This window comes from Populus alba, chromosome 15 (assembly GCF_005239225.2).
Source record: "Populus alba chromosome 15, ASM523922v2, whole genome shotgun sequence".
Lineage (NCBI taxonomy): Eukaryota > Viridiplantae > Streptophyta > Magnoliopsida > Malpighiales > Salicaceae > Populus > Populus alba.
Window position 1 is genome coordinate 1,678,047 of NC_133298.1, and position 70,096 is coordinate 1,748,142.

The 70,096-nt window shown below is 33.8% G+C and overlaps 8 protein-coding genes and 1 non-coding gene across 15 annotated transcripts; 2 read left to right on the top strand and 7 right to left on the bottom strand.

The window, feature by feature from the left end:
• Positions 1-272: 272 nt before the first annotated feature.
• On the top strand, positions 273-6,363 carry LOC118028248 (CBBY-like protein). The gene is made up of 11 exons (XM_035031787.2): positions 273-650; positions 789-838; positions 977-1,040; positions 1,201-1,249; positions 1,340-1,408; positions 1,700-1,761; positions 2,476-2,556; positions 3,628-3,782; positions 3,885-3,969; positions 4,902-5,045; positions 6,099-6,363. Exons 1-11 carry the CDS (start codon positions 370-372, stop codon positions 6,199-6,201), a joined length of 1,143 nt encoding a protein of 380 aa, XP_034887678.1. The 5' UTR covers positions 273-369; the 3' UTR covers positions 6,202-6,363.
• A 2,202-nt stretch (positions 6,364-8,565) lies between these two features.
• Positions 8,566-17,227, bottom strand: LOC118028247 (protein ROOT HAIR DEFECTIVE 3 homolog 2). Its single transcript, XM_035031786.2, has 20 exons — positions 16,946-17,227; positions 16,725-16,791; positions 16,505-16,607; positions 16,308-16,378; positions 15,543-15,606; positions 14,951-15,016; positions 14,776-14,823; positions 14,614-14,676; positions 14,440-14,496; positions 13,425-13,583; positions 13,277-13,345; positions 13,089-13,180; positions 12,886-12,964; positions 12,368-12,533; positions 10,329-10,420; positions 9,961-10,229; positions 9,768-9,864; positions 9,501-9,665; positions 9,271-9,375; positions 8,566-9,099 (listed from the first exon to the last, which is right to left on the bottom strand). The coding sequence occupies exons 1-20, from the start codon at positions 17,082-17,084 to the stop codon at positions 8,782-8,784; spliced, it is 2,289 nt and encodes a 762-aa protein (XP_034887677.1). The 5' UTR covers positions 17,085-17,227; the 3' UTR covers positions 8,566-8,781.
• Positions 17,228-18,987: 1,760 nt separating this feature from the next.
• On the bottom strand, positions 18,988-30,298 carry LOC118028246 (protein ROOT HAIR DEFECTIVE 3 homolog 2). Its single transcript, XM_035031785.2, has 22 exons — positions 29,862-30,298; positions 29,024-29,090; positions 28,803-28,905; positions 28,292-28,362; positions 27,065-27,128; positions 26,918-26,983; positions 26,759-26,806; positions 26,598-26,660; positions 26,421-26,477; positions 25,912-26,070; positions 25,758-25,826; positions 25,589-25,680; positions 25,297-25,375; positions 24,915-25,080; positions 21,811-21,935; positions 21,455-21,717; positions 21,278-21,374; positions 21,021-21,191; positions 20,803-20,907; positions 20,325-20,419; positions 20,108-20,204; positions 18,988-19,569 (listed from the first exon to the last, which is right to left on the bottom strand). The coding sequence occupies exons 1-22, from the start codon at positions 30,013-30,015 to the stop codon at positions 19,285-19,287; spliced, it is 2,496 nt and encodes an 831-aa protein (XP_034887676.1). The 5' UTR covers positions 30,016-30,298; the 3' UTR covers positions 18,988-19,284.
• A 7,527-nt stretch (positions 30,299-37,825) lies between these two features.
• LOC118028245 (small ribosomal subunit protein uS2) lies at positions 37,826-40,207 on the bottom strand. The gene is made up of 5 exons (XM_035031784.2): positions 39,941-40,207; positions 39,126-39,388; positions 38,827-39,024; positions 38,288-38,498; positions 37,826-38,106 (listed from the first exon to the last, which is right to left on the bottom strand). Exons 1-5 carry the CDS (start codon positions 40,095-40,097, stop codon positions 38,003-38,005), a joined length of 933 nt encoding a protein of 310 aa, XP_034887675.1. The 5' UTR covers positions 40,098-40,207; the 3' UTR covers positions 37,826-38,002.
• Positions 40,208-45,322: 5,115 nt separating this feature from the next.
• Positions 45,323-49,334, top strand: LOC118028362 (ras-related protein RABF2a). The gene is made up of 8 exons (XM_073404734.1): positions 45,323-45,403; positions 45,532-45,589; positions 46,443-46,520; positions 46,622-46,789; positions 47,703-47,751; positions 47,941-48,018; positions 48,639-48,728; positions 49,009-49,334. The coding sequence occupies exons 2-8, from the start codon at positions 45,551-45,553 to the stop codon at positions 49,107-49,109; spliced, it is 603 nt and encodes a 200-aa protein (XP_073260835.1). The 5' UTR covers positions 45,323-45,403; positions 45,532-45,550; the 3' UTR covers positions 49,110-49,334.
• Positions 49,335-50,608: 1,274 nt separating this feature from the next.
• Positions 50,609-52,066, bottom strand: LOC118028333 (probable aspartyl protease At4g16563). Its single transcript, XM_035031887.1, has one exon. The coding sequence runs from the start codon at positions 52,064-52,066 to the stop codon at positions 50,609-50,611; it is 1,458 nt and encodes a 485-aa protein (XP_034887778.1).
• Positions 52,067-54,974: 2,908 nt separating this feature from the next.
• LOC118028365 (uncharacterized) lies at positions 54,975-59,855 on the bottom strand. Of its 7 annotated transcripts, none has more exons than XM_035031936.2 (11): positions 59,498-59,855; positions 59,146-59,237; positions 58,567-58,764; positions 58,258-58,346; positions 58,043-58,181; positions 57,375-57,449; positions 56,719-56,840; positions 56,563-56,638; positions 56,176-56,235; positions 55,220-55,344; positions 54,975-55,100 (listed from the first exon to the last, which is right to left on the bottom strand). In XM_035031936.2, exons 3-11 carry the CDS (start codon positions 58,702-58,704, stop codon positions 55,088-55,090), a joined length of 837 nt encoding a protein of 278 aa, XP_034887827.1. In that variant the 5' UTR covers positions 58,705-58,764; positions 59,146-59,237; positions 59,498-59,855; the 3' UTR covers positions 54,975-55,087. The 7 variants fall into 7 exon arrangements, with proteins under 7 accessions (XP_034887827.1, XP_073260875.1, XP_073260876.1 ...); XM_073404774.1 differs by lacking the exon at positions 59,146-59,237 and having other exon boundaries at positions 58,567-58,792; positions 59,498-59,561; positions 59,705-59,833; XM_073404775.1 differs by lacking the exon at positions 59,146-59,237 and having other exon boundaries at positions 58,567-58,759.
• Positions 59,856-62,197: 2,342 nt separating this feature from the next.
• On the bottom strand, positions 62,198-62,411 carry LOC118028398 (small nucleolar RNA U3). Its single transcript, XR_004684020.1, has one exon. It is a non-coding gene; the product is annotated as a small nucleolar RNA U3 (small nucleolar RNA).
• A 379-nt stretch (positions 62,412-62,790) lies between these two features.
• On the bottom strand, positions 62,791-63,153 carry LOC118028332 (early nodulin-like protein 21). The gene has a single exon (XM_035031886.1). The coding sequence runs from the start codon at positions 63,151-63,153 to the stop codon at positions 62,791-62,793; it is 363 nt and encodes a 120-aa protein (XP_034887777.1).
• Positions 63,154-70,096: the final 6,943 nt, after the last annotated feature.

The following is a 70,096-nucleotide window of genomic DNA, read 5'->3' on the forward strand; positions in this document are numbered from 1 at the left end:
TTTTTAACTACTTTCTTAATTCTTAATATGTTTATGTGAGCTCACATGTATAACTGTTTCGTTGTCTTAATCAATTTAATCTCCATCCAATTCATGTTTAAAATACTTTTCATTACAACTTATGAACTGTAATAATGTGTCTACGATCAAGGGACTATATTATTGTTTCCAAACTAGAGGGACTGATTAAGTATTTTATTAAAAATATAGTGACTAAAATAAATAAGTTTTCCTTTTTAGAATGCCTAGAGTATACAAGTTTCAATAAACCCGACGGTAAACAAAATCTTGGAGCAGCTTGCTAGCATAAGAAAAATAAAATAGAGAAATAAAAAGCAAAAATAGAGAAAAAAACTTCAAGTACTGGCCATGGAAGCAGCAGCTTCATCATGTTCAATTCTTCATCCCCTTCGTTCATCAAGCAACTATCATAGCAAACACTACACTGAAACCCCACCTAGAAACAACAGTAGCAGCAGCTGCTGCAATAATCTCTATCTGGGTCTTCCATTTTCTTCCACTTTCCTAAGAAACTACACTTTCCCAGGAAAATTTGTGCAACAAAATCTGTTCACTACATTTTGCTTAACACCTAGCTCTAGTAAACAAAACCCATCTACAGAATTTGCTGTTCTTCTTGAAGTTGACGGGTATGTATTCTCTCCATCTCTGTTTCTTTTTCTTCTTTTTCTTTTTTTCAATTGCTCCATTAGTTATCTTCTCTTCCTTTATTTTATTATTATTATTTATTTAATTATTCAGAAATGAATTATCTTTTCTTTTATCAGGGTACTTATAGATGCATACAGGTTAGGAAATCGCCGGGCTTTTAATGTAGGTGCGGCTATTGATTAAATTATCCAAGTAATTGTATGTGTATGACATAAAATGATCATGTTTTGAAGGAAATATTTGTGATTGTATATGTTTTAGAGTTTAAATTGTTGTTTTTGTTAATTTTTTCATGTGCCACCAGCATTTCAAAAGCTTGGACTTGACTGTGCTAATTGGACTCAGCCTATCTATCAAGACCTTGTAAGGTGTGTGTGTTTTTTTGTTCTTTCTTTCCAAGCGTTATACTGCTGCTCATATTTCTTATAAAATTTCTTTTTAAGTTTTTTGATTGAGTTGGTTTTAATCAAATGCATAGTTTGTTATCATTTAGGATTTTTTTAAGCTATCATTTTCACTGCTTCTCAGAAAAAGCGATGGTGATGAGGAGAGGATGCTGGTTTTGTTTTTTAACCGGGTCAGTCCCTCTCTAATTTCGGAAAGTAATCAATAAATTATGCCTTCTATGTGTTTTTTTTACATATTATACTTTTTGGCCTCCTTGCAGATTGGCTGGCCTACTTCATTGCCCACAAGTGAGAAAGGCGCGTTCATAAAAAGTGTACTGCGAGAAAAGGTATCTTTTTGGAATAAACGGTAACATTATACCGAGGTTCATTTTTCTTGGTTGGATGAGGAACTCAGTTCATGTTGTAGTACAAATCTGGTGATCAAATAATGATTCAAGGGTACACGTTACCAAATTAATTTTATAGTTATACGTGACAGTGAGGAAAGGAGAAGTGGAAGAACTGTGAATGAAATTTAATTATTCAATGCTCAAAGTTATTCAACTTTTCATTCCTTTTTTCAAACAAAGATGCCTGGAAACCATTGCAAGTTTCTAACATTTTACAAATTGTTGCAGAAAAATGCATTGGATGAATTTGTGGCATCTAAAAGTTCACTTTTACGTCCTGGAGTTGAAGAGTAAGTTTTCTCATCATAATTCACTGCAAGTAGTGTATTTTCTGTGCCAGTGGAATTGTCATTATGTCAGTTTCCTTTCTCCAACTCCCATGTCTTATCTTTTATCTAGGGAGAGATAAATATCTCCTTTGACACTATTTTATGTATGTATGAGATATGTTCACTCAAGTTTGTTTATAAAATATTTGGGTGATTCTCTTCCAACGTTTGAATTTCATTATGTTTGTGACATTTGATGAATCTCTTTTTTCAGCCTTCCAGTTTTTATGAAGAAAGTCTCAATTTTATAATAGATGTTGATGTTCCCTGCATTGTCTTTGGCTATTTGCTGCTGACTGGCCTTGATTGTTCCTTTTCCTTTCTACCGTTTTGCTACACTTTATTTCTAATGTTAAGAACTATTCCTAAATTTTGAGGGAGGTATCTCTACCCTTCCAAGTCAGGTCTGGGAGCGAATTATGAATGTCCGCTTTGATGCTTTCGTTCAAACTTTGATTTTCAACATCTACAACATTTTTTAATCTTGGAATTGTGTGCCAAGGATCTATACTTGTCAATTCTTATAAAAAAAATATTATTGTTTCTTTTTTTCAATTCACTTTTATAAGCTGAGCTGTGTAAGTTTTTGACACCTTCTATTTGCTCTGGATATGCCTTTGAATATTTGTAAATCAACTTAATTTTAAACCCACAATTGCCAATTTTGGCTTGCAGTTTTATTGATGATGCATCTAATAAAGGAATACCTGTTGTCATCCTAACAGCTTATGGTAAAAGTGTGGAAAAGATTGCCAGGTATGGTATATTTATTAAGAAAAGCATTCCAGAATGCAAGTAGGTTCTATAATTATTAATAAATATGCTGCCCGGTTGCTATACAAAGGCATGATACTGACCTTGTTTCCTCTGTTTAAATACTTAAGTGTATCGTACTTTTATCAATAAACCTTTGAATTATCCATGTGAAGAAAGTCTACTGACATCATCGTAGAGCTGTCTGATATATCCACTAAATGAAGAAATTGACTCTAATTGTTAATGGTTTCAAGCATTGATGCCTATAAAATAATAGTAAAGCCATAGTTGAAAAAAAATGGAACAAATGGTTTAGTTACCTATTTGAGTATTTCACTGCCCTTCTGATCTTTTTGTCAATGGAATAGCACCTCTCTTATAAGCAGAACTGGAGGCCTCACAGCTTAGAATGTTAAAGGTTTAGATCATGGTGTTCTATTCTATTAAGCATATGCTTGTAGTCTTTATCCTGTTTGGGTGATGGGCAAAATGTTAGAATGAGTCACAGCAAACTATCTTGTCAGGGTAGTGCCCCTTCCAAACTGTATTTTCTTTCTGTGGATGGAAAACATTCTGTCATGTGTTTCTCTGTAGCTAATTTGTTGTTGTTGTTATTTGCAAGTTACGGTATAAGTTTTATGTAAAATTATAAATACAACATGCATGGAATGAGCTTGGGTAGTCCTCGTCCTTGTTCACCTGTCTGGGCTCATTTATTGTAAAAGCTTGAATCTAGCCTCAGGATCATCTCACACGGGACTCACACTCACCTAATCACAGGCTTCACTAAATATGTAGTTTTCTGGTTTCATCAACTTAATGGAACAAGTGGAATCCTTCATACTGAAGCCAGTGAATATCAGCTGTTTTTTTTATCAACCCACTATGATAGCTTGTTATCTGATGAATTCCTGCATGCAATATATAAATTTATGTATATCCTAAAGCCTTCTGCCCTATTAGTTTCAGTTCTGCACATTTAGCTCACCCTAGCCCAGTCTTCTTGCTCTTCTGACATAAGCTCCAAGGCTTCACACCAGGTATTTTGTTTGCTTCTCTGAATATTGTTAGATCCATCATAGACAAGCTTGGGCATGAAAGAATCTCAAAGTTAAAGATTGTCGGGAATGAGGAAGTTGAAAAGAGCTTATACGGTCAGCTTGTGCGTCATAAAGGAATCTTATCTGGCACAAATGAGGAACTAGCTAATGAAGCAATGAAAGCAGGTAAGCCCTTAACCTGGGCTGATTGTCACCTGTTCTGTAATATTTATTTTTTCACAGCAGATGATTGGATACTAAAGGGGTCTATTACTGCTTTCTGCTCAGTTTCCGCCCAGAAACAAAAGATAGCAGAGGAGGTCGCATCAATGCTAAAGTTGAGTGTTTCCCTTGATTCTACCTCGTCTGAAAGGTTAATCCAGTAACTTTCTTTTGTATTTGTTTTCCTTTTGCACTAAATTCTAGCACTACTTGGCGCGCTTTTTCTTTTTCATGGTATAAGGTTCAGAAACAATGAACACTATTTCTGATTTGATAATGTGCCGTAGAGTTTCTCTCTGATATTTGTTTTTTTAAAAAAAGATTTTGAACAAGCTATCAAAATCATAGACTGGATTCTGAATAACAAACACATTACGTTGAGCATTACAACTATAATGCAGTAAGAATCAATGGTTCTGGCTCTAAAATTTCTGCCTTTCGGTGAAGCATGAAGATGATGTTGTGTTAGGACAACAAAAATCTAGGGTATCATAGAGAAGAATGTGCTAGTAAATATATATATTTTTTCCTTATGTAACTACTTTTACTAAATCAATTAGATATCCAATATGTCACTTTAAAAAGAAGTTGATGCAGCCAAAGAAAAAAATAAAAGCGATGTTGAAGTTTTATGTAGAATTATTAGTTTTGGACTTCCATTATCATTCTGGGAATTTATTATTTAGTTCATTTTAATTCTTTATAAACTTATTATGATTAGAACTACTTGTATTTTATTCAAGTAGGGATTTCATATCCTATTTTGAGTAGGATTCTTTAGGGTTTTTGTATGCCTATATAAGCATACATATTCTGTGTATTTGGGAGGCTATTTGGATGACAGACAATTTGGTCTTGGAAGTTCCTACCTAATATTTTTTTTTGAGTGAATCCTGAATTATTCTATTCGTGGTTTCTATAGAGGCTACAATGTTAAAGCTGCATAAATTCAGGCATATGTATATGTGCAATGACACGCATTATTTGCAACAGCTGGCTTGTGCTTTCCGAGTCATTTGTTAAATTGTTTCTTGTTTTCCTATAGCAATCCTAAATTGAACTAACGTATAATGAGTTATCCAGCCTACAAAAGACTGTAGCTGCATTGCGTGCAGGGGCAGAGTATGCTGGGGTGTCTGTCAACAATTGTGTCCTTATTGCTGGAAGCCAATCTGGAGTGGCTGGAGCTGAGCAAATTGGCATGCCTTGTGTTGTTCTTCGGAGCAGGTGAAGGCTTGTTTCTCAAGTTTTTCACTGTTACTTAGTGAAATTTACTAGCATATTTTCTTTATGTTATTATTATGAGTAGCATTTTTGGCAAACTTTCAAGTTTCATAGCATGGGTATGCAATGTCATCATGAATTGTTATAATGATCTGTTATAATTACATGGAGTTGGAACTCGGATACCATCTATCCTAGCCGCATGTGTATGTGCCCAATTATAGATAGAAATAAACCTGAAATCCGAGTCTGCTGAAAATAATAGGAAACCATGCCTTGGGACAAAAGAAGTAGACTGTGTGAGCACCTTCATTCCTGCTATTCACAGCATTTTATTTATGTCAAGCTCTTTCGGTTTATGTATGTACCAGAGGAAATATGATGTTACAACAAGAACAATTGATAATGAACTATAAGAACAAACGATTTTGGTTAATAAGAGAATAAAGTAGGGGATCAGTTACAACCTTGTGGTGATAATGAGTAAATTTAAAGGTGGGTAACCTGAGAAAATTGAGCATTTGACTGATTTAATATTTATGACTTGAATAGTATTTCTACTCCTGGTGTTTCCCTTGAAGTTTAGTGAAAATAGAAGTGATAAAAAAATAAAAATCAAGTTTTTGTTTGATGTTGTGTTTGTTCAACCAAGCTGAGTGTAAAATTTCAAGTGAATCAGTTCTCAACATCTCTAAACTGAAATAGTCTAAGAACAGAAATGCAGGTCCTAATTTCATGTATTGTGCATCCATATCCGTTCTTCACGTTTCCGAGTTCTAACGGTGATATATACAATTTTTTTCTTTTATCAATGCAATTGAATACTCTTGCATGTGCTGATGAAAACATGCTGCCTTGAACAGTCATGTGTGCAAAGAGGCTTTGACTAAGCAGTTGCTTTTATATCTCCATCCTGTGCTGCTGCTTGTGTCCCCAACCTATGTTGAATCATTCACTCCTTTTGTGATCATAACAATCATAACATGATTTCTCATTTTGTTTCTAAATATAATTTTATGGCAGTTCCTTTGCTAATGCTTTCAATTATGTTTGTAGCTCAACATCTAGAACTCAGTTCCCATCTGCAAAAGCTACAGTGGATGGGTTTGGAGGTCCGGACCTGACGATATCTAAGCTACTAGACAAGCGGTGGTCCTGAGATTGATTCAAGGGCCTTTTGTTGAAAACTATATGAGGCCATGAGCTGGTCCTTTTTGTTTCCTGGTATATTGCAACAGTTACACCCATCAAATTAAGACCTACCGGAGCTGTAATTTTCCAAGATTTTTGCATAATACAAGTATATTTTGTGGTGTGTGTAGTAGATAAACTGCACTACAGACTACTGTTCGTGTTCATGACATTGCTGAATCATGTCTTGGATGCACATCCTCATTATACGATTGAAAGAGGAAAAAACAGGAGAGTTCGTTTCCCTGTGTGAGAAATGTCTCTTGGCTTTGTGACAGGTCTCGAGTATTGAGAGAGGGACTTTGAACTAAAAAAAGTAATAAATAGCAAGAAACGTTCTCTTCCCAAATAAAAAAGAAGGAAAAAGAAAGGAGCTTATGATAATGGCCTGTAAAAAATGAGTTTAATCCAAAAACTATATGATTGAAACTTCTCTCTGATCAGAAAAAAAAAAAAAAAAAACTAAACTAAAAAAAAGAGAGAAAATTGAAAATTTTACCCATCTCAAAATTGAGTTTAATCCACGAAAGATCTACTGGAGCTGTAGTCTTCCAAGTTTTTGCCATAATATCTGTATTTTGTGCTGTACATAGAAATTAACGGTTCTGGTTTTCTTGTTCATGACACTGTTGATCCTTGTAAAGGATGCATATTTCACGTTGTAAGATTGAAAGAGATTTAGGAGAGCTTGCTTCTATGTATGGTGTGGCTGTGCTAGAAAAATCTCTTGGTTTTGTTAGAGTTATCGAGCATGATAATGAGAGAAACTTCAACTTGCTGGAAAAATTTGTTTAATAATATGGTTTAGGATACATGTGAGGTCAAATGTATTTCGCTCACTTTTTGAAATAAAATTTTGTTTTAATTCAATTTTTAATATAAGCTTTTTAACAATTAATATTATCATGATTTAAATAAATTATGAATAATTAAAAAATTAATCTCAAATAATATTTTTTTGACATGTTTTGATGAAACTCAAAATCTATAAAAAATCACACACAAAAGATTCTCTTGATATTTATAAAATGAAAAGTTAAAAAAGGCTGTTTGGCATTGAGGTTCAACCTGTTTTTTGAAAAATTTCAATTTTTTTTTTTTTGCTAAAATTGAGTGCGGTTTGTACTTTTTAGATCGTTTTGATGTGCTGATATCAAAAATGATTTTTAAAAAATAAAAAAAAATATTATTGACATACTTTTCGACACGAAAAGCTATTTAAAAAGCAACCGTTACCACACTCTCAAACACCCTAGAGCCAAATAACACCTAAACTTTTAAATAGAGACTCTTAGACAGAATGAGTTTTGTGCTCTTATATATATAATGGGGCGATAGCCTATTTCGTGTTAAGATTTAAGTTTGAATTTATTGTAAAATAATATTAAATTATAAAATATTATTTTTTACTAACTAAAATATAAATTGTTTTGTCCAATACCGCCAATGAGTATTAGCACATGAACAATATCTTTCAGTAGCATTCTATGCAAATCTAAACATTTGTTTTTCAACAAAAAGAATTCAAATTTATAACCAAAACGTTCAGGTTTGATTTTTGATTTATGGTGTCTAATCAAAGATTAATAATATTAAAAATTAATTATGATTTACTAGAATAAATAGCATTTTAACTTCCAAGATCCACTATAAAAAATGGAATGAATGAAGAGTTTCCTACAATTTTTTTTCTCCAAATTTTCACACTTCTTCTTACCTTATTTTTAAGTGTTTTCTTTTTCTTTTTATGTTTTGATTTTCCTTCCAAAACTAGACTTTAGATTCATTTTGTTGAGAAATAATTGGGTTGTTTTATTTTAATACACAAATTTTATTTAAAAATACATCTAAACTAAGGTATTAGTATTAGAATCTTAAAAGATTTATTGCATATATTATCTGTGCTAAGAGAAGAGTAATAATGTTTTAAAAACAAAGAATTCATCTTTAATAACAATAAAAAAGCTTTTTTTTTTATTTTTAAGTATTTGAATAAGTAAGTGATTTTTTTTATTTTAAACTTAGATATTTGTAAATACTTTTCTTAAAAATACCTATCAATTGCAAGTTTGATATATGATTAGTATGTATATATATATATATATATATATATATATATATATATATATATATTGATAGCATGTTTGTCGCGGGTTATGTTTTTAGTATATATTTATAATTTTAAACAGGTATAAATTCTAATATTTTGTTGAAAAACTTTTGTTTAACATGCATGATTAAGTAAACAATCTATTATAATTATTTTAACTAATTATGAAGAGAAAGTAGGGTACACTCCAAAAAAATAATCCCAGATGCAGCAAAAACAAAGGAAAAAAAACCTCTTGAAAATGGCCTTTAAAATTGAGTTTTTTATCACAAAAAGAAATCAAATCATAAAAATAAAACTTAAAAATCTAAAGAAAAAGAGAGGAGGAGAGATTATTCTCATAGATTTTGGCTGTGCAATATTATGTTTGTAACTTGGGACTGCCATAGAGAGGAGGAGGAGAGATTATTCTCATAGATTTAGGGCCTTTAGCCTAAGCTAATACTGCTGCCGCCAGTCCGACTGCTGGGTCACCAGTGCAATTATAATTGCCACTATGTGCGGGTGTAAAGATCTCACTGCATCTTTCAGCATCTCCAACACATCCATCCCTAAATATTTCAGCGTCTCCAACACATCCATCCCTATATATTTCAGCACCGCCAACGACCATGTTGTTACAGCTTTCAACACTGCTGCCACCTCCGGCCTTGCAGCTATCTTCATGGCTGTAGGTACTCCCACTGCCGTGATCGCTGCTGCCCCCGCTACCCCGACCACTATCTTAATTACCCTTTTAGCATTCCTAAGAGCCTCCTGCGGAAAACAACAAGTATGCCATGAAAGATTGCTAGTTAGATTCCAAGACATGAGAAACTTAAATGGTCGCACAGAACATATTCCAAGCATAGGAACTTGGTGGCAAAAACTGAAAATGTTCTAACAAACAAGGTGCTATAAAGCATAAAGCGATATAGAACAAGGTACCTGATCGGATCTAGCCTGGTTCATTTTATACTTGATGACTTCTTTGAACTCCATCCACAATGACTTGCACTCCACTGGTGTTAGCAGCGTATCGTTTGGAGAAACCTGTTTCATATTCGATTCCTATCAGAGACCACTTTGATAAACACATGAATGCGCGCGCGCGTATTTTGAGTAGATACATTTACACACATATAGTGATATGGGTACACATCCATATACTCCATTACCTCTCCCCATGTGTTGGATGCAAGGGGGTCTGGAGGAGGCCCTGTACGCTGGGAAGATGGAATATCACCAGATTCATCCATGAGAGAGGAAAAGAGTAAATGCTCAATCTGATCTGTCAGATTATCTAAGCGCATGGCCGCCATTGTTGATAGAATTTTCAAAGACTGCAACAAAATAACCGGGAAACCTTCGGATATATATTGCTCAAAAAGTATGAACAATTTAACATGCTAGCTGCAAGTCAGTACAAAATGTAGGCATATTACCGCTGAGAGCGCATTCCTTTCAATTTCATCAATGTTTTTTTCCCTAGTCCAAAACCTTGACTTTGAGGTTTCATCACGATTGAAAACCTGTTTGAACCTAGATACGATCCAAAGCTTTAATGAACCAAAAGAACAAGAAAAAGAAAAACAATTGAAAGAAGAAACAAAAGCAACAGTTAAGATAGCACTCCACCTATCCTTCATGCGCGTCAAAACTCTCTCTGCAGCTGCCGCTTCTTTCGCCTTTCTCTTCACTACATTTCTTGCACTCTCCCTCAATTGTTCCAATTTAGTGTCAATTGCTGATCTGTGCACCTTGAAACCAACAACAGCATCTGAGAATTCTGATACAGCATTCTCAGTCTTGCTCTCAAGAACATTTCTCACTGATAACCATGTGTCTGTTTTACCGGCCTCAAATAAGGATTGTACTTCATCAGCGAGCACATCAGTGAGGTGCTCCTGCATAGGGACATAACAAGTTTTGGTTATTTGATTGAGTAAAGTGATATACTTGGTTTAATGAGCACCGAGGATTGCAATATCAACCAAGTAATTCACCTCACATATTGCCATCATTTCTGACAACATATCACATGTATGTTTTTCCCGGACATTAGAAGCATTCCACTCACTTTGTCTTATGGCAGCATCTGAGAGAGCATGATAAAGGTAATACACCAAATCCAAGAAACAGAATTAGTGGATCAGACAGTGTGCCAAGCATATGCAAACGATTTCAACACCATCGAGGGATGAGTTTTAGCAGCAACAGCTTGAATAATTTGTAGTACATGCCATTTACTACGCCTGTCAAATTACTTCTTTCTTCTGTTTACCTCAGCCAATGAATTTCTTAGATAAAGTATTCAGTTAACTAGCATTTATCTATTGCCGTGAGAACATTAACAACTTGAGATTTCTTCAAGTGCAGAGTGCAAGCTGGTCAACTTGAGGAGGTGGAGGAACACACCCTGAGATTGTTGAGTATCTAGATCCCACCATGGTTTTTAATGATAATGGGACAAGGGCGGAGCCAGGAATTTTTTTTGTCCTGGGCTATTAAATAAATATATAAATATCTTTTAAGATTAATTATTAAATAATGTACATAAATTTTTAAAATTAATAATAAAGTTTTAATTCAAATACATTATCCAAAATATTAAAAAATAAATTTGAAAGTACATAAAATTAAAGCAAAAGTAAAAATAAACTCACTATTAAAATTACATCCTTCGATGTTTTGTAGAATATAATTCATCTATAATCGAATCTGAATCAATATTGTAATAACCCCTCAACCAGGATAAAATAACAATCTTATGTCAACTGGAAAACAAAGTAATTAAATTTTTTTTTCTCTCTTTTAATTTATTCTTCCTTCACTTGATTCTTTCTTAGATTAGTGTTTTATAAGTTGGACTTTGTAAGTTTACAAGGTTATTCTCTCACTTCTTATATTTTTTTCTTGGAATTTTTTTTATGTTTTTCTTTTACTTTTTTCTATTTCTCTCTCATCTTTTCTTTTCTTTTTTCTTATATTCTGCTTCTGCTCAGTCGGCAACATATAAAAGGAAGGATGAGCTTATTTTTTTTAATTTTTTAATGGCAAATAACCATTTTACTCTTAATGAGTCATTTTGCTTTTATTTGACGGTTCTTTTTTTTGTTAGCACTACCAAGCTCCGTTCATCCTAAACTCTTAACTAGATTTTATTCAATATATTTTAAGATCCCTCGTAAAATTTTAACTTGATCTGATGGTCGGATTAAAAATTACATCAAATAACGTAAAACTGATCAAATTGTGATTTTTCATCAAATTTCTAAATTTCTCCAAAAATTCTGAAATTTTAACCCAAGCTAAAGCATTATATTAGAAGGCTCCACGCAAATTTTTAGAATTTTTTGATAACTTAATTGAGAATTATAATTTTTTTTACATGAAACTAGTTAAAAAATATTGATAAAATCTTGACCTAGGCTAAAGCCCATCCCAGCCTTTGCCATGCCTCCGCCTATGAATGGGGATACAGGAGTTTTTAAAGTCCATAGGAGAAGAAAACCAACTCTCACGTAGACTGAAACTAATTTAGGGTCCTTTGGAGTACTTGACATTATCATTCATATCAGTCAGATATGAGGGTTTCTCTAGGTTTATAATATTTCTGTGGTCATTATAAGGTGCATGTAGAAAATCTGACAATTCATCAAATAGAAGGTTTAACAGTAGCATCAAAGCATTTAAGCCAGACCCTCAAGACAAATGAAAAGATAAGAGCATAGCACCTACCCTAACTGCCAAGCTAAACAACTTAGCCTCTTCAAGAGAAATATGTATTAAATTTATAAATATGTAACAACAACATATTATATCCAGAAAAGCTAAGAGTTCTTATCATACTACTACTACAATAATTGTGAAGAAAAAATATTGAGATCATATTGAAGATTAAAAATATTAAGAAGATCAAAAGAATCTCACAAAAAGAAAAAGAAAAAGTAAATAAAAGAGCCACTTTATCAATTGGAGATGAAACTGGGTTAGATACCGGTGGAGTTAAGAGAAATTCTTTTTACTAGTTGAAGTTGAATACCTTCGCATCCTTGATCAAATTCATCCAAGCAAGATCGAGCACAGCTACGGGCAGAAGCAACAAACCCTTCTCCTTCGTTCAGCAACTGCTCCAGCTTTGTTTTAAAAGTTTTTCGTGTGTTGAGAGACAAGTGTTCCAACATGGTTACATAAGCATCGCGTACCACCTGCACCACATTTTTTTAGATAAGAGAAAGTTGCATCAAATCACTAAAAGAAAGTACGGAAGAATATGGAGAATAAGACATCCACCAAAAAAAAATGAAGGAAAAAGAAAATCATAAAAGAACAGCATATCCTGTTGAATATCAGCTAAGACAAATCCTGTAAAAGCACCCGATGTATGACACCAAAAAGAGACGAGGAAAACTATCCTATCCCACAACAACTAAAACTAAGTCCACCTCACTAGAACCATATATCCAGAGCATCAAATGAGAAAGTTTACTTCAGTTACCTAATGGGGAAAAGAGAGGTTGAATAGTAAAAAAAGAGGAAATATGCTCATTAAGGCCCTACCTCCAATGCATTTAACTCCAGTTGCTTCCGTTTTGCGTTTCGTACATCTTGGTCAAAATAAATCACCTCCTTGTCATATCTATTAAAAAAGAAATATACAAATTAAGAGATTCCGAATCAAGTTGAACAAGAAGCAGAGTCCAAGACTGCAGGCACACAATGCTAACGATTGGTTTGGATTATTAAGCATGATGTACACTAACTGTGAAAGATAGGTTGCTAAAATAGAACTGAGGGTTGCTCCAAAGCAAGGTACTGGACCGGCTTGAACATCTTCCTTCAACTCCAGCCATTTCTGTAAGATATCAACTTAGTATTGTATGATATTCAGAAGTTGAAGTAGCTTTCAAATAAGGAAAGAAGGAAAGAAGGTTATATTCAATTTAAGTGCCTCATCAGAAGTAAGTTGTTTGAGCTTCTCCTTGGCAATTTCATCGCACCGAACAGAAGCAGCCATCACCTGAAAAACAAAATAGAGAGATGTAATCGCATTAAATCCTGATGATTTATTCTCACACAAGTAAATGGCTTTTATAAACCTTTCGATCAGGAACATGTAGATCCTTGTTATCCTTTATGGTTTTCCATATCTTCTCTGCACAAACAGAAAATCCTGAAGCAGGTTCCACTTCCAACCTATCAGCAGCAAGATCCCTTGGAGAATTGGAATTGAAAAAACGCTGCTTCAGATGAGCAACCTGTAAAATACATCATGTTAGGCTACAATCCTGCAATACCAATTTGTAAGTGTCGAAGCTGTCAATAAAATGCAGTCAAGGATTGTAGACTCTTGAGTCCTCATCTGAGACATATATTTATTTTAATTATCATATGACCTAATGGTCATTCATCACCATGTGATAGACTCCTAATGTCTATAAATTACTCTCTAAATTACTTGATTTTACAAGAACTGGGAAACCACACCAGTCAAAGCACAAATATGTGTGGTAAGCAGACATCAAGTAGTTTGATATCAAGTATAATATGCATAAAAGTGTAATTATTGATCAGTTATAGAATTTGCAATTAACTTCTAAATTAACAAGATGGATTAAAGAGGTGGATTAGTGGACTTGAAGCAGGCCAGTCATTCCGAATTGAACCTGTTCTACAGGGCTTGAATGTTAACTCATTCATCTTTTTGGACACACTGTCAAATCACTTGCCACACTTGCCCAAGTGTCTCCCCTATCAGTATAAATACGACTCACTAATGGATTTTTCTACCATTTCTTCTACACACAACCTTTCTCAAACTTCATAGTTTCTCTTTCTAAATCTCTTACATATCCCTTCCATCATTCCTTTTAGGGAAGGTTCACCTATCTCACAGAAGGATATCACATCCCGCTCTCCTCACTTGCCATACATAGCAACCCCCAACCACACAACTAAGATGGCTAACAGTGATTTTGATTTCCAATACAAAGCTACAAATCATCCAGGACCTTTAATTTTAGAAAAAAAATGCCACAACATACTGCAGAAGAACACAAGTGATGAACTTAAGTTTTGAGGTGATTAACTGCTATTCTTAGAGAAAAAGGCTACCTGATCTTTAAACTTATCCTCTTCAAATTCATAGCTAGACAGGGCAGTGATCTCCACCTTCATTTCAATAATTAGAAGAAAATTAAGTTATATGCCAGTTGAACAAAAAAGAAACGTATAAAGCATATATGTCAATGGCGTTAGTAAGAGAGATGGTGATGATATTTTTCATACATTAAAATAATCACTGAGAGCAGCACTGCTATGAGTCTCAGGTTCAGCAACTGTAGCCCATATCTGCAGAAATTATGACCTCTGAAAGTGCTGGGAGAAACAAATATTTGACCCGAAAAGAGAAAGACATAGATGTAGCATAAGAAATATGCAAAAAAGTACCTTCTCTATATCTTTCCTAAGAGCAGTCTCCAAAAACTCAAGTGGAGTCTACATAGAAACTCAGAAAGGGCGTGGATTCAGTACTGGACAAAAAAATGCACTCAAAGAATGGAGCACAAGCTAAAAGGTGCTTGGATTCTTCTTTTAAAGAAACTCATGGGCATAAATTCCATACCCTTGTGTGATCACGTATAACAAACAGCAATGTTCTTTTCCGGGGCTGGAATAAACGCTTCATGACCTGAACAGAAGACGGGTAATAAGTTATCAACATCGTAGCCAAATAGCTGGATTGTTGGCTGTGCTACCAAATTATTTTGGGTGCAATACTTAGCATAACACACACAGGCCTAAGTGAATGTAGCGAAACACTTTTCATAAAATGGAGCACGTTAGTGGCAAATATGGAAGAGGCGGCACTTTCTTCAAGCATGAGAAAATGACATATACTGGAGATGGAATAGGCTGTCATTTTTTGTTTTTAGAAGAGAAGAGGCTGTCATTATCCATGCATGTGTGTAATTCATATTCCTATATGTATAGCTCTTGTCAAGTGATAGTTATTAGCTTCTTCTAGCTGTAATTTTGAACAGCTCAATAATTACTTCACAAGTACTTTAAGGTTAAGAAAAACAGCTATCCAGTCAAATACAACTAAACTGATACAACCAAATTTGACTTTCAAAGGAATTGATTCATGGTGAATTAACTTGACAACAGCCAATCACTTGGGATAATTCTGCTTATTGCTTTTCAACATGAAGTACCTGGAAAACAAGTTTCAAAAGGGGTCTGCAGGCTGCATGTTCCAGACCAATGTCTTTGCACCACCTGTACAATGATATTCAACACAGGATAGAAACAGTGTGTGAGCATGAGAGGGAATGTCTTTTCTTACAAAACATTACCTTCGTGTCTCCATTTGAAATCTCTAAATTCTAGAATGAAAATTTATGAAGAGCCTGATTTGTGTGAAGGCATAATATATCCAACACACAGAAAAAAAAGTTATCAACAATTTCACAATATGGATACTAACAAAAGCTCGTTCACAATTTTGTTCTTTTGGTCTTTTTCCTTGGCTGGATGCACATGCAGTTGTCTTGTAGGTAAATGTATTCCTCAAGTTCATCTGAATATCTTGTAACAAATTCAGATGCATTTTCTCAGTTATTTGGCAATCAAACAAGAGACAGAAAAATGTTTAACAGACTACAACCCCATAGGATATTTGGATTGCAAATAGGCAATGAGCCCTGAATGCCTAAGGAAATCATTTCAAGGCAAAAGGCTACAACAAGAGTTTTTTTTTTCTTTTCTTTTTCGAGATTTAAACATAGGATAATTCCCAGTAAACCAGTGACTAGTAGTGTATCAAATAAGCCAGTCACAACAATGATATATAAGGGCCAGCTACTGCCTAGACCAAGCTATTCATGGCCATCCTTAACTATACCCAGGTGTGGACATTCATCAATTTTTCCAGGAAGAAATAGCATCTAGATACTGTAATGCTGAACTTCAAAACTCACATGTTCACCAATACAGTGTCAGCAATTGCTAAAGCAAACAGGGTACTCTGTTTCTCGAACGCAGTGTTGTCCTGAAAGCATGATATTCACACAACGTGAAGCCATACAATGATGTAAACAGAAAAACGAAACCATATAGTAATGCTTGTCCTCGACAAAGCACAAAATCATAGTACTAATTCAAAGCTCTCAAATACCTCGCCTCTTGCACTGCTGTCGGTTCCCTCCAAATCCATGGCAATTGTGAAAGGCTCAATTTCACTACTCTTGGCAATCCAAATGCCCTTAGTTGTTTGACCTCTAAAACATATACAATCAGATTGTCTTCCTCCATGTATACAAAGCAACAAAGAACTTCAAATATACAAACTCTCCTTTCTAAAACTATAAAATTTAAAAAACCATAAAATATCAAACCTTCCTTTGTTTGCATTCAGCATCTTGAAATCAGTACCGAAGACATGATTCATTAGGGTGCTCTTCCCTGCTCACAAAGAACGTGAATGAAACCATAAACGTGTATGTAATCAACTTCATATGAACATAAGAAAATAGTAGAATTTAATTAACTTTACTTAGACATAAACAACGGGTCACTGCTCACTAAGAAGTAAGAACTGAAAAGAACACGAACATACCGCTACTTTGTGGGCCAATGATGGCAACGACAGAATAAGAGAGACCGCACTGCGCGAACTCGGTGGTTGTCATGAGGTCTTGGAGTCCTTCCACGTTGAACTTGCCATTTCCATCAATCAACTGCATGCCTTTCTCCATTTTCACTACCGTTCTAACTCAAGAACAACAGCTTTTGATGTGCCTTCCTTACCAGGTTAGTGTTTTTTTGGGTTGCAGAGGATCTTACAAACAGTGAAGTGGCAGTCTGGCAGAGACTATTGAAGTAAAGTCTCTATAAAAGCAGCACTAAATATTCTTTTTGAGTCAACCACATGACCACTTCGCCAAGAAGTTTTTGGCTTTTTGAGTTTTAACGCCACTTAAAGAATATTAAACTACTCCATGCATGGCTGCAGATGACTCCTTCGCCAAGAAGTTTTTTTTTTTTTTCCCTGTTGGCTGCTTTTATTATTCGCTAACTTTTGCGTAAGTGGTGAAACAAAAGCAACATCTTTAATAACAAAGAAAATTATGTTTTATATAGTTTGTGTGTAATAGTTTTTATATTTTTTTTAACTGAGTTTTGTAAAAAAAATTAAACTCAAAGTGCTTTTAAAAAAAATTTAAATTTTTTTTTCTTCAAATTTATAGGTTTTTGGTGTTTTCATGTCATTTTAATGTATTGGTATAAAAAATATTTTTTAAAAAATAAAAAAATATATTATTTTGATGTATTTTCAAATAAATAGCACTTTGAAAATCAAACGCAACCACATTTTTAAACACAACTACTAAACATTTTATATATTTGTTTTGCTACACATAAACTTCAATCATAATTTTTACCAAACATATATTTATATCCAATTAATCATAGTTAACCATATTTTTTAAAAACTTACTTTTTTCCACACCACAACCACAAAAGCTATCTAAAAACAAACACACTAGTATGCGATGCTTTTTAAAATTGATTTCTAAAAACTGTTTAGGAGTGTAATTGGATGGTAATTTTTTGAAATTTAAATTTTTTTCAAAATTAATATTTTTTTTATCATTTTGATATATTGATATTAAAAATAATATACATACATACATATATATATATATATATATATTATTTTAATTTTTAAATAAAAAAAATTTTGAAAAACAATTTGTACTACACTCTCGAACAATCTCTTAAAGACTAGAGTATTTATTATCATGGTGTAAGTTTTTTTGTTTAAATACTTAAATTTTAATGTTTTTTCAGATAAAATAATTTTAAAAAATACTTTGAAAAACAAGTTATAAACTTGTATATAAAAAAATTACTTGTTGATCAAGTTGTTATTGAATTATCAAATCAATCCATGAATTATTAAAATATTATTTTAATATTTTTAAATAAAAACATAGATTGAAAAGCAATTTTTACCATGTTCTTGAGCAATCTCTTAATGATTATTTGTTATCATGGTAAAAGTTTTTTTGTTAAAATACTTTTTAAATTTAATACTTTTCATATATGAAAAAAAAAAATTACTATGAAAAACAAGTTATAACACAAAAATAAATGCTTAGTAATGAGGTTGTTATTAAATTATCAAATCAATACATAAATTATCAAATCAATTTAAAAATGATGTCATTTACTTGTAACTTTTGAAAAAAACCACTACAATACTTTTTAAATTTAATAGTTGTTTATATAAAAAAACAATTTTATAAAAATAAGCTATAACACAAAAATAAATACCCGCTGATCTGGCTGTTATTGAATTATCAAATCAATCCATGAATTATCTAATCAATTTAAAAATGATGCCGTTTAATTGTAACTTCTTAAAAAACCGACGTTAATTTTTTTCTTTTTTTTGGAAATTAACGTGACCCGCTCTCACCTGGGACAAGAAGAATACCGGAAAAACAAATGCTGAAAAAAGAAAAGAAAGCAAGTGGTAGAGAGCCACATTAAATAAAAAAAACGCAGGAGAAGCATTAGCAGAAGAGAGAAAGAACAGTAGTGTTATCATTTGATCCAGCTAGTAGACATCAGGGCAAAGAACGGGCATGGCCATTCTGAGCAAGGTGACTTGACAGCCAAATCAATAAAAATATATATCCGATTCAGTTGAATCTAGCAAGATACAGATTGGCCGCCTAATTGTAGTCTTACAGAGTCTTTCCACAACACAGGATTATTTTCTTGTTACATAAATAAATATAACTCAACTTCCCGTATGACAAAATAACTCCATGCCTTCATCCCCCAGCCTCTTTCTTTCTTTCTTTTTTCCTGTTGGAAAGGGCAGAAGAAGGCTATAGCCTATTTATCTCCTCTACTTTGGTACAAATTTTACACGTTCAGTTTTCATCAAGAAGATTCTTCCTCTGAGATTTTTGTACTTCGCCTGTGCATCAAGTTTGGACTTGTGTATTCACTATCAGTTGATGAAACGCAGGATGATGATACCGATGACTCGGGTATTGTACTTGATGTTGTATTCAGCTGAGTTTGATTTCTGGTATTCTGAAAACTAAATGATTGTTGCATTGGGGCTTCAGGAGTCGGACGTCCTTGAGCCTCTTCTGCAAGCCGCCTCAAAAGATTCATAACAGTGGGAAGTAACCTTGAAGAAATGGATAATATACCAGGCAACTGCACATACAAAACAAAGAAATAAGGCACAGGATCTCTGCATATGACAAGAGAAGAAAATAGTTTTTTGAACAAGGAAAAAAAAAAATAGTACCAAATAAAGCCAATGAGAACACTGTTTTATCATAAATTACAGCTACTTCTCTCATTGCCTCCTACTAAGGTTTAACCATAATGAAGAACGGAAGCCAAGCTTCATATAACAGGTTGTGAATGGAAAGGTAAATATCCCGGCACAAGAGCTTAAGACCAATTTTACTGTGTCAGAATTTTGTTCAAGCACTGGTGGGGGCTTTACTGTGTGCTTAAGTTCCTAGACAGTTTTAAGAACAATATATTTTTTAGCACACAACTTTGATTTCCATTTCCATGTCCATGCATAGTTCTAGAGTTAAATCTTCTAATCACAATAAATCATACCAATCAATAGACAAACACATGATAAAGGTTTGTCCCATTTTAACCATGTACTTAACATATGCACGATATTCAACATGGCTAACAAGAGAATGATAATTTTATTTTTTTCTAAACTTACAGCGCCATTTCGAAATTCTCCTGTGATGTCCATCTGTACCCATAATGCTTTTGAAAGTAAATATACAACAAACAGAACCAAGAGGTAAAGTGGATTCCTGTTTCATTAGCAAAAAACATGTCAAAGAAAGGCACCAGTCAACTGGAGAATAAAGCAAAAAAGTTGTGCAAGAACAGAAACTGTAGGAAAGCAAAGACTCTAGGTTTGAAGTGAGCACCTTAACAGAACCATGAATTCATTAAAACCAAGAACAACCATCGCCACTATTGCCCATGGAGGAGGTAACCAGTTATTACTTCGCTTGTGAGCCTCCTGAAGAAACACGATTTATTGCATATAAGAGTGCTAGATAGCTTGCAGGACATGATACTTGATAAATGAATAAAATATACCCTTGGTTTCTGAAAAGAGAGTGATCTGTGTGTCTGTGCATGCGTGTGACTGAGTGAACGTGAGCATGAGTTATATATTTTGGTTTGGTGCCCTACTACATGCATAGAAACTTTAATTGGCATGTAAAGCAGAAGATAGCAAATGACAAACTGAAAATATTCCCCAAATTAACTTGAACATTATTTGATTAAGAAATAAAACATCCAGTTAAATATTGTGAATCCAACCAAATTACTATATGAACACACATCTTGATAAAAGGATACCATAAATGAAAAATAGAAATATATAGTATAAGGTACCTGAGCAGAAATAGCTTGGGTCACACTATACTCGGTCTCTGCTTTGAACTGCCTCCACAGTGACTTGCACTGGACTGGTGTGAGCAGTGTAGCTTTTGGAGAGACCTGCCTCATTTGATTTCATGAGAAACAGTTTGAAAATAGATAAGGGATATATACAAATACAGTTGCCATCATGCACATGTACACAAATGAACTATTATCAACCATCTGTTTACCTCTTTCCATGTACTTGAGGCAAGGGAGTCACTACTGGCTCCTACGCCTCTATCTTTGGAAGATGGAACAGAAACAGTTCCATCACTGAGCGAGGAGAACAGTACATTCTCAATATCATCTGATTTCTCATCTAAGCGTATGGCTGCCAGGGTTGATAGAATTTTCAAAGACTGCAACAAAACAAATGCAAGATATTTAGATGTTCCTCAAAGATAAAAGGCAGCCAGCAATTCATTAACAAATCTTGGTTGATTACCGCAGAGCGTGCATCCTTTGTAATTGCTCTAATGTCTTCTTTCCCAGTCCAAACCCTTGGCATTGAGTCATTGTCATGATTGAAAATTGTTGTAAACCTGAAATGTTATCTAAATTAACCAACAAAAAAAGAAAAAAAAAAGAAAAAAGAAAAATAAGCAACAATCATGTACTGCACCTATCCTTCATGCGGATCAGAACTTTCCCTGCCTCTTCTCTTGCCTTCTTCTCCACTACATTTCTTCCATACTCCCTCAAATTTTGCACCATTTTGTCAATTGTAGGCTTATCCAACTCAAAACTAGCAACAGCAGTTGAAAACTCTGATACAGCAACCTCAGTCTCACGTTTAAGAAGCTTTCTTATTGAAGTCCATGCATCATTTTCACCAGCTTCGAATAGGGCTTCAACAGGTCCAGAAAGCATATCAGTAAGTTGTTTCTGCATGATTAGTGTAAGAAGATTTTGTTATTTGTTTCAATACAGAGTTCAACAGTTTGGAATATTCAATTGTAACATCAAACAAGAAAATACCTCATATTTGGCTATCATTTCTGTCAACATGGTGCTGCGTACTGATGCTGCATGTGCCTCAATATCACGATGAAGTTTTTCCCTGACTTTTGAAGCATCCCAATTGGCCTGTCTAATGGAAGCATCTGAGGGATAGGATATTACATGTCATCACCAAATCCAGAAAAAAAAAGAACGAGTAGATAACAGATCTTTGCTGAGAATAAATATGAAGTTTAAAGAATTATAGAAGGATGAGTTCTCTAACTTCTAGTATCAGCAGCTTAAATAATTTGGTACAGCTGCCCTTCACCTTGCCACTTTTCTTTTGTCTAACCCAATGAAATTCTTTGATAAAGTATTTGACTGCCTTTTGTTTTGCAGTCACAGTTTTAATAATTGATGCTTGTTCAAGTACAGACAAGCTAATTAGCTAGGAGGATGGGTTAGAGGAACATGTCCTGAGAAGTGCTGACTAGCCATACCACTTTACAGTTTATTGTCAGGGGCAGGTCAAGATCTTTAGAAGTCCAAAAGAGAAGATGCAATTCTTGTGCAAGATAAGACTATTTCTGCAATTACATTGTGGCAAGCAAACAGCAGTTATAAGATTCCACAGTTCAAAAATAGAAGTTTAACTGTATCCTTTAAGCATTGTAAGGAGACCCTTAGCATGAATAGACTGGTTGAGAGGACTAGCTATGTAAGACCCAAACTTTTGGCCCAAACCATGCCCAAGTCAGCCCAAACCCAACCTAAGTTATACAAGGAAAAAGTTGCAAGAAAATTCTCTCTCTCTCTTCTAATTCTTGTGGCTGCCGTGACCCTCCTCTCATCAAACCAAGGATTTCAGTTTTTTATCTTGAGTTTTGAGTTCAAGAAAGGTGGAAATAACAAGTAAATGGTTACTTTTCATATTACTTTCGATTATAGCTTGTTTATAGAAGGATTAAAGAAGAGATTATGATTTATAAAGATTTGAAGTTTATGTTATTAAGATTGATTCATGATTATTATGGGTTAAAGTTAAGTGATTGATTTTGAGTGTGTTGTTAAAAATAAGAATTTGTGAATTGATTTGTTATGGATTAAGAAATTCGTTTCAACTTTGCTGGAAAATCTGGACAAAATGGTCTTGAGTTTGAAGATGATGAAATTTTATTTTAGTTCTTGATTTATAAAAATTAAAGTTTGGTCCCTAAACTTTGAAAAATTATAATTTGACCCCTAAAAGTATTTTGGGATTCCATACAGTATTATTACGAGGTTAAGGATGATGAATCTCAGTTTGATAATTGATTTGGAATATTTTCAGTTTGGTCCCCCAATTTTGGGAATTTACATTCTAGTCCTTGAACTTTTTAAAAAATTACAGTTTCTGGACAGAACTGATGATGATTTATGTGGGAAATTTCAGTATGGTTATGTATTTACAGTTTGGTCCTCCAATTTTGGTAAAATTACGTTTTGATCCCTGTTTCTTGGAAAATTGTTGTTTTAGTCCCTAAACTTAAGAGACTAAACCTGGTTTTCTTTTATGCATTGGAATCTTTTATTTGTGTTGTTTTGGGTTGTCTTTTAGCATATTCCATATATTTGTTATAGGTTCTTGTAACAATCTTCAATAGGATTTTCAAGTCTTTCATCTGATATTCCTTTTAGTTTTATATTTTCCGAGTGAATGGAATAATCTTTAATATACATGTAATATAAATAAATATGTATGTTGATTATATGATGAGTACGATTAGTTAATTTCTTGAATATTTATATATGTTGCTTTATTTTCCAAGTACTTATCTATTCTTGAATTTGCGCTCGCATTCTATTGAACTAAATTCTATTTGATGATATACATTGCTTTGATAATTATGTGAATATCTATTATGCCTTAATATAGAACTTGTCAGTAACTCCACGCTAACGAGTAGTTAGCCTATGTGCACATAGTATTCTGTATACCTAACTGGTGAGAAAGATATCAGCATGTGAAGACCGATCCTCCCACAATGGTCACCTTCACGTGTCATCTAATCTCTAACATGTATTCCACTACTTTATGATAATATGCTTAGTATGTATATCTATATCAAGATAAATCGAATTGCAAATTATTAATATCTAAAATGTATATTAAATGTTATTCCTTCACAGAGTTGGTTGAACCCACCCTTATTTTTTATATTATTTCAGGTTCTTAGTTTCTGTTATTAGATAAATTTGTTGAGCGTTCCTACTTCTTCAGTTTTGGTCACTATGCCTTGATTGTTTCGCGAGACTTTCCTTTTAGTTTTGATTCGATATCTTAAACGCTCCACTCTTACCCTGTTTTAATTAAGTTTGGATTTTGACAATATAATGAGTATTATGAATGATTGTGAACCCACCCTTATTTTTTATATTATTTCAGGTTCTTAGTTTCTGTTATTAGATAAATTTGTTGAGCGTTCCTACTTCTTCAGTTTTGGTCACTATGCCTTGATTGTTTCGCGAGACTTTCCTTTTAGTTTTGATTCGATATCTTAAACGCTCCACTCTTACCCTGTTTTAATTAAATTTGGATTTTGACAATATAATGAGTATTATGAATGATTGTTTTTGTTTTAATTACTGATGAGAAGTTTTAAACTATCATTTGATTTTATGAATTTTGAATAATATAATATTTTGGAAATTTATGAAATGCTGTGTGAATTTTATACAATTTTGTTTATGATATGTAAGTTCTGAGGCTTAGCGTAGGTGGGGTGTCCTTGCGGCACCCTTCCTGCGCTGCCAATCATGGACCCGGGATTTGGATCGTGACAAGCTCAGTCCAACAGCTAAGAAACTTGGATTCAAAAGGTAAGGGTTTAAATCTGGGAAACTATGCACGCAACAATCCTGCTTATATGAATAATAGTTGCTGAATTTAGCCTCCTAACAATGATCTATTGAAGTAAGTGTTTCTCATAACAATCCTAAAGCACACCCTGTAACTAGCACAGCTGCAAATAATACTAGGAAAAGAAAAGGCAAAAATTCTGTTTTAGTGGAGAAAAAATAGTAGGCACGGACTTCCAACACTTAACATAGTTAATGAGCACCTACCAATATTTGTGCACAAATCAATAAACCACACATACCTTCACACCCTTTATCAAACTCAACCATGCAAGATTGAGCACAGGCACGAACAGAAGCAGCAAATCCTTCTCCTTTGTGCAATGATTGTTCCAGCCTTGTTTTAAAACTTTCAAGAGCTTTAGAGCGTAAATGCCCCAACATGGTAACATAAGCATGGTGGACCAACTACAGGAAAAGAAAACCCACAATATAAGAAGCAATTTTTTTTAGATAAAAGCACCCACCAACTACCAAGACATAAGAATTCAAAAGGTAAGACATATGATTAGACCCTAAATAATCCTAAAAACTTCCATCATGGAAGATATTTTAGATCATCCTACTGGAGGCAACAAAAATTATAGAACTAAGCAAAAAAAAAAACACTCATTAAGGACTTACATCTAATGCTCTTGATTCCAACTGTTGCTGTTTTGCATTTCTTACACCTTCATCAAAATAGATCGCCTCATTTTCATATCTAGTGTAAAGGAAGCGTCATAACATCAGATGATGCAAATCAACAAGCACAAAAAAATATTCTTCTGTGAGATAAAACTAATGAAATTGAGGAAATTTGAAATAAAACACTAATACTGATAAGATGGATTACAGATTTTTGAACCTCCAAACATTGAATAAACAGAAAGAAATGTAGCACACCACTATTTAGAATAGCAAGATATAAACTTACTCTGAAAGATAGAATTCCAAAATAGAGCTGAGTTGTTTCCCAAACCCTGACACTGGACCAGCTTGAACAGCTTCTTCCAAGGCCAACCAACCCTGCAAGAAATCATATTAGCACTTCTTGATGATAAATTTCACAATTCTCACATTTATCAGAGTAACTTTTAAGTAACCTGATCAGAGGACAAGTAGCGAAGCTTCTCGTTGGCAATCTCCTCGCACCGAACAGTTGCAACCATCACCTGATAAGCAAGATTTGCAACATATTTCACATATGAAGAAAAATCTAACAAATTAAGTTCACATAAGAAAAGGTAAATAACAAACCTTGTGAGCAGGAAGATCCAGATCCTTGTTCTCTTTTATAATTTTCCATATCTGCTGTGCACTGAAAGAAAAGCCTGAAGCAGGGACAACTCCCTGCCTATCACCAGCAAGACCTCCTGGAGAAATGGAATGGAAAAACCGCTGTCTAAGTTCAGCAACCTGTATAAAACATCAAATTAGTCTACCAAATGTACACTCAAATGCTATGTAATCAAGAAGTGGTTTCCTCTGGTTATTTTAAATTATTTGTTCAGAATCAATCAGTCAAATGATGATCTGTAAATTGCAATCATGGCTACAAGATTTGAAAATAATGTCACGTTGCCTTTAACTTTGGACTCCAATCATTTTGGTAAACATATACAAGCTACATATCATTGACCAAGACTTAAATAAGAGAAAAGAAAAATACTACAGCAGAATCCAAAGTTGAAAAAGCAACATATATGACAAGCATAAGTTCTGTGGCTAATAAACTGTTATTTTTTATATAATGGTAAGCAGGTTACCTCCCTTTCAAACTGCTCCTCCTTTTCTTCATAGCTAGACAAAGCAGTGACCTCCACCTTTGTGCAAATGAACAGAAGCAAAAAATTAGAGTTTATGCCAATTGAAATTGGTTCAAGAAATGAAGCACAATTGTCAAAACACGAGAAAGATGAAAAATGAGAGAATTATCTTCATACATTAAAAAATTCGCTGAGAGGAGTACTTTTATGAGCCTCAGGTTTCGTGACTGCAGCCCATATCTGCATAAATTATGACCATTGAAGATGCTAAAATAAACGAAATAATCAAACAGAAGATGAAAAGGCATAGCCAGAAAATAAGAGATGCACAGAAGTACCTTTTGAATATCTTCTCTTAAAATAGGCTCCAAATATTCAAGAGGAGTCTACATGGACAGTCACAAAGAGGTTACAGATTCAGCATTGGACAAAAACAGCTATATTAAAGGAGAAAAGGTAAATCATCTTAAACGAATCATATGGGCATCAATCCATACCCTTGTTTTATCACGTATAACAAAGAGCAGTGTTGTTTTGCGGGGGCTGAATAAACGCATCATGGCCTAGGTACAGGACAGAAAATAGATTATTGCATGTAAGGAACGCACAATAGCATGTTAATCACAGGAAATGGCAAAGAGTACCTGAAAAACTGTTTTTAAAAGGGGTTTATTGGCAGCCTGCTCCCGGCCAATGTCATGGCACCACCTACAAGTAAAATATCAGCATCTACTTAATTAGGAGCAGATCCCAATAAACAGAAAACTGTAGTCATGCATGTTCGTGCCTTGTCAATCTTTAGCTGCATCTCTAATTTGCAGTGTCTAATTCATCCACTGTTAAAATATGAATATATTTTAATCCAACAGAGAATATTTCTGAATCAACATCTATTTTTCCTTTTTTTGCAGGAGATAATCACTTATCCCTGATGATAAATTGAACTCATTACAATTGTCCAAGGTTATCTTGTATTTAAATTGGACAAATTTTCCTCATCACTCAAGCATCAAATGAGAATCAGAAAGATGTTTAATAGACCAGAATCCCACCAGATTATTGAATTGTAATATACAAATCACCAACAAGCCAGGTAACAGCTGAGCAGATTATCTCAAAACACCTATAGACTGCAGAGCCAAGCAAAGTAGTTTTCCCAGATTTTGGACCTAACCGATGCCCGGCACAAACTGGACTATTTTTGTGTGTAATCTAATCAGCAAAATGCGTTAATCTTCAACACTAGCTAAAGGTGGTTAAATGCAGTATGCACTTTTCACTTTTGTTAAGGCCATATCCCTTTCACCTGCAGCTTCATCTGTTTGGTCTGTGACATTCAACCCCTCCCACCCAGCACTTATAGCAAAGAATAGGAACATCAAAACAATAGTATGTTCAGCTTGCAAAGAGATGCCCAAATCACTAAAACACATGTTAAAGTAGTAAACTACCAATATCAAACAGTTCACTGCACTGTTAGCCATGGTGTTTCACACACTTTTTTAACCACTACAGGGTAATGGCACATAAAAAAGAACATGATGGAAAATTGAAACGAAGTCAAAACAAAGTAAAGTTAAATTTAATCCTGGCTGTGCACTATACACATGCTTCATATAAAAAAAAACTTCACAACAATTCTGAATTTTTTTAAAAAAAGAATGTGATGACCATAACCAGGCAGAGCCGTTTCAACCATGTCACTCCTGACCAAGCACTGGGCAATATATTGATAACAATATAGCAGTCTAACTAGCCTGACAGTCTAAAGCCACCACCAAATACAGCCAGGGGTCCAGGCATCCACTAAATTTATCAGGCAGAAAAAGCATCCAACACTATAATGCTTAGCATAAAAAAAAATAACTCACATGTTTATCAGTACAATGTCCGCAACTGCCAAAGCAAAGAGGGCACTTTGTTTCTCAAATGCAGTGTCATCCTGAAAACAGCAAATATTCAGAGGATCAGGAGTGTCAAAAATTCCCTACAGCATGTGTTCAATAGATTCACAAGCTGAAATTTGTAGCTGGTTCGTTCAGCTTTCTACAAGCATTAGACACCACAGCTTATAGAAGCATACAGTATTCTTCATCCTCAATATTTCTCAAAATTTCTAAAATTTACAAACTAATGCTACTCGGCTTCCTATCTCACAAATGTTGAAAATAATAAGCTGCCACCATAATACTCTATTTACTTGACATGCTATTGTAAATTAAGACTTACATTGACTACACGAAGCCACTAATCAATTGTCAAATTCAACGAACATAGGAGATAATCAGATTAAACACAAAAGGCAACAACCAAAGACTATACAAGCCACCGAATTAGCAGAGCGAAGCTAAAACAATATATATCAACAAAAAAGCTCACTACCTCTCCCCTTTCTCTGCCATCAGTTCCCTCCAAATCCATGGCAATTGTGAAAGGCTCAATACCAACACACTTTGCCATCCAAATTCCCTTGGTTGTTTGACTCCTGAAACATAATTATATAGTGTTTCTTCACGTGAAGATCACAAAGGCAAAATAGAGATACAAAAAGGCATAATTCTCCCTTCGAAAATGATAAACTCACAAAACTAAAACTATCTAACCTTCCTCTGATTGCATCCATCTCCCTGAAGTTTGTATGAAATAGATGATTCAAAAGCGTGCTCTTCCCTGTTCACAGAGAACACAAATTAAACCATTATTTGATCTACACATGCAAAATGCATATGCATAACATAGACTCTCATAGAGTTCTAATTCTAACTGTAACTAGTGTCATTGATGTACATCACTAAACAAAAGTCAAGAGAGATCTTTCTGCATAATAGATTTCATATAGAAAAACAAACTCCAGTTTACAACAGCCCTTTATTACATTAATATACAGAAAGTTTCAAACTTCAGGTTTGCAAAAATAAAAAGGATGCAACAAAAATGAGCAAAACAATTTGGATCTACTCAAAAAAACCCAATTGAACAAATAATTAATCAATTAAACAACAGATTTAAGTTCCAGAGATTTCATTTTCACTAAACTTTACATAACCAAACATTAAAAATATTCGATCAAACTCAAAAACTCTCAACTTTCAACTTCCAAAAAACTAAAAAAACAAGAAGAAGAGCAAAATATTTTGGATCTGCTCATATAAAACCCCATTAAAACTAATCATTGTTTAAACATAAAGAACAAATCAAGTTCCAAGAAAATACAATCAAACACCAAAATCTAACCAAACAAATTAAACACAAAAAAAGCCCATTTCACATTTAAGCTAAAATAACCACTACAACAAACTAACAAATCAAAAGAGCTTATTCACAGTTATAACTAATAAACCAACAAAAAAAAAAAACCCATTTCACAATTAATCTAAACAACCACAAAAATCAACTAACCAATCAAATGGAATTCAGATCCCACTAAAAAAAAAAAAATACCGCTGCTTTGAGGGCCCATGATTGCGACAATAGCATAAGAAAGACCACACTGTGACAGTTTCGTGATCTTCGAGAAGTTATCAAGTCCTTCCACATTAAACACTCCGTTTCCATCAATCAGCTGTGTGCCACAGCTATCTTGATCTCGCTCCATTCTTGCTCTTATTTACTCACCGATCTTCTACTTAAAGGACCAAACTTTTAAGGGTTTTAGAGAGGGGGGTGTGAAGAAGAGATTTAAGGGTTTTAGAGAGAGATAGTGGAAGAGGCAAGAAATTGAGTAGAGAAAAAGCAACGGCTTCTTCTTTGTTTGTGTCTTTTTTTTACTAGTTGCTGAAAGCATTCTTCTCCTAGTCCAAGGAAGGATTGATTGAAAGCAAAACAGCCCTCGTTTAGCGTTATTTTTACTGTCTTTTTTATTTTCTTTTTGTGGATCTCAATTATGATGTAATGATCATCCAAATAATTCAAGTTTTGCCAAGTATAATAATAATTGATTTTTTACTTCTTACGGTTGCGCGATTTTTTTAGGGCGAATTATATTTTTTACTTCTCTTTCTATATAATTTTTAAAACAATATATTTATTTGAAAATATATTAAATTAATATTTTGTATTACTTTGTAATAACTTTAAAGTACTAATATTAAAAATAAAAATAATATAAAAAAATTATTTTGATGTGTTTTTTTTTATAAAATACTCTGCATCGCAATACTTAACATACACTTAGTAAAATAATAAATATAAATTATTATATAACATAATTTAGAGTCATAGGTTAAACCTAAATTATGATTGTTTTTTAAATAAAAATTTAAAATAATACGTAAAATAATAATAATTTAAAATAAAAATCAACTTAAACCAAGTTCAAGTTTTTAGTTTAGTCTGTTTGGGAGTGTGGTTGTGGTTTCTTTTTAAAATGTTTTTTAGTTGTAAAATGCATTAAAATGATTTATTTTTTTAATTTTTAAAAATTATTTTTTATATTAACGTATCAAAATGATGTAAAAAAACATCAAAAAATATTAAATTAAAAAATTAATTGATTGTGAATTCTAGTCTTCAATTGTTTTCCATTTTAAGAAATTGCCCATGTGGTTACAAAATTGAAATCATGTTATAACTCATGAGAAATTCATTTAGTAATATTTAATTTTTTCAGTTATAATGGACTTAATTATATATATAGCACTAGTTGAAGGACCATGCGGTTCTTTCTTTCCATCAATGACGCTGTAAATCCCTTCATGCCAGATTCTCCCATGCAATAATTTTGAAGTTGGATGGTAAATAATGAATTAAAAATCTAGTATTTTATTTATTCTTCTACTTATTTATTTTTTTAATTAAACAGCATGTATAATTTTTTTTTCATGCTGGGATATTGCTGTATTTAACTAAACTACAATGAACATTTATGAGAAATACTAATTTGTGGACATATGTATTTATGTAATTCAAATACAATGAATACAAGCATGGAAAATGCTATTATTTATTTATTTATTTGGAAGAAACATTTATTTTTTATTTAATGCATTCTTCACATGACAAAATGATTTTAAGTATAGGCAGTCTTTGCTATTATAGTAGCAATTATTTTTTAAAATATTTTTTATTTAAAGATATATTAAAATAGTATTTTTTTTAAAAAATATATTTTTTGATATTAATAAATTAAAATGATTTAATAACATGAAAAAATAATTTAAAAAAATAAATAAGTTTTTGGAAAAGCATAACGTGAACACAAAGATAAGAATGCTGAAAACCTCAATCTTAAACACAGCGGCTTCTGAAAGCAACACTTTCTTCAAACTTTTACATATAAATAGATTGATTTATCTGTGAATAAAATATAATTGTTAAAGGAAGAAAAGAAGTGAAGGAAACCCAAGAAAATGAACAAGCACAAACAAATATTCGTCTTTTTTTTTTTTAACAAGAAACAACTTTACTTTGAGGGGTATTGACCTGATTTTACTGTTAAAAAAAAAAGTAATAGTAATTTATTCAAAATATGTGCCCCAGCAATTCCAATAATAATAAAAAAACTTTTCCATGCAATTAACATTTTAGAATTGCCATTCAGCTGAGCCTTCTTAGGAGTGTAGTTATAATTATTTTTTAAAATATTTTTTATATTAAAATAATTTTTTTTTATTTTAAAAAAATTATTTTTAAAATCAACGCATATTAACAATGATCTGAAACACATAAAAAATTAATTTTAATAAAAAAATTTAAATTTTTAAAAAAAATTGAATAAGAAATTTACACCACATTTCAAATGATGTCCTTTCTTACACCATGTTCTATATTATCGGAATGATTTTTTTTTTTCAATTTAAAAAATATTTAAATAGCAGGGAACTTTTTAATATTGCTTTTAAAGTTATTTTAAGAGGATAAATTTTTTTTTAAAAAAAAAAACTCCTTTTTATTTAGTTTGAATTTCTAATTAAATTGTATGAGAATTATATTGGTGTGACTTGATAAATTAAAAAATAAAATAGAAACAAAATTAAATAATAAAAGAAATTAATGGACATAAAAAACCAAAAACCAGGATCGCAAGTTAAAGACAACCTATAATACAATTATAAACAGTTTGGCTTTTAAAAAATATTGAAGATAATATTGTTTTTATATTAAAATGAAAATATATTTGATTAATTAAGATCAAATTAAGATCTAATTAAGCAAACTTGTGATCTAGAATTTCAATAATTTCAATAATATTTTTTTTATTTTTTAATTATATGATAAAAATAAAAAATTAATTTAAAACTTAATTTAATATTAAATCAAAAAATAAACAAAAACAATTTTTTTCTTATTAAAAACTCAATGTTAAAAATATATTTAAAAAAAAAATTATTCCAGATAAAAATGACTAAGAGCCTCAAGACTCCAAGGTTTAAAAGAAAACCCAGGTGCGCGCCATACTTCTTTTTTCTAATCATAAAAGAAGTATTATACTCTCGTTAAGAAATGAATTTTTCTTTAAAAACTAAAATTTATACAGCTGTAGTTTTTATTTTTGTGAAAATACTTGTTAGTGGCGGACAGAAACCAATGGAAAACGTCTTGTCATCTTTTAATTGTAGCCGCATTCATTTTTGACGAAAATTCATTATGAACTTTCAAGAATTTTTGGTTCTTGGTTAACCCACGGGGGGCAAAAACCCAGAAACACAAATTTAATTTTAATATATTTATGAAGTGTTGAGGTCAAAAAGAAGAATCTTTTCGTTAAGAAATTATGATAGAATTTAATTTTAATTAACACGTTTAGGGATGCTCTTCATCGTTAAAAAAATAAATCAGTGATGCCATCCCTATAGAATTTTCTATTGTAGGTGGCCAGCGGGACAGCTGAGGAGCCATGAGCATTCCTAGCAGACACAGGATTGTCGTAGCCTAGGATTTCCATAAGCTCACCAGTTTGATCAATGTTATGTAATTTGGCTAAATTTGAATGTTAAAACTATAGTCTAAACAAAATTATTAGATTTATATTGTGCCCTTGAACATGCAAGCAGTTTCCTGCTGCATGAATACGTCAACCATCCAGAGCCTAGCATCAAGAACGAAGACAGCAAAAGAAAGCATGCCGGATCACCAAGCATCCATGAAATTGGACACCAGACCCTGACGTATCCATTGAAATACAACTATGAATCCATGGCTGTTACCACCCACGAATCGCCTCATTCCTGTGGCAGCCGCTGCCAAAACTATACCAACTGTCCCTCCTACAGCACCCGCCGGCCCCACAGCGACCCCTGTTGCCGTCCCTGTATTTTCGGCAATTCTCCAGTGAAAAGGTGGCCTCCTTTTTATCAACTCCTGAGCCTCCTGAAGAAAACATTGTAGGCAAATGATAGCCAAAATGCTCTGCTAAGAACTGCTCCCGTAATGCTTTTGCCCTGCAATGGTGTTAGCAGTGTAGCATCTAAAGAGACCTACCTGCCTCATCTTCTGATTTTATGCAAAATCCGTTTAGATAAAAAAAGAGATTGAGATCTGTATGCAGGAAATATGTAATACCAGCACTGTATACATACTTTATTTAAATAATATCAATCAACTATTACCACTTCCCATGCTCTCGAGGCAAGAGGGTCCATAGCAGCAGCAGCAGCAGTTCCATCCATGAACGAGGAGAATAGCACTTCCTCAATATTGTCTTCCCTGTCTAGGCGGAAGACTGCAATGGCATGATTTCAAGATATTCAGACGTCATTCAAGTACAGAGAGGCAGGGAGGCAGCTATTTTTCAATAGTCTACCTAGATACAGCATTTCATGCATATAACTGATACAATTTCTTCTTTCCACAGTCCAAACTCTTCGTTTCAAACCATCACCTGAAATGCTGAAATATGATTGAGAACGATTGAGAACCTGAAATATGATCCAAAAATTAATCAGCAAAACGAACAATTGAAAGAAGAAAAGTAAGAGCAAATTATATACTCTACCTAAGAAGATTGCTCCTTTGTGTTTATTATAGATATGTCCAACTCAAGAGTACTGTTAACATCCTTTTTAAAAAAACATTGATAGCGTTATCAGTCAAGAGCTTTTGATTCATTCTTATTCCAGCCCAGGTGTCATGTTTGCAAACTTCAAAATAGGGAATCTACGGGCCTGGTGAGAGCATAACTGAGTTGTTTCTGCATATGAACAATGTATCAAGATTTTGTCATCTCTGTGTATATTGTAACAATATAAAAGAACTGCTTGAGGCAAGAGATAAACACAACAATAATAAGATGATGTAAGATTGTCCATCGATATTTCCTACTTTTGCAAAATTGTATTTACGTCTTCTATTACTTGACCACAAATATCTCCAGCGCCCCTGATAAGGTCCCGTATACTCTTCATTTCTTATGAACCAACATGAACCCAACTGCTATCTAGTCCTAGCCCTCTTGGCATTTTCCTCGACCCAGGATCTTCAACATCCTTCTTCTGTAGCCTAGCTGAATGGGGAAAAAACCAGATGCTGTGCACTTCTTTATCGCATCTAAACCTTTGGGGTTGGACGATAGCTCAATTTCAATCATCTTCAAAAGGGCCTCCAACTGGTTTCTTACATCTCTTGCTCGCTTCATATATGCTCACTATATTTGGTCAGATTGATTCATTATTTAGCTCAATCAGGCACCTGTGATTGCCTTTTTATTTTTACAAATCGCAGATTGTACTGTTGCATCGAATAATTAAGGAGAAATTACCATTACACAGGATATAGTTTTAGATTTTGCCTTACCTGAACCCATCAATCAAAAGGTGAATCGCATTGCCGTCAGTGTTTCTGGGTTCCTCTTTTTGGAAATTATACAAAAGCAGCAATGCTATGTATGCGATTGTAGTTTGTACATATTGGGTCTCTGGACTCCATTTTTTTTGCAAATGAAGCATACATCATATTATTTCTGTTGACAAGCCATTTTTGTTCTTGAGCCAGTTTCTTCACAAGATTTTTTTTTTTTTTGCATCAATTCTGTGATTTTTATCGTTTTTCTGAGCCCAAATTCACCTGAGAATCACTAATTTGTTAGCCTCACAACAATCAATTTTTTTTTTTTGCAATTTTTTTACCATCTTGCCAGTTATATGTAGGACCTGAGAGACGAGGGTACAAAAATTGCAGAGGTAATTTTGACGAGGGCTTTGACCAGAGGAGACGGTTCGATGGGGGTACTGAACTGAAACCCTTGACTGGTCTTTTTCGTTCCCAGTTTTTGGACTCTAGCCTGCTATTTTTTAGGGTGCAGATGCTGAGGGCTGTTTTGTCATTCAATAATTAAAGCCAGTTTCATTTTTGTAGCCTATAGTTTGCATAGCATATGGTTATGAAAATCGAAAACAACCGCATTGAAAAAAAAAAAAAAAATTATTTTATTTAATACCAAATAAAGATAAAACTTTTGAAATTAAAATTTATCGGTTTGTTTACAATATTTAACAATTAAACTGATTTCTTAACATGCATTGTTTTAGAACATTTAGTTAGCATTTTATTCTCTTTTGAGGAAAATATAATTTCAATTAAATTGGCTAAACCTGGAGCCTATTTGAGCAATAAAGTTGCTTATTTTTCAGATTTTAGAAAAATATGTGTAGGAGATTTTAGAGAGAGTTTTTGTCTTGCTTTAGACCCTTTTTGTTAAACAAAATCAGTAAAATGTCCAAAAAACATTTTCTAGATAGGATCTGGTTGGTTTCAAGATAAAAATATATATAATTAAAATAAAAAAACAAAAATATCAAATAAATATCAATAAAACAGTATTTATTACAGTCAGGGCCACCTCCATTCCAATTTCCAATAGTCTATAGAGGGAAGCATGGATAAAACAGTGCTTCTCATATATATATTTCTTCTTCCTAATGTTTTTTTTTTTTGGTATATTTTCGATTAGTTTTTGCTCGAGGTCAAATCCATAAAAAAAATTTATATAATTTTTTTAAAAATTTATTTTTAATAATATGATCTACCTTGTTTTCAGACTTGATTTAAGAATTGATTAAAAAAAACTCTGATCATTAAGTTAATTGTGGAACATTAAATTAATTATTTTTATTAAAATAAAATTGGTTTTTTTTCTATGTTAACTCGGTTTGAATTTGTTTAATCATGTCAATGGAATCACTAAAACTCATAATTTTATCAAATAAATATCTGATTTAATTCAATTAAAAAACCATCACATTAAATTAGACTCTTAATCTCAGATTATCAGTCCACTAATCCAGCCCATGTTTAACAACTGTTATAATCTGACCATGACCATGGCGTGCTAAGGAGTACCAATCCTTTAGAAGTACATGATTAGCCACAAGCAAAACAGCCGGCAGAGGGGCCCAAGCTTGACCGAGATCTCCTGATTTCTATGAAGCCCGAGTTCTTACAGCTTCCACGGAGCACTTCAACACAAGAAGAGTGCTTTCCATTTGTCCATTCTTAAATGACAAAAAGTTCAGCAGGTGCCTGAGTTAATGTCTTCAAGATACTTCAAAGGCTGAAAAACTGCAATTTCTCAAGCCATAGTCCCCAACTCTCAGTCTTCTGGAAAGGTTGATCGTTCAGTCACATCTGGATCCAGCTTCCCCGTTTTGAAGAAGCTTGGGTTTCCTTTCTTTTATCCACTTCCGAAGACCTATTCTTAACCCTCCGATGAGGTCACTCTCGTTGGTCCGGTGGCTCCGGTTGGATTGAAACCCGTATCGTATGGCATCATACCAACCTTTAGTTTTTGTTAGAGCTGACCCCGATTGAGCCAACAGGGGAGATTTCCCCACCAAAGGCTTCTCCAGACACCAAAAATAAACGGTCGAAGTACATTCTAGGAGCTATAAGCTCGAATTCAATTTTTATATCAATGCAGATAATACATGTAATAGTGGATAAAAAAAAAATTAAAAGAAATTTGAAACACACTCGATCCAACTTTCTTGACTTTCTTGTTAGGTTGATATTGAAGGTCCTGTCCAAGATCTGCTTTAATATACAAACCATTTTACAATACAAACCATGAAAATTAACAATAAGCTCGAGTTCATTTTTTTTTAATTTATCATTATATATAATTACAGGATCAAAACCAGTTATCATTGTACATTCGCCATCGTCCAGGTTTGCTCAGACAAGAAGACTAGTTCAATTCTTTCAAACCTTGCTTCAAAGTTTCCTTAAAAGTACAGGATGGTACCACCATAGGCTGAAAGAGGCAGTTAAAGGAAATCAGACAAGACGATGAGAATTAGATTTTATAGTTGAAATTTAGCTCTCAAACATGAGGTTGTCTCCATCAGCAGCAGATTTAGTTGTTTTTGGATGGAATACAAATTCTTCCAAAGTTTTTACACGAGCAAACTTGCTTTGCTTCAATTATTTAATATTTTAAGCCTTCTCAACTAATTCGCACGCCTAAGTAATCATTAAGCAATAAAAAGAATATAATTCGCAAGTTGCTTTAAGGCCAATCGAGAATAACAAATTTAGCATCATTTGAGATACCGACATCACCAAAATCTATAAAATTTGTCTCGAAACTCACTGACAATTATGCTAAATTTGCAACACATGGTCGAAGTAAAAACTCTTGGAAGGCTTCACTACCAGGTACCACCTTCGTCAATCACAGGACTTGCAGTTTGCTGTGTGGGAGGAGGAGGAGGAGCAGCAGCAGCACCCCACTCTGGATCCAATCCACCAGCAGCTGTGAAAATGAAAAGTATAAGCCAGGAACAGAACTAAAGAAAACGATGTTGGCATGAAAAACTTAAGATGTGTAGCAGCCAGTGCGCAGAGACTACCAAATTCAGCATCCAACACAAAAAGCTTCAACAACCTAAATCTTTGTCAAGCGGCTTAATCAACAAAGCAAACACATTTCATACCTTGGTCAGGTGTCCAGCTTGTTGTGACAGGTGCAGCAGGGATTGGCAAGGCCTCATTGGTCCATCCAGCATCAGCCACAGGGGTAGACCAGCTGTCAGCAGCACCACCCATATAGTCTGGTCCAGTAAGTGCATAGTCAACAGGAGCAACCACATCTTCCTCTTCCGGTGGTTTTACTTCCTCAGGCTCCCTGTAGAAAAATAAATCAACCTGCCAAAGAAGAAAAACAAATGGACATAAGAAAACTTGGAGCTAGGATATAAAATTGAATGCTAATTGATGTTGACAAGGTCCTAAAAAGTAAAAGATTAAAAACAAGGAGGCACTCAGGATTTCTCATTTCAGAAAAGAAAATAAACAAAGCATGAGCATGAGCATTCATTGTGTCATGCACCTAAGCAATCAAAAAAACAAATTAACCATACAGTGGTAGCAAACTAGGTAATGCAATTGCAGTAATAGCATGAGCATACAAATCAGAGAACATAATTTATGTCTTATTGCAATTTAAAAACAGAGAAAACCATATGGAACTCACCATCACATCCCACTTGTGCCCTGGACGAATAGTGCCACGCATTTGGAGAACCATCCTTGCCAAAAGCCAAAATAGGCATCCAATGCTGTGCTTCCCCTTGTTATTGGCTGGAATACCAATATCCACAAACCGCATTGGCGAGTCAGTGTCACAGAAAGCAATGGTTGGGATATTTCCCAAGGCTGCTTCCTTGATTGGCTGCAAGATAAAAAGAATACACTCATGGTTAAAGTAAGAAAATCAGAAAGCACTAAAACAAGCCATCAACTACATGAGATATAAATGATTGTTAGCCTCACCTGGTGGTCAGTCCTTGGGTCGGTAAGGATAAGAAGACGAGGCTCACTGAAGGAAGTCTGTAGCTGATTTGTAAATGTACCAGGAGTATGCCTTCCAGCAATAGGATGAGCACCAGTGTATTGAGCAAACTTCAAAACAGCTCTTTGACCATAGGGCCTGGCTGACTGAACAATAATGTCTTGTGGGTTTTCAATGGCAACAATAACCCTGGCAGCCAATAGAAGTTTCTCCCATGTCTTACCAAGGTTGATGATGTAAATACCTGTAACAAAAAAATACAGAGCAACTCATAAACTTAAACAATCACATCCTAATTTATCAAATACATTTGAAAAGCAACCAAGAACCAAATATCAACAAACGCAAATCTGCTTAAAAGCAAGTGATTTATTTAACATAAAAATAGAAACCTTCTAAGATACATTATCTTAACTGCAAGTCATTAATTAAGCTACATTATCCTAATTAACAACTAATCATAATTCAACAATAAACTTCAGATTAGAATAAATTTTTTTATTATTTCCCACGTTTTCTTGACAAAAACCAAAAAAATACTATTCTTTTAACTACTTTAGAGCAAAAGCAGAAAATATACAGCCTAAGAAACTCAGAATTCAAACATGAAAAAAACAGCCAATTTATTACTTAAGACAAAATCCCATCAAGACAAAACTAGATTAGAACCCAAAAAGCTTGTTCTTTCAGACACGAACAATACACAAACTTCAAAACACAAAATCGCAAAACTAACCATTTCACTAATAAAAAGAACAATATTTGACTCCGTGTTTTGTAGTTATAGGTAACTAACCGTCGTTGCGGCGCTTGAAAACGTAACGTTCCATTTGGAAATTACAGTTCTTGGTGCCGAGGTGGACTTCAGCAGCCAACATCATTTGAATGTCAGCTTCTTTCTGCGACAGCTCCCGAGGTGGAGCTGGGGTTCCTGCTGTTGTGTTCGTCGCCATGATTTCACCCTCTAGAGAGTTAGAGAGATTAACCCGTAAAAGCAAGGGTTTTGTGCAGCTAGGAAGCAAGAATGAAGGCGTTGGCGCTATCTGCGAGAGAGTCTTGTACTTTGCTTATAAAGGAGACGGTGCAGAAACCCTAGATGCTATTTTTGGGGTTAATTACTGAGTTGCCCTTCTAAGTATTGGGCTTCAAGTTAATTAACCCAGTGTGATAACTAAGCCTAACTGGCAGCTTACTTTACGAAGATAATGGGCTGAATCTGTTTCCATATATACTCACAATATTATTAATGTTTATTATACTATATTTTTAAAAATATTTTTTATTTCTAAAATTTATTTTAATATCAATCAATTAAAACAATTTAAAATTTTTTAAAAAATTATTTAAAAAAAATAAAAACTTTATAGAAACACGATGAATCACTTCCAAACACAACATTAAAAAGAAAAAAACTTTCTTTAATTTTCTTCAAGTCTGGTCTTGATATTGATCCTTGCTTCAGGTGAATAATCTCCTGAAATTTTCGTCCTCGTATGTTAGGAAGTAAGTGTCTTTGAACTTTGAAGGTCTTAGGATGCTGTGATTGTGTTGTGCAAATCTGGATCGAAGCAGGATATCTTAGACCATTAACATCTAACAGATATGGAGAGGCATCAACAGTGTTTCGTAGAGATGAATTTTACAAGGAACCCATCTTGATAACACGAACTTCTCAACAACAGAAATTTCTGCTGAGGTTTCTGACAAAAAGGATGGGCATCCATGCATAGAGGTGGGGTGTTCTTGCCTCCAGCAAGAGTTACAGTTAGAATGAATAAAAAAGAAAAAAAAAATGAAAAGAAAAGAAACCTCGAGCAGGCCAGTGAAGGACTAAAGCCAGAAAGTCTCTCCTCTTTTATGCATTTCTTTCCAAGGAACCAAAGAGTGCCATAAAAAGGTCAGAAGATTCGAATGAGGTGATCAAAATGACTTCACAGACCATTTTCAGTTTCAATTAATTATGCTGAAGAAATTAATCCCTGCTGGTGAGCCACTGTGACAAACTGGAATTTTTCATTTGTAATCTTCATCTTTGGCAACATCTGCATCCCAATTTCAGCAATCACTCAATTAGTCTTGAATCTTTCATCTCTAAGAGCTCAGTCTTGATGAGTTTTGATATAAACTGTGTAGCAGAGAAGTTAATGCAAAGTTGCTAATAATATTGATGCAACTTTTATAACAGTTTCGTTACTACATTTAAGGCTTATAATCTACGAATCTTGCACATATTTTGGTTCCATATATTCTATTATGACTACAGAATCGACCAAATATCTTGCAGAAATTCCTTTTGTTTCAGAACTTCTTGCCCATTGGCTATTGAGATGCAGCCACTTTTCTAAGCTCCCATTAGGCATGTACTCAAGAACCAATGCCTTAAAATCAACAGTTTTATTGGTTCCAGCTAAAATTTCTTGATATGATTTTTTTTCTCTGTGATGCTATGAATGAGTGGTAAGGATCCTTCTTGGCTGGGGCCTTGCCTATTCTTCTTTCGAGTTCTTATTATGATTACAGTAATTAAAATAAGCATTGCAAGAAGAATAGATGGCAAAATGTATCTAAAAAATTTCAACCTGGTTTTATTTAATCTTCGAGCGTTATCATTCTTTCAAGTTGGGAAACTTAGAGGCAGGCCACACAGTCCATCGTTCTTGCAAGTTCGACATGAAAAACGATTCTGTGAAGTTTTCAAATGGTCCTCCACTAGGAAGTCTTCCTTGTAATTGATTGGAAGATAAATTTAAGTTCTCGAGTTGCAGAAGTCCTTCCATAGAAGTTGGGATCACGCCGGAAAAATTGTTGTAGGATAAATTCAAGGATTCCAAGCTTTTCAACTCACCGAATACTTCTGGAATCTGACCTTGCAGTTTGTTGTGAGCTAAGGAGAGATCGAGGAAACTCTGCATGCCTCCAATGGTGCTGGGGATGTTTCCTGTTAAGCTGTTTCCTGATAGATCTAATGCAAGCAAAACATTCATCTCTCCAACCTCTAGTGGTAGAGAGCCACCAGATAGAGCTAGATGATAAGTTTAAAGCCAAAAGATCTTTAAGATCCAGAGAGTTGAGGGTATCTGTGGTGTCAACTTGTTGGAGTCCAGAAACAGGCCTATGGTCTGCACTCCATGTTCTTATAGCTGTGAATTGTTTCTGGTGCACAATTATGCTTCTTCCATGTTTAAAGAAAATAAATAGACTTGAGAATTAGAGAGGTCTGCGCTACATGTTCTTGTTGGCTTTAGGTCTAGATTAGAAATCAATGTGTTTGGTTTACTATGTTCTGATCCATGAAGACTCGGCTGACTGAAGAATATTTGCAAACTTGATTTCCACGTACCATTGCGGCAAGATCCACTTTGTTGATCAAGATATTTGTAGTTCTCGTCCTTTTTTTCTTAATAACCTTTTTCTCGTTAAAGCAGATTTGCAAATATCGAGATAAAATTCTACTTATTTAGGTGCATTTGTTTATCTTGACGGTGAAAAAACATAATAAAATATTTAATAACATACTAAATTATATTTTATATTATTGGATTTAATAAAAAATTAAGTTTAAAATGTAGTTTTTATGAAGTAAGTTTTTAATATTTTCGTAACTGAATTTTGTAAAATCCTGTTTGTTTTTGTATTTTAAAAGCGCTTTAGAAAAAAATTATATTTTTTTTAATTTTTTTTCTTTACTTAAAATTAATATTTTTTTGGTATTTTCAAATTATTTTGATGCACTAATATTAAAAATAATTTTTAAAAATAAAAAATATTATTTTAATGCATTTTCAAGTAAAAAACATTTTGAAAAGCAACTGCAACCACATAATTACCAAACATCTTATACATGTTTTTTGTTGTTCATAAACCTCAACTATAATTTTTATCAAACACGTATCTAAATCCAACTAACCACAACTAACTGCATTTTTTTTTTAAATTTATTTTTTTCAAATTACAACCACAAAAGCTATCTCAAAAAACAAATATATAAAAAATGAAGGGGTGGGATAAACACTGATCAACCAACACTTATCACATACTCACAAAACATTATGAATATATTATGTATTTTGGTTCTCAAAATTTTATTTTGAGCCATTAAAGACTAATTGCTTTTAATTTCTTAAGCAATGATGAAATTGAAAGTAAAGGGACTCAAATAAAAAGACACTAAACATGAGTGGCATGCTAATTTTTTTTAAAAATACACTTAAGTCTTCAAACTTTAAAAATAACATAAATTAGATAATTTAGGTCCTTTTAGATTTGAAAATAATAGTTTTGGTACAAAAGTTTATTTATAATATTTTTTAATCTCTAATTAAAAAGAGTTGAGAGAGAGATTATTGGATTCTAGCAATGAGAGAAAAGGTTGTAGACTTGTAGTTCAAGCTATTTATGACCATCAAAATAGATTTTTTGGGTGTTCACGGTTCCATGAGGCGAGAGAGACTTTGATGGTAGTTATTTAGAACCTCAATATTGCCTAAAAACTCGTTAATTTTTTTTGAAAAAAAATTTAGTCAAAACAAGATTGTTTTGATTTTTTTTAGGTCAGCAAGGTTAACCCTCCTGACCAATGACTTGAACTTTGTATCGAGTCAACTTTCGAGTCAGATTTTTAAACTATGATAATAATCAGTTTTATTTACGTGTTGACTCGCGTTAACTCATGTTGGCCCTCTCGAACTGTTACTTGGACCTTACCTTGGTTGACCCTCGAGTCAAGTTTTAAAACTATGATAATAACAATTTTTATTATTACATTGACTCGATTCAACCTGGGCTGACCTTTTTAATTTGTGAGCCGAGCCTTACTCACGGTTGACTCTAGAATCAAGTTTAAAAACTTTGATAATAACCTTTATTTTATTTTATGTTGACTTAGATCAACCCTCCTAAAACATAACCTAAGCCTTACCCTTAGTTGACCCTTGAGTCAGATTTTAAAATTATGATAAGAACCACTTTTATTTTTAAGTCAACCCAAGTCAACAATCAACCCCACTTATGACCCGAGTTTTGCCCTATGTCAACTCCCGAATCAAGTTTAAAACTACGATAATAATCATTTTTATGCTTACGCTGACCCATATCAACTCAACCCGTGACTTGAGCCTCGACCAGTGTCCCAAACTTCGCCCTGGATCGATTCCTAAGTTGGGTTTTAAAACCATGATAATAATTTTTTTTATTTTTACATGTCTTAGATGAACAATTTTAAAATTGAGAGTTTTTACAATGATATTTTAGAAATAAAAAAGATTATATGTGGAGACATATTTTCCATGCACCTCCTATTCTGGAAGTATAGAAATTCACTCCAAAATTATTCAAAAAACAAATTTATTTTTATGTCTTTATCTTTTTAACTAAACACATTTCTATTTTTATTGTTTCATCCTTAATAATCCAACACTACCTTTTATGACAATCAATTTATTAATAAATTATAGTGAAGTTAGTATATCATGCAATAGCGTTTCATTATAGTTTTATAACAGTATTTGAGAATATGGTTGAAACTATATTTTAAAAAAAAATTGAATTTTTTTAATTTAAAATTAATTTTTATTTTATTTTTTAAATTATTTTAATGTGTTGATATCAAAAATATTTTTTTAAAAAAAATATTTTTTAATATATTTTAAATAAAAAAAAAAAAAAACTTTAAACCTTAAATATTATCTCACTTCCAAACACACACAACAAAAGGTGTTCAAAAGAACAAAACAACTCTCAACTACACCGGACTGCTGCTGGATCAGTTGCATCTATAAGTGGTCGGTCGATCCCGAGTTATTTTGTTCAAATTGGTTCTAGGGTATAAATTCAATCAATTGAATTAAATAAAATATTAGTTTAATTAAATTTATTTAATCCAATATAATTTTAATTAACTCAATTAATTTAATTGAATTTAGTTACAGCAACATAAGAAAAAAATAATATTTAACGAAAAGTTTAATATAATAAAAACAGTGCTATATTTTCTGTTTTTATATGTTTTTGAAAAATATATTTATTTTAAAAAATTAAATTATTTTTTTAATGTTTTTTATTATCTTAATGTATTGTTATTGAAAATAAAAAAATTATTTTTAAATAAAAAAACATTTTTTTAAAAAAAACCAATCAATTAAAATGAATAATAAAAAAATCAGAAGTGAAGCAGACCATCGCTATCGTGTACCTGTGGGTCTTTCTTAGCTTTTACCAGGAGGGATCCTTCCTTTCCTTCATTTTCCTTCCTTCTGCCTTTGTATTTTTCTCTATCTTGACTTCTTCCCTTTTTTTGGTTTTCTACGCTTAATATTCATTTTCTCTCTCTCGAGATCAAATTCAAATTCATATTTCAATTTTGTTGATCTGTTTTTTGATAAATTACAGCCATCGATTGCTACTCGTCATGGCCACCACTGCAAACAAGAATATCAATGCTAAATTGGTGAGTTTTTTTTGTTTCTTTATGGATAATTGTTATCCGGGTCTGATTTAATTTTTATGAATTTTGCTTGCATTTTTTGTTAGTTGGGTATCTTCTTCTTTTTTTATGCAATTTCTGATGTGGGTTTTGTTTAGTTTTGGAAATTTTGATCTGGGTTTCTTTAATTTTCAGAAAAGTCTGATGTAATTTTTTTCTTTTTTTTTTGTTGTTGTTTTTGTGATTGCAATTGATCTTTGTGTATTTTGTTTACAGAATCTATGCAAATTATGTTGCGTTATGTTTCAATTTTGAGAACTGATTTAGCTCATCTTAATTGAATATTTTCTGTGTTTTGTCTTATTGTGGGTTTCCCGTAAACTTTAAGGATCTTGTGTGAATTTGTTAAATTTTGATCACCTTGGTACTGTTTTAGGTTAATAAGATTTACATGTACAATTTAAGTAAGCTAAGCCTTGATGTTATCTACTACCCGCGAAAGAGTGTTTTAACTTTCAACTGCTGTTTGTATTCTGGTAATTTATTGTGTCTTTAGTCTGATGAATTGAGAAGGATTATTGAATTAGGTTGCTGGTTTTATTAATTGCTTTTCTAGCATTTTTCATGTGCAAATATTATATGCTTTAGTCCTTGCTTTATGAGTCCGAGATTTGAGACTTGTAATGGGTTCATTTCTATTTGAATCCCAGGTGTGCTGTTTGTCATTTTTGTTTGTATTTTTGCTTATAGAAAATTCGTAGCATGCCTTTACTTTGTGTAGCAAAGTTTAAGGTGGCCGTGTTTCTCCATGCCTGCAGTTTGACTTTTTCTGGCCGTTTTTTGTTAGCATTTGGTTGATGGTTGATCTGTGCTTCAGGTGCTTCTCGGGGATGTTGGTGCAGGAAAGTCCAGTCTTGTACTGCGTTTTGTTAAAGGACAGTTTGTTGAGTTCCAGGTTAGTACTTAGTACTGAAGGACTTTTGAGGGCTATAACATTGGTAGCTGAAATTGTCCTGTTTGCTTTTGGAGCTTCAGCTTTGTTTTATGTCATTGTAGGAATCAACCATAGGTGCTGCCTTTTTCTCGCAAACATTGGCTGTCAATGATGCAACTGTAAAATTTGAGATTTGGGACACAGCAGGTCAGGAGAGATACCACAGCTTAGCTCCAATGTACTACAGGGGAGCTGCAGCAGCAATTATTGTGTATGATATATCTAATCAGGTAAGCAAGGTTGCTAACACAACATATGCCATTCCCTCTAGGCAACACTTACGTTTACAAAAAAGTTATAAGGTTAGGTTTATATTGTATACAGAGGTAAGGAAGCATTAGACTTTTAGGCTTTAACATTCTGTAGTGTCAACCTTCAGGTCTAATGCTTATTTATTATGTAGAAGGATATGGAAGAAGTGGGAAGTGTGTGGCAATTTGAAACTCAACTCTTTTTGTTTAGAGAAGAATTTTCATATCAAGGCTACCATATCATCATTCACTGTGAGCTAAACTAGACAGATGACATGTATTTTGGTGCATTTTCCTTGGTAGTTACCTCATGCTGACATATCTTTCTTGCCCCATTCAGTTATCTCCCAGTTACACAAAAGTCTCTCTTCAGTTTTTCCTTAAGATTATATATGGCATTAGCAGATCTCAGTTAAGGCATACAACTCAAATTTTTTTGGGTGTTGTCTGCAAGTCTATGCTATTCCTATACTGTTTTCATGGCCTGTGCTTTATGTCCTGCTTCTCTGAGTGCCAGGGTCTGCCCTGCTTTCCAACTGGCCGGAATATCTTTATCTTCCATATTTTCCACTTGTTTCTCCCTCCCCTTGCTAGGATATCTGTCCCTTTCATTTAGTTCTTCTTGCTCTATATCAAAGCTTGTTTTTAGAAAATAAAGAATCACTACAAGTTCTATTCCAAAGCTCAAAAAACTGAGCCACTGATCTTCATCTAGAAATGATTGCAATATTGCATGAAAGTGCTTTTGCTCGACCAATTTAAAAAGTTTGCAGAGTTGTCTAGTAAGATTTTTTACTGAAAAGAATGACTGCCACAACTTTATTTAAATTGATTTGCTAAATTGGCTGATTTCATTTGGTCACTAAAATTTCAACTCTTGATTCTCTTGTAGGCCTCATTTGAGCGAGCAAAAAAATGGGTTCAAGAACTTCAGGCACAAGGTAGTGTTTACATTTTTGCTTTTATAAATGTGAATTTGGCTGTTCGTAAAAGCCTTCTTCACTTGTCATTCTTGAGTCCTGTTCTTGATATACTGTTCAACTACACTTGTTTTTCTTGAACTTTCTTTTTCTAACCTTTTCCCTGGTTCCTGAATTCGTTAATCGTTATGTTCTGCTTGCTTCCACAAGGCAACCCTAATATGGTTATGGCACTTGCGGGGAACAAAGCTGATTTGCTAGATGCAAGGAAGGTTGCTGCCGAGGCAAGTAGCTCACTTACTAGTTGGCTTTATATATTTACAGTAGGTCCTTTCAATCATGACAAATATAGCAGCTTATTGTCAAGGATATAGGAAATTGAGAAATTGAAAAGAAATTAATCAGAGTAAAGTTTTATGTACTTGATTTATACGACGGGACACAAACAAAGTAAACTAGTCCTTAAAGATCCTTTCTGGTAGAGATGACTAAGGAAAAGTTAGCAACAAAGAGTTCTCTTTTTTATTGAGTTCTTTTAATAATTTATTAGATAAGTTTCACCTTTTACAAAAATAATACCTTAGCATTTATTGAATAACTTGGCAAGTTCATTTAGAGATCTGCTAGAAAATATTCGTTTTTGAGAAACTATTTTCATGCAGGAAGAAATGTTATACAATGGCACATATGCTAGTCTTTTCTTTATTTATATAGTATCTATCTATTTTCTATTAAATTTTTCCCTATAAAGACTTCTGCTGATCTGCAATCCTCAAATTATTGAGTATCAAATAGCGATCTCTATGTTTAGACTTTAGACTGTCCGTGATTTTTCTGCTGCTTTCTGTTTATGTTAAAGGAACATCTTGTAGATGCTCTATGACAATTCATTAATGCATCGCAGGAAGCTCAAGTTTTTGCTCAGGAGAATGGTCTTTTCTTTATGGAAACCTCAGCGAAAACCGCAACCAATGTCAATGACATTTTCTATGAAATAGGTAAGTTATCACTGTGGATAGAAGGTTTAAATATTTGGATGTTGACAAAATATAACATAAGGAATTAAATTGTTTGAAAAGTGAGTTCGATATTTTCCAATGTGTACATGAAATTAATTAATCTTGGATACGAATAAAGGACGGTAATATTTTGCTCAAAACTCAACAAGCATCTTATTATACTGATCAATTAATTGTTCTTATGTTCTTGCAAGTTTACCATCTCTTTTTCAAGAAATTGATGGCGATTATTTTGGTTTTCTTTCCATTCTGTGTGCAGCAAAAAGACTATCTCAAGTACAGCCAGCGCCAAACCCTTCTGGAATGGTTATCATGGATAGACCTACAGAAAGGACAGCTAGTGCAGCTTGCTGCTCATAAAAATGCCTAGTGGCAGTGATATTGCTGCGTGTCTGTATGTCTTCTTAGTAGTTATTGTGATGCTCACCGGATATCCATGTTTTGATATTCTAGTTCGTCGACCGTGTATTCCTCATAAAGAATTTGTTAAAAATTGTACATGCACGCTTCCTTTTCAACCACTGAAATGGAATTGTAGTGGCTTCTCGTGTAATGAAATGGTGTGTGGCATTATCTTTCACAATCTATTGAAATTTGAGCAGTCTCCGATATACTCTACTTCACTGATTATTTATTTTGATACGAAATCGCAGAAATTTTGTTTTCTTGTGAGATATGACTCGTGGTGTAATTAAGCTGCAAAACATTTCACCACCAAAAAAAAAAAAAAAAATCTCCAATTTGTTTTTGCAGACAAGAGGATCTTAGATTCTTTTAATTAGAATTCAAAGGAAAATTAGGAGGCAAGAAAACGTGAAGGATTTGAGAGGATTTTAAATGTCATGTTATTTTCATGTCTGAAAGAACCGTTTTAAAAATAATCTACAATCCTTGAAAATTCAAAAATATTTAAGAAAAATAAAGAGGTTTTATTTATTAAAAAAAAAAGCATTTTTTTTTTAGAGGCCTTTAGGAAATAGTGGGAACTTGAAAGTTCCTTTGATAGATCGGGATGTTCAACCGGAAGTTTTAACACCAATGGTTGGTGCCTTTATCAATGTTTTTTACAAGGTATTGAAGAGGCTACCTGAACTATATATATATAGGATTCGGGTTAGCATGCAAGCGTCGGCTACTCTTTTTATTTTTCATATATTTACCAAGATCAAGTTGGTCTAGGTTGTGTCATCATTCTTTCAAAAACAAGTACCTAAACCTGATTTAATTTTAAAAGATATAGTTGAAGTAAACAAGTTTTAAATTTATTTTTGAGTTTTATAAATTTTAAAACTGTTAAAAATTTATATAATAATTAACTTCAAGACTCTAAAATTAATTAATATACTATAAAATTAATCCAAATAATTATATTAATTAAAAAAATAAAAAAGTATCTAATCATCGTTTGCAATAGGAATTCGTATGCTAGAACTATCTTAACATGTGAGAATCCATCGACTATATATAATATTACTTAAAAGATTCCTCATTTTTTTTTTTTTTCTTCTTCTTTCATGTGCTTCATTAATTAATTTACAAATGCATGTCACATCTTGACCCCATTATACCCATTGCTTAAAGAAAAACACAGCTTCATAAAGTTTCTCCACTTCGTTTTGTTACGTTCTTTTTCGACCAATTAGCAACGAGAGAATACAACCAGCTCATGATCATTTCTTAATCAGTTCCAAGGTTCAAAGAGCCTTACAGCATGATATTAATCTAGTTCAAAAGACTTGACAAAGTACCAACTTCGTTAACAGACAAAAGGAAGTGGAAAAGTAAAGTGCTTAATAAGATTAACCAACCAACGGCATGCACCATTGACAATGTAAGAACTACCATTAACTGTCACGTAGTTAGGTCTTGTGAAGTCCTTGAGAAGATGCAGCTGAAGCACAGTCCATTGGTTGAAACCCAATTCTCTCTCTCTCTAAGTCATAGACGACCTCCACATTTTGTTGTTGGAAGCTCCCAAACACCCCAGCTGGTCCATCATCACCATCATCCATGCTTTGGAACATGAGGCATTTGACCACAGCAGCGTTACTTGGTGCACTCACGGGATAGAAGTGATTTCCTTGCGGCAAAACTAGACTCACATTGTTCAAGAAATGGAAAGTGATTGAAGGAAGGAGATCATCCGACGTGAGAGCGTTATTGTTTGGACGTGGGACCTTATAGCAAAGATCAAACCCGGTTTGCATCTCCATGCCAGTGTCTCTAGGATAATTTATTGTTGATTGAAGAATAGAGAGAACCTGAGAATAGAACGTTTCAGGTAGGTGAGTATAAGTGGTTCCCGAGTCAATCTTCAAGCCCCCATTACCCAGTGAATCAAACTCCCTCAAGCTTGAAGGCACTTCAGCTGCACTAACATTGCCAACAGTAATGGCCTCTAGACCAACGTAGTAGAAACTAGGGTACATAGGGCTATTCAACATCGGAGTGAATTGCATATCGTCTTTAGAAGTAAGGGCAATATCTCCTACAACTAATGGGCTTGAAATATTAGGGTTGTTTGCATATTTGAAGGCCAAGAAGCAATGTGAGAAGCCCTTCTGAAGAAACCCTAGCTGTGAAGCCATAGAAAGTGTACCCCTACCAAACCCTGCAATCCCGATAGGCTCCCTATATGCAGACCCTACACAACCAAAACAGAATTTTGGAATTTCTTTGGCGACACCAGGACTACTTCCATTAACCCTAAGTGTATCCCTAGTCAGTATCCCAGCGACCACCCCTCCTGCACCGTACGTGTAAGCAAATGAAGGGCATGGCCTCGAACATGTGGCTTTAACAAGGGTGCTCAATGAGCATCCAGCCACAGTGCATGGATCCAAAGGGTTATCAGAGCCATGAATATCAATGCAGAAGGGACTAGCACAAGAGGCCCTATATGACGAAGAAGAATAGGAAGGAGAGAAAGTAGCCATCGACTCATTGTTTCTATAATCATCACATTCCATGCAATCAAAAGAAAGGTTTCCACAAGGAACCCAAGTAAGGTCACTACCAGTATCCATGAGCACTTGAATGACTTGTGGCGGTGTGCCTATATTTAGAGATATCAAGTATCCATCTCTAACCTCCCTTGAAGGCTTCTTCGCGCCCAAAACATCTATTGAGACAATCTTTCTTGAGGAAGTGGAAGCTTTTGGATAAGTTGGAAAAGAAGCCCTAGAAGCTAGGGTAAGACCAAGAATGAGTGAATTAGGGTTTCTTGGACTTGCTAGGGACTGGATTGAATAGTATACTAGACTATTGACTAGGAGAAAGAAAAGAAATGTGGTGATTTTGTTGAGTGCTATGGCCATTGTTACCTCCTTGGTTGTATTTTGAGATGGAGGTATAGGTTTATGAGGGGGGTATCTATTTATAATCTGGAGAGCAAAATCAAGGCTCTTGAGGGCTAGCCTAAATTAAACCACCAGATGTACTTCCATGGCCAAGAAGACTAGGGTTTTCAGTGGAGGTGTGTGTGTGTGCCGCATGAGAGAGATGAAGGAACTATATTAAATAAAATAAATTACTTTTTTTAATTAAGAAAAAACTAAAATTAATTGTAAGATGTATAGTACTTACAATTCATTTTATAGTACTTGATGAATTGGCATGCATTTTCAGTATTTCCCCCCCTCTTTTGGGAGGAAGCTCCTTAATTTGAATGATTAAACTTATCAAATCTAAGTTAATTTTAAAACAACTGTTAAATTAATTAATTAAGAGATACATATGACAGGTGTGGAAGCAGAGAACTCATGTCGAGTAATTTTAATGATTTATAAGTGTGAAAACTATTTTTTTAGAATCTTATATAATAATTTAAGTTTTTTTTATTATTATTGAGATGATTCTCTAACACTAAATAATTATCTTATTATTTTTAACAAATTTTTTATTTATAATTAATATTAATAAAAATACCCCATACCCTGTTTTAACTTTTAAATTAGAGTTTCATATTTCTTATATTTTATATTGATCGACGAGGAATTCCATGGAAAATATTTGGGTGGAATTCCAGCTTGCTCCATGACCTTGTGTCTTCATCCAATCAATGGTGGCCATCGATATTATCTATATTGTCTTCTTATGAATATTAATTTGGTGATTATAATTAATTAAAAACATCTATAAAATTAATGATTGCGCAGCATCAATGTACTTAGGTTAATTAATTAACTTTGGGAATCCATGCTAGCGAATTGGATTTATTAACAGGGTGTTGTAGCATGTGATTGAAGGATCTTAACAGGGTGTTCTTGTTCTTCTCTCAATTAATTAAATTTTTCATTGGAATATTGTTGATTACTAAAATGTGAATGTATTATGTTGGAAAGTGATCAGAACGTACGATTAATTTGTCTCTGCATATATATGCCATGGTAGTTCTTGTTCAATCAGGTTTTGAGGAATATTGTGGCTAGCATCAAATTAAAACATATATAAAATAAAATAATAATCATTAATTCATCTTTGAATTTCTAGAAAAGATGGTGGAAGGATGCGGCTAGCTAGTTGCTAGGTCAAATCATCGAAAATTTTTCTTGAACTAGCTAGATCTGTGTTATAACTCGTCAAATTATTTGATAAGAAAAGCTCGTCAAAACACATATTTTCATAGAATATCGTACTTTACATATAACAAATGACGGGTGTGTATATATAATATATATATATATATATATATATATATATATATATATATATATAATGGAGACACAATTGAACACGTAGTCACTTTCAGAAGTTAAATTATAAAAAATAGCATTTAAACTCATAATTATTTATGATTTGAAAAATACAAGTAGTAAGATTTAAATTAAGGATGTTTTCTTTTTATAATTAAACTTTTTACCATTTAACTACTATTAATTAAGCTGCTAGCTCACCTGCAGGGCATTTTAATATTTGATTAATTAAGTAAAAGAATTGTCCATGTATTTTGTGTTTTAGTTCTAGTTTGTTATAGAAATATGTAGTTTTTGGATTTCCACTTAAAACTCAAAAGCTTTAATGATGATGCATGTCTGCATAATAAATTTTTTTAAAAGGTATTGTACTAGTTGACATGGATTCAATCATGTAGCAGGTTTTTTTTTTTTTTTGAAAAAAATATCTCTTTTAAAAAAGATAAGACTCTTCATGTTATATAAACAATTAAAATCCTTGTTTTTTAGCCAATATAAAATAATACTATCATCGTAACCCCTTAAGTAGTTATAATCCTTGGCTTGTAGCTTATGGCCACGATCTGCTAATGAATTCAGAAAAAAATATTAATTTATTTTTTCAGAAATCATTTATTATTTTTAAATTATTAAACCTGGTTTATTCCAACGGGTGAATTAGTGGCTTGCTAACTTGACCCTGGCTAGCCTGAATGTGTTTTAAATTAAACTAGGTGAAAATTAATCTAGTATAATTTAGTTGATCTAGTAAGTCAATTTATTATCCAGTTAATTTTTTTTAATTATTTTTAAATAACGTTGACTTGGATGTCAACTTATGTAACTCATAATACACGTAACGTGACCTGTCTAACAACTTTCCAATTCACCACGGGGCATAACTCATTTCTTAGCTCTTCTCATGCCTGGCCTTATCCCCATTTAATTTGAAGTTTTTAAATGTAGTGTTGCTATCAATTACCAATCAATTTCCACCATTTATATATTTTCTCTTAGCGTAATTAACACTTCCTTTCATTTGGATGGTGAGAAGGAGAAAGGGAACAGAGATATGAAATGATGTTTTAGTAGGAGAGAAGAAAAGGCAAGTCTTTCTAGTTTTGTCAATAAAGATCCATTATTATTAATTCTTATATATATATATATAGGGACATATTACTATATAAATTGTCTTGGATTTATTTTTCCTTGCAAATTTATCAATTTATTTTTCTAGGATAATTTATTTAGTGATAAAGACGTAAAAAATATAAAAATTAATCTTATAAATAAAAATATTTAAATAATATCATATCTAAATGCATAGTAAAATCAAGACTTGATATGACTAAGTTATTGTGTTAATTTGACAAATTTAAAAATTACAAAGGTCAATTAAACAAAATCAAAGAATACAAGGATTAACTAATCGAATTAAAAATACTAACATAAAAATGAATAAATGACACAAACTTAAAGGTAAATTTAGGAGCTTTGCTTTAAGGGAAAAAAAAAAAAAAAGGAAGCTAAGTGCTGTAGTGTGTAGAACTGCTTGAAAGGAACATCATGTGCTAGTTGTGGATTTAAGGATCGATGCGTGCACGATCCTCGTAAATCATATACAATAATTTGATTTCCAACATCTGATCACCTTTTCTTTTGGTTTTAGCCCTCTATCCTATACAGTAAAGAAAGTAAGAAAAAAAAAAGAGAGAAAAAAAGAAAAAGGAAGGAACATTAGACCCCGGGTATAGAGAAACAGATTTGATCAAACTGTTATTATGTGATATCTCTCACTGTCTTTTTGCCAAGGTTTTCTTCAATCCCTTGATGATCTTCCCAAACCACATCAAGTTCATGATAAATAGTACTGCTGGAACCAAAAAGACTAGAAAACAGCCAAAGAGGCTCATCTGGATAACCTGTCAATGAATGAAGCAGCTGTGATCATCAATCATGACTTGCTAAACATATCAAATTCATACCCTGTACTATGATCATGTACTATTTCGGACGAAACTTGGGAAGTTGGGAAATCATTGACAAAAAAACACGGTAACATAACCAAACATAGTTGGAACCAAAATGAATAGAAAAGAGAAAATCATTCAAAAATGGGAAGTTAGGAAATCATCGGGAAAAAAAAACATGATAACATAACTAAACATAGTTAGGAAACTTGGGAAGTTAGGAAATCATTGATGAAAAAACGAGATAGGATAACTGAACATAGTTGGAACCAAAATGAAAAGAAAAGGGAGAATCATACAAATTTCACGTAATGTCAAGAATTATTTTGAACAAAAAATACACAACGCATTGCACCGAGCCAAATTACTGTGCATGAAATTGAAAAATAAAATAAAGTGGGTGCATACAAACAAGAAGACGAGGAAGCTTTGTACTAAAATAGTTATTTGAGGAATCATTATTTCGTACTTAAACAATAAAACAAAAGCAGGCAGCAAAATGAGGTAGTTTAAGAAAACATGTTTACCTTGTTCTGACACAGAGAAAACAGAGGAATAGGTTTCTAAATTTTGATATGACACTCGTGCTATTTCTAAATTTTGTTCATTTCCACCTATCTTCCTCTCTTTAGCAATTAAGTGGATTACTAATGAAAAAACTAACATTCTTGCAGATTTGAATTATTTACTGAAATCAATAGAATAATTGCAGATAACAAATATTTTTAATTTGCACAAGTCTACTGCATATAAGATACAAATATTTACGAAAGAGGGCATTACCTGATCATAGTGCAAGTAGATGTGGTGAAACATGTAAAGAAACAGCAGAATTCTTGCCATCTGCATTCCAGTGTTTGCTTCAGAAGATATTAATAATAATAAATCAAGGAAAGAGTAGTTCTGTTGTATTATTGAATATAAGCGAGATCTTTGTTCTTGCCACTAAGTGGCCAACAAGAGGCAAGAAATCTGAGCCAGCTTATTAAAATCTTGGAAGTATCATAAGTAACCACATGGTTTAATTTTTGGCAATAAGGTCATCCATGATTAATGATCTAGATTAGTTTGTGCATACATCTACATATAGACATTTTTATTGTCATGGATATCAATGTGCAACAATTAGCAAAGGAAGCAACAATCACTAGATATTCAAGAAGATCTCACCAGCCAAGCAAGAAAGATTGCTAGACCATTAATAAGATACGCAGCAGACCTCTTATGACCAGCTGTATCAAGATACCTACACAGAGACAAAAAAAAAGGTTAGCATTAAGAAAAAAGATGGAGCTTATCAAGAATTGGCCTCATCACAAAACCTACCATCTCATATTAATCTCTGGAGTTGTCACTTCGGAGATCAGGCACATGTATGTATAAAGCTGCATTTCTCCAGACAACATAGAATATGCTACTGCAATTGTAGAAAGAGAATGATGGATAACCTGAAACCAAATGCGACCAGTTGTGAGTTGCAATGGCATTCCTTCAAAGTCAGAACTTTTACTGCATGCACTATATTGCGAGTCCTCATTCGAGAGCTAATTTGTGTTCAACTTTGTTCATATAATCTGCAGTGCTGTAAAATGTCCTCTGTCCTCTCTTATTAATCAATTTTGTGCTGATTCACCACTCTAACATACAGAAACAGTATCCCGAATTCGTTTACAGATCAATGAATCAGGGATTCTGGGATGGATGCTAAGAGGCCGAGAAAATCAAAAGTGAAATGAAAGGTCAGACACCTTACTTCCTTGTGAGGAAAACTCCATCATGCAAGATGAATCAAGAGAAAAAATCCATATGAAACAAAAATATCTATAACACAAAGTAGTGCAGGAGGAAGTTAATCTAAAAGCACAGCAGAAAGAAGACAAGCATGCACATGAAAACAGTTGTATTGGGACGAATTCTCATTTTTTAAGATAACAGAGAAACAAAAAGGTTCAACTTGTCTCCATCACATTAAATGCACTCACATACTCCTTTCCACCCAAAGTAGGATAGTACAAAAAAATCATTCCAAGGTCTGCAAAGAAGTACCCAACAGAAACCTGTCAAAAAAAGCAAACTATTTTAATGTCAAGAATACTTGTCAAATTCAGGGAACAAATAAATAGAGAAGTATAATATCCAGGAAGGCTGACAAAGAATTCATAGAGATATGATAAATGCAAAGATAATAGCTAAATCAGCAGAATACCCGAGTCAGCCTGTTGACAATCGTGAGTCAATTTTCCAACCAAAAAGAAAACTCTCTCATGAAATTAACAAAACTCTCACATGTAATTAGGGATAGATACCTTATCTGGCCAAGAAAGATTACTAATACAACTCTGCATACTACTAGTTCAATCTGAATCAGTGGAGCATTTTACATATGAGAAGTTACACTAAACTGTGCGGTACCAGTACCAACGGCAAACACATGGGATATGAGGTTAACAACTAAGGAAAAAATATTGCACTAATAGTTGAGTTGTTCATACTCAGAGAACTGCTTTCAGATCCCACGATATTAGAGATCATCTCAGGAAAAAAAAAGAGGAGGAAGAAGAAGAAAGAAAGAAAGATTTGAAATCAAGGGAATCGACCAGAGATGTGATGTCATTAAATATCACCAAAGCAGAGCTAAAAAAGAACTTACCCCAAGTCCAACAATGGAGAATTGTGAACTTCTTAATGTAACAATGCCAGTATGCTGATGGTCAGAAAAGAGATCTGACCAGAAGACAAAGTACAGTGACATAGCCGTGATGAAAACAGCATGAATTGTAGACATACCTCTGCCAAATTTAGGTCACTGATTGTCAGTACCATTAAAATTGATGACAGGGTGGTAATATTGGAACATGCACTCACCGATTGTTCCACTCAATTCGTTGAATTTTTGTAAGACCATTATAAGTCTTGATGTAAAAAGTGCTGATTAATTGAGTGAGATCATAGGCCTGCAGACAGAAAAAACATAGGCACGAACTAATAAATGCAAAAGGTAACAAAACAAAACCCACTTAAGGTACAAAAAAGCTTAATGTATTGGAATTGCTCTATCATCATAAAGAGGGAGGTGCATGATTACACCCTCCATTGAAGCTAAAATGAACATAATAGTGCTGGTCAGGCAACAACTCTCAAGTTCAAAACTGATCTAAAAGGCAAGACAATTACCACTTTGCAAGCAAAAATGCCACCAAGGACGGAAGTGTAAGGAATTAAAGGATCTGCTAATAAGTAATTCTTAACTAATGCCTCAGCCTGATTTTGGTAAGACTTGATAGCCATAGCTGTCTCTGTAGACATAGCCATATACAGACAATCCTTTTGATCAGCAGATCTTCTCTTTGCTATCTTCTACTACTTTCTTCCCTTTTAATATTGCGCTATCATTTCTTCCCTGACAGAAATGAAGAAGTTAGGGTCAAAATAAAAGGATACCATGATGCAAAAACAAATCAGTTCTAGTTTGTATTTCCCAATCAAAAGAAAGAAAGCAAAATAATCTGACATAGTTTATGCATTTTCCATAAAAGGAAAGGGAGCTACAAGGTAATCGAAAAATCATTGCCATTTTCTACACGCAGAGAACCGCATTTTCTAATAGCAAACCAATGAACAAATAAACAAACATGTTTAGCTTCATGTAAAGACATAAGCAAATTGCCATAGGAATTGTAATTCTCCAGAGCTACTATTAGTCCTCGTAACGATTAAAAAAAAAAAACCCTCCAGTTAAGTAAGAAGAATCACCTATAAACCATCAACACGGGGTCCCCAAAATCAGAAATTTATTTGAATCTAAGCTTTTTAAGCTTCCTCGTGTTACCGAAATACATCAACAACTAAATTAAGACAAAACAAAACGAAATGTAACAAATCCTGATATATCATACAGTGAATGACATCAAATCACAGCATCCATTGGCATAAAAAATCCAACATTTAAGCCCACTTTGCATCATATAAAAAAAATGCAACTACCCATGTCACAAAATTGCGAGAAAACTCATACCAATTAATCGACAAATAAAATCATGCATTATATATATAAGAATCAAATCCTACATTACAAAACAACAAAGCCAATAAAGAGAAAGCTTACCAGCATTCATATATTATTGAAGAAACCACAGACCACCCTTTATAGATCAAGAGCCAATGGGTATCTAAGGAAACAAAAGAGAGGCCAAGTAGATGACAGGGCAAATGGGCAAATGGGGTGTTTGAGAATATTAAACAAAGAAAGCTAACGCAAAAGAACTCAACAAAAAGCGAATAACCCACGAAAGAGAAGGGATCCAAAACTCACGAGTGGATGAGGGTGAGAGTGTTTGAGACCGATAGGTAATCAAATCATCAATCAATGCAAAATGCAAATCCACACCCACAAACGAGAGATGATGGCAAGCCGTGAGGTTCAATCAATGTGAAGGACTCTCAATGGGAATCTCTAACCGAAGAAATGAATAAAAGTTTGTTATAGAATTCTTAGAAACTGCAAATCAGTCCATCAATTATAAATAACTTTATATATCGGTATTTAAGGTCTTGAATGGATTAATATCACATGAGAAACATAAAATTGACTATAAATTATCTATGAGAAACATAAAGTAATTCAATATTTAAATATATTGAACTAATTTTCCATACTAATATGCTAATGAGCCTAGAAAATAGGGAAAAAAAGATTTCAATAACCAATTATCTGTATTTTTTTTCTGATAAAAATCATGAACACAATTTTAAACAAAAAAAAATAGAAAGTAAATCTTACAAAATCACGGAAGTGTCTAAAATCTCATTAGTAGCTTTTTACAACAATAATTGGGTTTTAATTTACACGAGAAAGGGCACTAGCATGGATTGTTGGGGTACGGCTTGATCGCTTCAAACTCTTTTTTTTTTTTTTTTTTTTTTTGAACTTTTAGGGGATTTAATGAAAACAATTTATATAGTATAGGGATTGATTTGTAGATTTTCAGAAAGAAAGCAAGCAGAAATGAAATTAGGGGTAGGGTTACAATACGTGTGGACTTTTGTAAGGGTTGGGTCCCCATGGCTTACATTGCAGTGGACTATCCAAGGAGATAGGGAAGTGTGTGAGAAATGTAAAAACGCCATCGTTTTGGGCGGTTTTATTGGCTTGGAAGAGAAAGAAACAATGATGGTTGTTGATTGATTTTACTGTAATTAGATTGATTATTAATGCGGTGTTTTCTCATATAATAAGTTGAGTAAGGTAGGTGATGGGAGTTATATGATTTGTATAATGGAAATGAAATAAATTGATAGATTCAAATGGGAATGGATTATTTTTGCGTTTTAAAAAATTTTAAATTTTTATTTTTATTTTTTTCATTTTAAATTAATATTTTTTGGTATTTTTATCATTTTAATGCGCTAATTTTAAAAATAATTTTTAAAAATAAAAAAATATTATTTTGATATATTTCTAAGTGAAAAACACTTTAAAAAATAACCGCAACTATACTTCCAAACAACATAATATTTTTTTAGATGTAAAATAAATGGGTGGTGGGACAAATGTTACCCTCATTCAATAAAATTATAATGGGGCTATTTTAACCACCTTTTTTTTTTTTTAATAAAAGTTCTAAGATTTTTTTTTTCAATCATACGAGGGGATAAGGGTATCTTCAAATTAATTAGTGTGTTAACCGAAACTAGATCTCTTTCTAGGCGATCTTGATTAGTGTATTGGAATAAAAAGGAAATAGTTATATTTGGTTAAAAAGATATAAATAAAAATATAAAAATAATTATATTGAGATTTGTTATTTCAACATAAAAAAGAAAAAAGAAAAAAAAAACATATCCTCTTGTATAAATTATATTCATTTCTTCTATTTCAAAACAGTAATTAAATGTTAATTCAAGGATATATCTGTCATATCGGCCTTGTATATTAAAAACATAATAATAAATTCTTCATAATTGTAGCTCCAAGATTTGAATTTAAAAGGGTCATTTAAGGGATACAAAAAGTAAATATCAAATTAAGAAAAATGTATAAAATTTGACATAAAAGATCATTCTCTTGAGATTTGTTTTGTTTACATGGGCAGATATCACATTCTAGAAGGGGTCAAAAAGGAGGACTGCACTGCAGGTTTGGATCTAAGATAAAAAAATGTATATTTAATATCAAAATATATATATGTATTGAATTATATATTTTAAAATATTGAGATTTTAATAACTTAGAGATTTTTTTTTTTTAAATAATATTAAGATGATGGTTTACTGGATTGACTAGTAGATTACTCTATTAAATATACAATTCGAGCTATAAAACCATGTTAATCTCATAAAAATAAATTAGAATAAATTATAAAGTTGAATTTCGAATCAACTTAATATCGAAGGATAAAATTAAAGAAAAAATATTTATTTAAAAAAAACTGAAGTCAACCCTGTTTAATCTGTCAAACCCGCAACTTGAGTCATGAGAATGGGGTAATATCATAGAAAAAAAAAATAAAAAACATAATTCTTAATTAATTCAATATTAAAAGATGTGATTGAAAAAAAAAATATGAACCAACTTAAATTAATCAATTAAACATATAACTTATATTTTCATATAAAATAAATTACAAAAAAACTATAAAATTTTATAAGAATAAAATTGAAAAAATAAAAATTAATTTTAAAAATAAAATATTCATGCATGCTTTAATAACGAGAATACAATAAATATTCAAAAAGTTTTGGTTAGCTCTTTGGTGTTTGCAACCTGAATTTTAACTACGTGTAGTTTCAAAAATAAAAAGGACAGAGCCTGTCAGACAACCGCATGACCATTCCCAGCCAAGTATATAGCTAGGAAACGATCCTCTACAGCCATGGTGATCACGAGGGCCACCAAGCCATTACCCACGCTATGATCACGCGTTCATGGTTCCTCAACCAGGTTTAGGTTCCTGTCTTTTAAGTGGTAAAGGATACAGAGGTACGTTTCTACAGAACAGATCCTGTTTAAATAAGGTCGTGTTGTCTTGAGCTTATCAAACAATTTATTAATTATATTAGTTCTTCATTCTTTTTCGATGTGGGACAAATCTGGTCCTCGGATTTTTTATCCTTGAGGAAAACGCTCTGTCCGACTTTTTGCTTCGAGCCCCGGTAGTATCCAAGGGGAGAGTAATATGAAAGTACGAGGAAGACCCTGAGCGGCTGCGGTGCTTTAGCGGTGGTATTTTGTTAGAATGAAACAAGCTGAGATAAGAGCACTTTCCAGGCACCGAAAGACTAGCACTCCTGCAGAAGGAAAAGCTGCAGATTTGAATTAGTCTCTTGATCAGTTGAGATAACCTTAATGATGATCATCCTTTGTCCCTTCTCGCAGTGTCCAGAAACCCCACTTATGAATTAGGAAGACGCTGGATGATTAAGATGGTGAACAGTGTTGGAAAAGAAGTTGGGGTGACGGGAGTTGCACTTCTTGTAATCCTCTACCCTGACCTTCATCACGGAATCCTTCCTGTGCTTGAAACCTTCGCAAAAAAAGATGATGAACACCCAGGAAATTGAAGCTAAAGGCAGATCTCGTATTTCCTTGTGTTTGAACTGATCACTAGCTGTATCACCAACTTGGAATCGGTTCTCTAAGGCCCAGTCAACGTAGATTCTGGTATCAATGGCAGGAGGGACAACCCAGTTTTCGTTGCCGTCGATTTGGTATTCAAAGGAATAGACCGACAAGTATCGAAGAGAAGTGAAAATGACCGCCATGAACAACTACTTTTGCTTGGGAGTGCTCATGGTATCACAGGAAGCCAATCGCTACAGAAGCTATCTTGCTGTGTACTAAAACTTTAGGGGAAAAAAAACAGAAAGGAGAACTTGGGATTGTGGGAGTCGCCGTTGTAGCTCTAATAATGGGTGGCCTGTCAGACAACCGCAGGACCATCCATGATCACACGGTCACGATTCATCTGTCATATATATATATATAAAAATACATATATATATTGCCTTCGTCAGATATCCAGCTACCTTGTTAACTCTCTTGCTTCGATGTGGGACAATATTTTCATCTTTGTTCAAGGGCATTTTTGTCCGAGAAAAAAGCTTAGCTCACCGTTTCGCTTCAGTCCTGAGGCCACATTCAAAGAAACAACAGGTAATCAGTTTGAACCAAAAAAAACCGCCGCTGACCTCCCCTCTCAGCTAAAACAGATTCATTGGACTCTCCCCAAAAGCCAGCCGCTCAAGTCCCCCCAGTTCTCTTCTCCCCATCTGCTTCGACCTCTCTCACATGTTAGGAAATGTTTGAAGGAGTCTTGCAGAATAAAAGTTATCCCTATCTGTTAGGGATTGTGGCAGTCAAAGAAGACCACTTCTCCAGCCACAATATGTGTGATGTAATCCACGTATTAACAGTAGCTAGTTTTTCTCAATTTCTGTTTGTAAGAAGCTGTATTTAAGCAGCATTGATTTCCAAATAATCATCAAGCATTTTCATCAATCTTGTGAGCTTTATTAATTGTTCTTAAGGTTCCAACAGTGGTATCAGAGCCCCTACTGGGTTACCTGACTGTAATAGACTTAAGCACAATAAAAGGGTGCAGCTCGACAACAAGGAGTGAAGAAAATGAGTGAGGATAAGAGCCTGACGAAGATCCCTCATTTCGATGGTCAACACTATGATCATTGGAGTGAGTTGATGGAAAATTTGCTGCGAGCAAAAGGACTATGGAGTCTTGTGGAAATCGGTATTCAGGAGCCGATTCTTGGGAGTGCATTGAGCACCACGCAGCAGGCACAACATGATGATGCAAAGATGAAAGATCATCAAGTGAAACACTATCTATATCAAGCAATAGATAGGGTTACATTTGAACAGATCTTAGACAGGCGCACTTCAAAGATCGTGTGGGATTCCTTGAAGAGCAAGTTTGGAGGAAATGCAAAAGTGAAGAAATCTCTTCTCAACACACTGAGAAGAGACTTTGAGATTTTGCAGATGAAGCAAAGTGAGTCCATCACCGAATACTTTGCTAAAGTGACCTCAGTAGCTAACCAAATGAGGAGTAATGGGGAGACTATGCCAGACACAAAGGTAGTTGAAAAGGTACTTAGAACCTTGACAGAAAGGTTTACTTATGTGGTGGTTTCGATAGAAGAATCCAAGGATGTGAGCACAATGACAATTGATGAATTGCAAAGTTCTCTTGTCGTGCATGAAGCCAAGTTCAAGAGGCTGGATAAAACTCGAGAAGAGGAGCAAGCACTGCATGCTTCAATTGGAGAAGGCAGAATCAACAGGGGCAGAGGAGGTGTCCATTTCAGAGGACTAGGCAGAGGGAGAGGAAGACAAACATTTGGCAGAACTACGGCAACATGTTATAAATGCCATAAACCAGGGCATCTTCAATTTGAATGTCCTACCTGGGAAAGAAATGCACATTACGTGGAACTGGATGATGAAGAAGAGCTTCTCCTCATGGCTCATGTGCAGATGGGGGGATCCAGCAGAGAAGACGTTTGGTTCATCGACTCAGGATGTTCCAATCACATGACAGGCAACAAGAAGTGGTTTATTAGCTTGGATGAGAATTTTTCACACGCTGTGAAGCTGGGAAATAATGCCCGAATGCAAGTTATGGGACAAGGAAGCGTGAAGCTGAAAGTACAAGGAAGAACACAGATTGTAAGTAATGTCTTCTATGTGCCAGACTTAACAAACAATCTGTTAAGTGTTGGGCAACTACTAGAGAAAGGGTTGAAAGTAGTAATGCAGAAGGGAACCTGCAAGATTTTTCATCCAGTGAAGGGGCTGATTGTGCACACTCACATGACTACAAACCGAATGTTTGTTATGCTTGCTGAACAACACAACGATGCATGTCTGCAAGTAACACAAGAAGATCTCACTGGACTGTGGCATAGACGTTTTGGTCACCTACATCAGAAGGGACTCCAGTGCTTGGAACACAAGCAAATGGTTGAAGGGATGCCGAAAATTAAAGAAACAAACAAAGTATGTGAAGTATGCAGTAAAGGGAAGCAACACAGGGATGAAATGCCTAAGAAAGCTAACTGGAGAGCATCAGAAAAATTGCAGCTCATTCACAGTGATCTTTGTGGACCAATCACTCCAACCACCATGAGTAACAAGAGGTATATTCTGACTTTTATCGATGACTTTAGCAGGAAACATGGATTTATCTGCTTGCCGAAAAAAGGAGAAACTTTTTGAGAAGTTCAGCATTTTAAAACTAAAATTGAAAAAGAGACAGAAATGAGCATCAAGTGTCTTAGGAGCGATCGAGGAGGGGAATACACTTCCCAAAATTTTCTGGATTTTTGCAGCACTCAGGGAATAAAAAGGCAGCTCAGCACATCATACACTCCTCAGTAAAACGGAGTTGCTGAACGTAAGAACCGAACTCTCATGAACATGGTTCGTTGTTTGCTTGTGGAAGGAAGAATGCCAAGGAGTTTCTGGGCAGAAGCAGCAACTTGGTCTGTGCACATCATCAATCGAAGCCCTACTGCAGCAGTTACAAATAAAACCCCAGAAGAATGCTGGACTGGAAACAAACCAAATGTAGCACATTTCAGGATTTTTGGATGTGTTACATATGTGCATGTACCAAATGAGAAGAGGATCAAGCTAGAAGATAAAAAGCTATAAATGTGTATTCTTGGGAGTCAGTGAAGAATCCAAAGCCTATAGGCTTTTATGATCCCGAGAGCAAGAAGATTGTTACCAGTAGAGATGTAATTTTTGCTGAGGAGGAGACATGGAACTGGGGGAGGACAAATGATGAAGAATTAACATGGGATGATACAGATTCTTTCAATGGAACAGACAAAGAAGAAGGAGATGGCATTACAACAGACAGAGATGAAGTGGAAATACCAGGAGAACAAACTGCTGAACAGACTGCTGCACAAACCGAGGAAACAAGGAGACCAGCTTTTATCCCATCCTCTCAAGAAAATCGAAGGGAGCAGACAAGGAGAATTAGCATACCTCCAAGACATCTACAGGATTATGTAACTGGTGAAGATCTTGCAGAGCAAGAAGAAGAAGAGCAATACTTGGTGCTCTATGCTGCTGAAGAAGATCCAGTGAAGTATGATGAAGCGGTGAAGGACATCAAATGGAGAAAAGCCATGGACGCCGAAATACAAGCTATCGAAAAAAATAATACATGGGAGTTAGTAGCGCTGCCTAAAGGGATGAAGAAGATCAGAGTGAAGTGGGTTTTTAAAACTAAGTTGAATGAAAAAGGCGAAGTCGATAAACACAAGGCGAGACTGGTTGTGAAGGGCTATGCACAAAGACAAGGAATAGACTATAGCGAAGTATTTTCGCCAGTCGCTAGATGGGACACTATCAGAATGCTACTATCTCTTGCTGCGCTGCGAGGTTGGGAAGTATTCCAGCTGGATGTAAAAAGCGCATTTCTTCACGGAGAACTGAAGGAGGTTGTTTATATTGAACAACCTGACGGATACATTCGAAAGGGAGAGGAGCAGAAGGTATATCAACTAAAGAAGGCATTATATGGACTGAAACAAGCCCCTAGAGCTTGGTACAGCCGGCTAGAGGACTACTTTGCTGGTGAAGGTTTCGAAAAATGCAGCTATGAACATACTTTGTTCATGAAAAAGGAAGGAGGAAGATTTTTGGTGGTAAGCCTTTATGTGGATGATTTAATATTTACCGGAAATGACTTGAAGTTGTGTGCAGAATTTAAGGCTTCCATGCAATCAGAATTTGATATGACTGATCTAGGGAGAATGAAGTATTTTTTTGGGTGTTGAGATACATCAGACAGAGGCTGGATCTTCTTATGTCAAGGGAAATATGCAAGTGAAATACTTGCAAGGTTCGGAATGAGCAGCTGCAATGCAGTTAACAATCCAATGGTTCCAGGAACTAAGCTATCATCTCAAGAGAAAGGAGAAGAAATTGACAGCACGAATACAAACAATTGATTGGCAGCCTTATATACATCACAACAACTCGACCTGATATAATGTATGCGGTAAGTTTTTTAAGCAGATTCATGGCTGTACCGAAGGAAGGACACTTACTAGCCGCAAAAAGAATACTCAGGTATTTGAAGGGGACAATGAATTTTGGTATTTTCTACAAAAAGAAGCTCGGATAACACTCTTAAAGGATATACGGATAGTGACTTGCGGGTGACCTAGATGGAGGAAAAAGTACATCCGGATATGTATTCATGATGGGAGATGGTGCGGTAGCATGGAGCTCTAAAAAGGCAACCGATAGTTACTCTATCAACTACCGAGGCAGAATATGTAGCAGCCACAGCTTGTGCATGCCAAAGTATCTGGATGAGGGAAGTTTTAAACAGCATTGAAGAAGATCTTTGCAAATGTGTTACGGTGTTCTGCGATAATAGTTCATCCATCAAATTTATCCAAGAATCCAGTATTTCACGGGAGGACAAAGCATATCAACGTAAAATTTCATTTCATTCGCGATCTTATCAAGAAAGGAGATTGTAGAGCTCATTTACTGTGGAACTAAGGAGCAGCTAGCAGACATCATGACAAAACCACTCAAACTCGAAGATTTTGTAAAACTTCGAATGCTCTTAGGAGTACAAGAGAAGAAGAATTTTAAACTGAGCATACACAAAGCATATGCTCAGTTTAGGAGGAATATGTTAGGAAATGTTTGAAGGAGTCTTGCAGAATAAAATTTATCCCTATCTGTTAGGGATTGTGGCAGTCAAAGAAGACCACTTCTCCAGCCACAATATGTGTGATGTAATCCACGTATTAACAGTAGCTAGTTTTTCTCAATTTCTGTTTGTAAGAAGCTGTATTTAAGCAGCATTGATTTCCAAATAATCATCAAGCATTTTCATCAATCTTGTGAGCTTTATTAATTGTTCTTAAGGTTCCAACATCACAAACCCATGGTTTCCCTCTCTCAGTTATCCCTCCCTACAGACAGCCGGCTCATCTCTCTCCTTCCCACGTTTCCCACTCACAGCCCCGTGTCTTGACCTCATCAGAATCTCCCTCTCTCGGCCAAAACCCTCAGCCGCTTCTCTTCAGTCCCTATCTTGGGCCAGCTCATCAAGGCTGAAAGAAAACGGGCAGAGGGGTCCCCATTCATCGCTGACCAAAGAAGAAAGAGGGGTCGGCGATCTGTCCGTTCCAGCGGGTTTCTGAGGGCAATCACTCCCCGATCTGCTTGCCCCTCTCTCGTCCGTCCCTCCTCGTTGTCGCCAGCCATCTGAAGCAGAGGAGAAGAAGGTGAAAAAAAAAAAACGATCTGCAGTGAAACAAATCTAAAAAGAAAGAAGACCGAGAACATATGTGCTTGCTGCGTTTCTTCTATTTTGCAGGTCACCGGCGGCGAGAAAGAGAAGAAGGGAGGAAGCCAAGCCAGATCCCCCGTCCCCTATTATTGGCGGCGGCGGCGCGTGGAGAAGACGCGCCGCTACTGTTCCTGCAACTCCAGAATGCCTTCCTTGCAATTCCAGGACTGTTTTGGGTTTATTTGTAAATTTTAAATTGGTTAGTGTTTTGTTTGGTTTATTTTGAGTTCATATATTTTGTAAACATGTAATTATGGGTGTGAGTAAACATAGTAAAAAGTGAGGGAGGTGTGTGTTTGTATATTTTTTTAAATATGTTATTGAATTATAAAAAAAAATGAATTTAATGTTTTAATTGGTATATAATCAAGTATATGAAACGATAAATAAAATTATGTTGTATTTTTCTTGAAAATATAAGACCATGGTTTTACATACTTTTGAGATTTAATAACTGATTTATTAAAACTTTAAGAATTTGACTAATATATGGGTTTTTACTTTAATTATGATTGTCATAATCTAATTCTGGGTTATTTCTAAAAAATTTAATTTATAAAATGCCGCAATGTGGAGAAAGCAGATCAAGGAGGACTACAAAAATAGAAAAAAATCAAGTTGTAATTTTTGAAGGAAATTCAAGGTCTAATTGTACTCCATTATGCTAAAAAATGGAGAGAAAAATATAAATTCAAGATCAAATTAAATGATTATTAGACGAATTTGCATAAACATTAAGTTCAAGAATATAATTAAATTTTTAATAGGTCAATTTGATTTAATCATAGGCCAAATTAAATTTTAATTATGTTTAAGAATTAATTTGGGTCCTATTGAAGGATTTAATTAATTGTAAGGATTTAATTATACTTTAAATATATCAAATTAATTTTATTCGTGGCTTAATTGGTGAAAAATTAAGTTTGGGAGCCTAGTTTGAGCTTAATTGAGAATATTAGAATTTTAAGAGACCAAATTTAATTTTTACCAAGTTAATTGGTTAAAATTAGGGGCCAAATTGGAAAAAATTGAAAGTTTAATGGTCAATTAGGGGTTAAATTGATAAATTCTGAGACCAAGGATTATATTGCAAAAGACGTGTAAATTCGAGGATCAAACATTAATTTTGTAGAGTTCTAATTGCATTAAATTAAAAGTTTATGGTCAATTATGTGTTCCATTGAAAGAAATTGACAGATGGAGGACTAAAATAAAATTTAGCCAAAAAACTGTTCATTATCTTTTTCATTTTTTCTGAAAAAATCTGGTCCGGTTACCTACTTTGCAGCTGCATTTAATGTATCTACTAGCCACCAAATTTGACAAATATTGCACGCTAATAATCCCCTGCAATTTCT

Coding starts and splice junctions, on each gene's coding strand:
- LOC118028247 (XM_035031786.2), bottom strand. CDS start 17,084: ATGGAGAAAGGCATGCAGTTGATTGATGGAAATGGCAAGTTCAACGTG. Junction 13,584..14,439: donor AGGATAAGTTTAAAGATCAG/GTAGCCTTTTTC, acceptor TGTATTTTACAG/GTTGCTCATCTGAAGCAGCG. Junction 10,421..12,367: donor ATTTGATCAAGGATGCGAAG/GTATTCAACTTC, acceptor ATGCTCTCTCAG/ATGCTGCCATAAGACAAAGT.
- LOC118028362 (XM_073404734.1), top strand. CDS start 45,551: ATGGCCACCACTGCAAACAAGAATATCAATGCTAAATTG. Junction 46,790..47,702: donor TGTATGATATATCTAATCAG/GTAAGCAAGGTT, acceptor ATTCTCTTGTAG/GCCTCATTTGAGCGAGCAAA. Junction 48,019..48,638: donor GAAGGTTGCTGCCGAGGCAA/GTAGCTCACTTA, acceptor CATCGCAGGAAG/CTCAAGTTTTTGCTCAGGAG.
- LOC118028245 (XM_035031784.2), bottom strand. CDS start 40,097: ATGGCGACGAACACAACAGCAGGAACCCCAGCTCCACCTCGGGAGCTG. Junction 39,389..39,940: donor TTTCAAGCGCCGCAACGACG/GTTAGTTACCTA, acceptor TTTTTGTTACAG/GTATTTACATCATCAACCTT. Junction 38,499..38,826: donor GGCACAAGTGGGATGTGATG/GTGAGTTCCATA, acceptor CTTCTTTGGCAG/GTTGATTTATTTTTCTACAG.
- LOC118028332 (XM_035031886.1), bottom strand. CDS start 63,153: ATGGCGGTCATTTTCACTTCTCTTCGATACTTGTCGGTCTATTCCTTT.
- LOC118028365 (XM_073404775.1), bottom strand. CDS start 58,704: ATGGCTATGTCTACAGAGACAGCTATGGCTATCAAGTCTTACCAAAAT. Junction 58,347..58,566: donor GCATTTTTGCTTGCAAAGTG/GTAATTGTCTTG, acceptor TTCTGTCTGCAG/GCCTATGATCTCACTCAATT. Junction 57,450..58,042: donor TCTCCATTGTTGGACTTGGG/GTAAGTTCTTTT, acceptor TTTTTTTGACAG/GTTTCTGTTGGGTACTTCTT.
- LOC118028248 (XM_035031787.2), top strand. CDS start 370: ATGGAAGCAGCAGCTTCATCATGTTCAATTCTTCATCCCCTTCGTTCA. Junction 839..976: donor TCGCCGGGCTTTTAATGTAG/GTGCGGCTATTG, acceptor ATGTGCCACCAG/CATTTCAAAAGCTTGGACTT. Junction 1,250..1,339: donor TGGTTTTGTTTTTTAACCGG/GTCAGTCCCTCT, acceptor GCCTCCTTGCAG/ATTGGCTGGCCTACTTCATT.
- LOC118028333 (XM_035031887.1), bottom strand. CDS start 52,066: ATGGCCATAGCACTCAACAAAATCACCACATTTCTTTTCTTTCTCCTA.
- LOC118028246 (XM_035031785.2), bottom strand. CDS start 30,015: ATGGAGCGAGATCAAGATAGCTGTGGCACACAGCTGATTGATGGAAAC. Junction 28,363..28,802: donor ATGGCAGAGAAAGGGGAGAG/GTAGTGAGCTTT, acceptor TGCTGTTTTCAG/GATGACACTGCATTTGAGAA. Junction 26,478..26,597: donor CTCTCAGCGAATTTTTTAAT/GTATGAAGATAA, acceptor ATTTGCACAAAG/GTGGAGGTCACTGCTTTGTC.